The following is a 72,089-nucleotide window of genomic DNA, read 5'->3' as shown; positions in this document are numbered from 1 at the left end:
GATGGTCACCAGTCATCTCTATGACCGTCGGAGAACCCGGGCGCGATGTGATGACGTCATGCCCGGGTCCACGTAAGTAAACAATGCCGTGATTGCGGCTGCTAAGCAACAGTAATCATGAGATCTGTGAAATTTTTTTAACCGATTTCATGCTTTCATGCCTGGAGGAGAGATGAGGGGTCTCAATAGAGATGGGGGGACCCAGTAAGTCACTGGGGCCCCTTTGTAGCATCAGTTGCTCCGGGCCTTAGGAGCCCAGAGTCAGGAACTCCCAGTAACACGCGCGCCCCAGGCCTGGTAGGCCATATCGCCAGGACCCGTGATGTGCGCACACCCTAAAGGTGGGTGCCGCACCTGGAACCAGGAACCCGCGAAGACCCCTAGCAAAGGCCTCCGCCACAGAATACTCCTCCCCAGCATGCTCCGCAAGGGAAAACTCCTCCAATTGGCTGCCGGGAACAAGTGGCTCCGCCCGAACCCCTCTGGCGCCACCTACCGTCCAGAGATGAGACAGCATCTCCGGAGGACAGAGTGACCCACAGGACAGCTCGGGGTTGGCGACAGCCAAATTTAACCAAATCAAACACAGATGAGAGCAAGTAAGTCTCTCATCCCACTAGATTTTACATAGCACCTGTACTGATAAGTACACAGGCGCTACACTGATTTTTGGGAAGGGGGGGAGGGGGTATCCGTCCCTGAATGATAGTTTGGAAATGTGGTCATCCTATCTCCAGGGCCTCTCGCACTATGGAGACCGGGTGATGTCATCCTGCCCACTCCTTGAGGCCTTTTGCTGTCCCGCTCCTCACACCCGCAGTCACCAGCCCTGCTAACCTGTTTACAGGTGCAAGCAGGGCCAGCCTCCAGTGCTAGAATAAGGACAGAGTGGGGAACCCCCATCCGATCCCTATTTCCAGGGGGGGGGGCACTTGCCCCCCCTTGCCCCTACCTGCGGACGCCCATGGATGTGATGCTGATCCTGTGTGCTCATGTCTCTATTACACGCAATGCAGTTTGCGTCACCAGCGAACCCCTTGAAACGTCCTCGTGATTTGGGGACAATGTTGATAGAGATACTGTACATATTGTTTATGTGAAGCTCTCATGCATCAGCGCCTAAGCTTGACGCAAGCTGAACATTGGGATCTCTGCTCACTGGGCTGTGAAAAGTTATTCAATAGATTCCACTTCTGGTTTGCAGAAATAAATAACATAATAGTAAGACTTTTGTTGAAGCGTATATAAAGAAAACTCTCATTTGCGTCTTTCCCATTAAAATCTCTGTCCACTTACTGGCAGAGAACCGGGGAGGCTGGTCGTCAATGACACATCCAATACGTTACAATAATTATTGAGGGTGTCCTTGTACTTTATCTCTGCACTCCCTTTATCTATCCAAATCTCTCTCTCTCCCTATTCCTTCAAATCCCTCTCTCTATCACAATTTAAAGTTTAAAGGGTAAGTTCACCTTTACTGTGTATTTTTCTAGGTATACTGTCAGCGCAGGTAAATTTAGGCAGGCCTATGCTTCAGGCTAGGCCTGTTTGTTTTGATTTGGGGCTGGGAGTGGTTAGTGTAGCAGTGGGTGTGGCCACCTGTGCTCTAGTTCTGAGGCACCTCCCTGTCTCTAGGGAGATTTCTCTAAAGAAGGAGGCAGAGCCTAGGACTGGAGTGGCAGGCAGCTCTTGTAGGAGCCCTGACCAATCCCCACTTGGTATTGGCAGGGGGCGGGCCTCCTATTTAAGCTGAGGTAACATGCCACAGTTTGCCATCTTCGTCCTGGGCACCAAATGGCCTTGTCCCAGCACTGGGGCACCATAGCACAAAGTGTGCCTCATCCTCTGACACCCCTGGTCAAATCACTGGCACTGTTTACTTTTTATTCCACTTGTAGGTCTGCCTGTGCCACCCTGATTAGGTTTCCAGGCTGTGGGCGCCAGTCTTTACAGGCTCAGGGTCCATCTGTCTTAGGGGTCTTGTGACATCACCCGCTACGCAGCTCTGATCAAAGCTTGGTCACACAGCATGAATTTACACAGCGATGTCGCCCGCGCCCCCGGACCACGTCACCTGTGACGAAACTCTTAGGGCGGAGCGACATGCTGATGTCACCATGTGTTCCGTTCCCGGATGTGCGGGTGGCTTGCTGTATGTCGAATTTCTAACTTTACTGTTTTCTAATTTTTGTATTAAAAAAAGTGTACACACCCCTTGCCACACCCGCTTAACCACCTCAATACCGCACGCCATCATATGATACCCTAGTATTTAGGTGGGGATATCTGAATGATGGGTGCAGCTACAGGCATCATTCAGATATTTCAGCCGGCGATTCTGTGCACCATAAGAACGATCATAGCGGCAGTTCCGCTGCTTGATCATTCTTATAGGCAACGGGAGGCAACGTTCCCACTCCCGCTGCCATCCGGTGCTTCTCCGGGCTTTCCCGTACCATCGGGGGCCCAGAGAATGAATCGACCGGTGCTGGATGACGAGGATAGAGATTACCAGATGGTCACCGCTCATCTCTATGACCGTCGGAGGCCCGGGCACGACATTATGACGTCACGCCCGGGTACCCGGAAGTAAACAAAACCGCAATCGTGGCTGTCGGCAAGAGATCGGTGTTTTTTTGGGTTTTTTTACGATCTCTTGCTTTTAAGCCTGGAGGAGAGATGTGGGGTCTTATTGACCCCGCCTCTCTCCATAAAGAGGACCTGTCACAATAGATTCCTATTTTAAATGATTGCGCAACTACCGTGCGAGTTGCAATGACCGCCACTTTATTCCCTAGGGTGTCTTCTAAAAAAATATATATATAATGTTTGGGGGTTCTGAGTAATTTTTTTAGCAAAAAAAAATGATGATTTTTACATGAAGGAGAGAAGTGCCAGAATAGGCCCGGTATTGAGGTAGTTGAAGGAGAATTGCAAAAAAAAAAAAAAAAAAAAGATTAGTGCTTTTTTTTTTTACCAGTACTTTTCCTTTATATTGGTTTTTGAAATTTAAAATTCAGCAATTTAGAATTTGGATTCTGAGGAACTGTCCCGGGTTCCAGGGGATTGTCCCGGATTCTTAGGAACTGTCCCGGGTTCCAAAGGTGTGGGCGCCCAGTCTTTACAGGCTCAGGGTCCATCTGTCTTTGGGGTCTTGTGACATTACCCGCTACGCAGCTCTGATCAGAGCTTGGTCACACAGCATGAATTCACACAGCGATGTCGCCCGCGCCCCCGGACCACGTCACCTGTGACGAAACGCTTAGGGCGGAGCGACATGCTGGTGTCACCATGTGTTCCCGTTCCCGGATGTGCGGGTGGCTTGCTGTATGTCGAATTTCCAACTTTACTGTTTTCTAATTTTTTTATTCAAAAAAGTGTACACACCTCTTGCCACACCCCCTTAACCACCTCAATACCGCACGCCGTCATATGATATCCTAGTATTTAGGTGGGGATATCTGAATGATGGGTGCAGCTACAGGCATCATTCAGATATTTCAGCCGGCGATTCTGTGCACCATAAGAACGATCATAGCGGCAGTTCCGCTGCTTGATCGTTCTTATAGGCAACGGGAGGCAACGTTCCCCCTCCCGTCGCCATCCGGTGCTTCTCCGGGCTCTCCCGTGCCATCGGGGGCCCAGAGAATGAATCGACCGGTGCTGGATGACGAGGATAGAGATTACCAGATGGTCACCGCTCATCTCTATGACCGTCGGAGGCCCGGGCACGACATTATGACGTCACACCCGGGTACCCGGAAGTAAACAAAGCCGCAATCGTGGCTGTCGGCAAGAGATCGGTGATTTTTTTTTTTTTTTACGATCTCTTGCTTTCAAGCCTGGAGGAGAGATGTGGGGTCTTATTGACCCCGCATCTCTCCATAAAGAGGACCTGTCACACACTATTCCTATTACAAGGGATGTTTACATTCCTTGTAATAGGAATAAAAGTGAGAAAAAAAAGTAAAAAAAAGGTACAAAAAAAAAAAAAAAGAATTAAAAAGAAAAAAAAAGAAGCAAACACACACGTAAGTCCCGCCCACATATGTAAACGCTGTTCAAACCACATGTGTGAGGTATTGCCGCGTGCGTTAGAGCGTGTGCAACAATTCTAGCACTAGACCTTCTCTGTAACTGTAAACTGGTAACCTGTAAAAAAAAAATTAAGCGTCGCCTATGGAGATTTTAAGTACCGAAGTTTGGCGCCATTCCATGAGTGTGCGCAATTTTAAAACATGACATGTTAGGTATCTATTTACTCGGCGTAAAATAATCTTTCACATTATACAAAACTACATAACTTTATTGTTTTTGTTATTTTTTAATTCATGTTTTTTTCCCCCAAAAAGGCGTTTGAAAAACTATTGCGCAAATACTGTGCGAGTTGCAATGACCGCCACTTTATTCTCTATGGTGTCTGCTAAAAAAATATATTAATAATTTTTGGGGGTTCTGAGTAATTTTCTAGCAAAAAAAAATTATGATTTTTACATGAAGGAGAGAAGTGCCAGAATAGGCGCGGTATTGAGGTAGTTAAAGGAGAATTGCAAAAATAAAAAGATTAGTGCTTTTTTTTTTTTACTAGTACTATTCCTTTATATTGTTTTTTGAAATGTAAAATTCAGCAATTTAGAAATTGGATGAAAGGTTTAGCACTGGGAAACACTTTTTAACCCCTTAAGGACTGCCGCGCGACTATTTACGTCGGCAGAATGGCACGGCTGGGCACATGGACGTACAGGTACGTCCCCTTTAAGATGCCCATCCGCGGGTCACGAACGTGCCGCCGCCGGCACGCTCGCGCCCCGGTCCTGTCCTCCTTGACCGCGCTCGTGGGACCCGATCGCCGCCGGTGTCCCGCGATTGGGTATCAGAGGGGAAGAACAGGGGGAAAGGTAAGTGTAAACAAACATCTCCCCGTGCTTCCTAGTGTGGCTGTCACTGATCGTCTGTTCCCTGTGTTAGGGAACGACGATCAGTGACGTCACACGCATAGCCACGCCCCCCCAGAGTAAGAACACTCCCTTAGTACACACTTAACCCCTACACCCCCCCCCTTCCTGGTTAACCCCTTCACTGCCAGTGTCATTTTCACAGTAATCAGTGCATTTTTATAGCACTTTTCGCTGTGAAAATGACAATAGTCCCAAAAATGTGTCAAAAGTGTCCGCCATGATGTCGCAGTCACGAAAAAAATCGCTGATCGCCGCCATTAGTAGTAAAAAAAAAATATTAATAAAAATGCCATAAAACTATCCCCTATTTTGTAAACGCTATAACTTTTGCGCAAACCAATCAATAAACGCTTATTGCGTTTTTTTTTTTTTTACCAAAAATATGTAGAAGAATACGTATCGGCCTAAACTGAGGAAAAAAAATGTTTTTTAAATCTTTTTGGGGGATATTTATTATAGCAAAAAGTTAAAAATATTGTTTTTTTTTCCGAAATTGTCGCTCTATTTTTGTTTATAGCGCAAAAACTAAAAACCGCAGAGGTGATCAAAAAAAAAGAAAGCTCTATTTGTGGGAAAAAAATTACGTCAATTTTATTTGGGAGCCACGTTGCACGACCGCGCAATTGTCAGTTAAAGCGACGCAGTGCCGAATCGCAAAAAGGGGCCGGGTCCTTTACCTGCATAATGGCCCCGGGTCTTAAGTGGTTAAGTGGCCCTGGCTCTTCCAAAGGTTGGGCACCCCTGATGTAGACGGACTGAGCTGCTTCTACCAGCACAAGCTAAGCTCCTATTGTAGCCACAGGGTGAGAATCCTGAAGTATGGTTTCCCAGAGAGAGTTCTAAAATGCATGGAAAACAACACTAAAGTTATGTTCTGCAGCTCTTTTCCATATAAATAGCGCTCATTAGAATTCTTCTACAATGTAAACCCATCACCACGAGCGTGACATATACAGTAGATGATATTTCCAGCGCTCGCTCGCTCGCTCGCTGTCCCTACGCTCTACTTAGCAACAGCACACTTGTAAAGCGACTAATTGTTGTGTTTGGCTGATCCCTGCTTATCGCTGATGTCAGTCACATTGTATTCCGCGTCTCCACCGTAAGGAATAACAAGCGGCTTCACCACCCGCCTCAGCCCCTTTCCTTCGCAAACCGCCAATCGCCATCCACTGCCGGTGAGCGATGGATATGGGCATGGAAGGGGAGGGAGTCTGTGTGGGAAGGCTTATGTACTGAAAAACACTCAACCACCTTTTCATTGATGGAAAATTCAAATGGGGGAGAGGGAGGGAGTGAGAGAGATAGGGATCGAGAAGAGATCGGGAGAGCGAGTGAGTGAGAGAGAGAGGGATCGAGAAGAGATCGGGAGAGCGAGTGAGTGAGAGAGATAGGGATCGAGAAGAGATCGGGAGAGAGAGTGAGTGAGAGAGATAGGGATCGAGAAGAGATCAGGAGAGAGAGTGAGTGAGAGAGATAGGGATCGAGAAGAGATCAGGAGAGGGAGTGAGTGAGAGAGATAGGGATCAAGAAGAGATCAGGAGAGCGAGTGAGTGAGAGAGATAGGGATCGAGAAGAGATGGGGAGAGAGAGTGAGTGAGAGAGATAGGGATCGAGAAGAGATGGGGAGAGGGAGTGAGTGAGAGAGATAGGGATCAAGAAGAGATCAGGAGAGCGAGTGAGTGAGAGAGATAGGGATCGAGAAGAGATGGGGAGAGGGAGTGAGTGAGAGAGATAGGGATCGAGAAGAGATGGGGAGAGCGAGTGAGAGAGAGAGATAGGGATCGAGAAGAGATGGGGAGAGGGAGGGAGTGAGAGAGATAGGGATCGAGAAGAGATGGGGAGAGCGAGTGAGTGAGAGAGATAGGGATCGAGAAGAGATGGGGAGAGTGAGGGAGTGAGAGAGATAGGGATCGAGAAGAGATGGGGAGAGAGAGTGAGTGAGAGAGATAGGGATCGAGAAGAGATGGGGAGAGAGAGTGAGTGAGAGAGATAGGGATCGAGAAGAGATGGGGAGAGGGAGGGAGTGAAAGAGATAGGGAGAGGGAGTGAGAGAGATAGGGATCGAGAAGAGATGGGGAGAGCGAGGGAGTGAGAGAGATAGGGATCGAGAAGAGATGGGGAGAGTGAGGGAGTGAGAGAGATAGGGATCGAGAAGAGATGGGGAGAGAGAGTGAGTGAGAGAGATAGGGATCGAGAAGAGATGGGGAGAGGGAGGGAGTGAAAGAGATAGGGATCGAGAAGAGATGGGGAGAGGGAGTGAGAGAGATAGGGATCGAGAAGAGATCGGAAGAGGGAGGGAGTGAGAGAGATAGGGATCGAGAAGAGATCGGGAGAGGGAGGGAGTGAGAGAGATAGGGATCGAGAAGAGATCGGGAGAGGGAGGGAGTGAGAGAGATAGGGATCGAGAAGAGATCGGGAGAGCGAGTGAGTGAGAGAGATAGGGATCGAGAAGAGATGGGGAGAGGGAGGGAGTGAGAGAGATAGGGATGGAGAAGAGATCGGGAGAGCGAGTGAGTGAGAGAGATAGGGATCGAGAAGAGATCGGAAGAGGGAGGGAGTGAGAGAGATAGGGATCGAGAAGAGATCGGGAGAGGGAGGGAGTGAGAGAGATAGGGATCGAGAAGAGATCGGGAGAGCGAGTGAGTGAGAGAGATAGGGATTGAGAAGAGATCGGGAGAGCGAGTGAGTGAGAGAGATAGGGATCGAGAAGAGATGGGGAGAGAGAGTGAGTGAGAGAGATAGGGATCGAGAAGAGATCGGGAGAGCGAGTGAGTGAGAGAGATAGGGATCGAGAAGAGATCGGGAGAGAGAGTGAGTGAGAGAGATAGGGATCGAGAAGAGATGGGGAGAGAGAGTGAGTGAGATAAATAGGGATCGAGAAGAGATCGGGAGAGCGAGTGAGTGAGAGAGATAGGGATCGAGAAGAGATGGGGAGAGAGAGTGAGTGAGAGAGATAGGGATCGAGAAGAGATGGGGAGAGAGAGGGAGTGAGAGAGATAGGGATCGAGAAGAGATAGGGAGAGGGAGGGAGTGAGAGAGATAGGGATCGAGAAGAGATGGGGAGAGAGAGGGAGAGGGAGGGAGGGAGTGAGAGAGATAGGGATCGAGAAGAGATAGGGAGAGGGAGGGAGTGAGAGAGATAGGGATCGAGAAGAGATGGGGAGAGAGAGGGGGAGGGAGGGAGTGAGAGAGATAGGGATCGAGAAGAGATAGGGAGAGGGAGGGAGTGAGAGAGATAGGGATCGAGAAGAGATGGGGAGAGAGAGTGAGTGAGAGAGATAGGGATCGAGAAGAGATCGGGAGAGAGAGTGAGTGAGAGAGATAGGGATCGAGAAGAGATGGGGAGAGGGAGTGAGTGAGAGAGATAGGGATCGAGAAGAGATGGGGAGAGAGAGGGAGAGGGAGGGAGGGAGTGAGAGAGATAGGGATCGAGAAGAGATGGGGAGAGCGAGGGAGTGAGAGAGATAGGGATCGAGAAGAGATGGGGAGAGAGGGTGGACTACAAACTGTCCGCGTACCTTTTTTAACATAAAAGAGTCACGCTACAACATTGTAGTGATACTAACAATCATAAACAATGAGTAAATAACACGAGCAATTTTTACCAAACAATAGTGTAAATACAGATTAGTCATAGCTCCCAACTGTCCCGGATTCTGAGGAACTGTCCCGGATTCCAAGGGATTGTCCCGGATTCTGAGGAACTGTCCCGGATTCCAAGGGATTGTCCCGGATTCTGAGGAACTGTCCCGGATTCCAAGGGATTGTCCCGGATTCTGAGGAACTGTCCCGGATTCCGAGGGACTGTCCTGGATTTCGAGGGATTGTCTCAGATTCTGAGGAACTGTCCCGGATTCCAAGGGACTGTGCCGGATTCCGAGGGACTGTCCTGGATTTCGAGGGATTGTCCTGGATTTCGAGGGATTGTCCTGGATTCTGAGGAACTGTCCCGGGTTCCAAGGGATTGTCCTGGATTCTGAGGAACTGTCCCGGGTTCCAAGGGATTGTCCCGGATTCTGAGGAACTGTCCCGGGTTCCAAGGGATTGTCCCGGATTCTGAGGAACTGTCCCGGGTTCCAAGGGATTGTCCCAGATTCCGAGGAACTGTCCCGGGTTCCAAGGGCGAGCACGCTCCCGTGATACAGCGGCGGACATAGTCGCCAACTGTATCACTCGGCGCAGCCCTCCGCCACGCCATGTCATTGGATGTGATTGACAGCAGCGCCAGCCAATGGCTGCGCTGCTATCAATCCGTCCAAACCTAGCCAATTAACGGCCAGGCTGGGAACCGAACAGGATGACGGGGACGTGCGCGGGACTTTCGAGGGGTGAGGTAAGTAAAACGGGGGCTGGGGGGGGGGGGGGGGCGGTGCTGTCGGATGTTTTTTCACCTTAATGCATAGGATTCATTAAGGTGAAAAAACATTTACCTTTACAACCCCTTTAAGCAACTTGGTAACTAGTCGTGGGCCACAATGAGCGGAGCGGACGGATGACAGGTCACAGCTACTCTATAGGCCCTCCAATCCGGCCAGATGGAAGGGGACAAATGTTTTTCGGATTGGAGGTAGGCAGGCGTAAAACGGACATCTGTCGCTCTGTAGAGGTGAATTGAGGGTCCCATTTGGTTGGGGTCTCAGCTGTGTCTATCCTGTGGGTTAGCTGAATTTCGCCATAGACTCCGCCTGTGGCAAAAGCCGGCGCTGTAGAGGAAGCATCGGCTTATGGGGCTCTGCTCCGCAGCGGTTTTCTTCCTCTAACACCAGCTTCATATCACAACACTGATGCTGTGGTATGGCGGGTCGGCAACCTGCGATCTTTGCTTGCCAAGCCGCCATTCCAGAGCAGGAGGTCGCGGGCCACAACAGAGGGCTCCGCGCAGTGAACAAAAAAAATATATATATTGACCTTTTACATTCTTAATACAATGCAAACACATAAATAAATGTACTAAATATAGTCCACAACACAACCTGATGAAGGTCAATGAAGAAAGTCCACGGATGGAAATTGATATATGGTGTTAACCGCTTCAGCCACGGAAGATTTTACCCCTTTCCCGACCAGAGCACATTTTACATTTCGGCACTGCGTCGCTTTAATGGACAATTGCGCGGCCGTTCGATGCTGTGCCCAAACAAAATTTGCGTCCTTTTTCCCCCCCCCCGACAAATAGAGCTTTCTTTTGGTGGTGTTTGATCATCTCTGCGGTTTTTATGTTTTGCGCTAAACTAAAAGCAACAATTTAAAAAATATATATCCCCAGTTTAAAAAAAAATGAAAAATTCTTCATCAGTTTAGGCTGATATGTATTCTGTAAATTTTTTTGGTAAAAAAAAATCCCAATAAGCATATATTGATTGGTTTGCGCAAAAGTTACAGGCCTGGATTCAGAAAGACTTTCGACGGGCATATCAGTAGATACGCCGTCGTAAGTCCGAATCCGCGCCGTCGCAACTTTAAGCGTATGCTCAAACTGAGATACACTTAAATGTTGCTAAGATACGACCGGCGTAAGTCTCCTACGCCGTTGTATCTTAACTGCATTTTTACGCTAGCCGCTAGGGGCGTGTACGCTGAATTACGCCTAGAATATGTAAATCAGCGAGATACACCTATTCACGAACGTACGCCCGGCCGTCGCAGTAAAGATACGCCGTTTACCTAAGTTGTTTTCAGGCGAATAGTTACCCCTGCTATAGGTGGCGCAGCCAATGTTAAGTATTGACGTCGGGACCGCGTCGAATTTTTCACGTTTTACGTCGTTTGCGTAAGTCGTCCGTGAATGGGGCTGGGCGTAATTTACGTTCACGTCGAAACCAATGAGTCTTTGCGGCGTAATTTGGAGCATGCGCACTGGGATACTTTCACGGACGGCGCATGCGCCGTTCGGAAAAAGCGTAATTTACGTGGGGTCACAATAAATTTACATAAAACACACCCACATCTTCCACATTTGAATTAGGCGGGCTTACGCCGGCCAATTTACGGTACGCCGCCACAACTTACGGAGTAAGTGCTTTGTGAATACTGCACTTGCCTGTCAAAGTTGCGGAGGCGTAGCGTAAATAGGATACGCTACGCTCGCACACAAATACGCGCTCCCTACCGGAATCTAGCCCACGGTGTCTACAAACTATGGGAAAGATTTATGGAATTTTTATGGCATTTTTTTATTTTTTACTAGTAATGGTGGTGATCTGCGTTTTTTTAGTGGTACTGCGACATTGCGACGGACAGATCGAAGACTTTTGGCGCTTTTTGGGGACTATTGGCATTTATGCAGCGATCAGTGCTATAAAAATGCGATGATTACTGTGTAAATGTCACTGGCAGGGAAGGAGTTAACACTAGCGGCCGATCAAGGGGTTAATTGTGTGTTCCCTCAGTGTGTTCTAACTGTGGGGGGGATAGGATTGACTAGGAGAGGAGACATATCGATTTTTCTACTTAGTAGGAACAAACGATATGGCTCCTCTTCCTTGACAGCACAGGGATTAATGTTTCCCCCACAAAAAATCCTGCGCTGGCGCTCGTGCACGCTATCACGCGTGGCTGGCGGCGATCGTGCCCGCCGGCCACGCGCATCGGGTCCCCCTTGCTTGTTATACTCACTGTGGAACCTAAGGGGTTAATCCTCTGCATTGTGTAAAAAAAGGCCGTTTGAGCCTGTCTTCTCTGATCCTCCCCTTCTTGCATTGTCTCCAAAACATGTCCGGTGTTCTATCGGAATACCGCTACCTGTCAGAATAGGAAATGGAAGTGACGTTCTATCACTACATCGCAACGGCCATCTTACTACACCCCGCACTTGTCCGCAGTAAGCCTGCAGTCAGAAGGCGGCAGCGGACATCTTTTTACACCCACAGGGCCAGATTCTTGTAGATCGCCGCATCTTTGCGGCGGCGTAACGTATCTCATTTACGTTACGCCGCCGCAAGTTTTACGGGCAAGTGCTGGATTCACAAAGCACTTGCCTGTAAAGTTGCGGCGGCGTAGCGTAAATCCTCCGGCGCAAGCCCGCCTAATTCAAATGATTCGGGTAGGGGGCGTGGATCATTGAAATTAGGCGCGTTCCCGCGCCGAACGTACTGCGCATGCGCCGTCCCTAAAATTTCCCGACGTGCATTGCGCTAAATGACGTCGCAAGGACGTCATTGGTTTCGACGTTAACGTAAATGGCGTCCAGAGCCATTCACGGACGACTTACGCAAACAACGTAAATTTTAAAATTTCGACGCGGGAACGACGGCCATACTTAACATTGACTGCGCCTCATATACCCAGGGGCAACGTTACGCGTCGCAAATCTTACGTAAACGTCGTAACTTCACTGCGTCGGACGGGCGTACGTTCGGGAATGTGCGTGTTTTGCTAATTTGCATACTCGATCGGGAAAACGACGTCGGCGACACCTAGCCGTGAAAAAAAAAATTGCATTTAAGATCCGACAGCGTAAGAGCCTTACGCCTGTCGGATCTAATAGTTATCTATGCGTAACTGATTCTATGAATCAGGCGCATAGATACGACGGGCCTAACTCAGAGATACGACGGGCAGACTCAGAGATACGCCGGTGTATCTCTTTTGAGAATCTGGCCCACAGAGTCTTGCATTTGGGATAGAATTAGGGCTTAAGGGACCCCAAAGACCCAAAAGTCCAAATAGCAAAGGCTAACAAGAGGGGGGTGGGAGGAGTCTTGCATTCCACACTTATTTTTACCAGTAAACTCAGCTTATATATTTGGGGGGTTTGGGGGTCGGTAGTTGGGTGGTGAAGGTTTGTTAACAGGGAGTGGTGGTTGGGGGAGGGAGTCTATCGGTGGAGGTAAAAGGATGGAATTTGGGGGGTTTGGGGGTCAGTAGTTGGGTGGTGAAAGTCTGTGAGTGGGAGTGGTGGTTGGGGGAGGGAGTCTATCGGTGGAGGTAAAAGGTGGAATTTGGGGGGTTTGGGGGTCAGTAGTTGGGTGGTGAAAGTCTGTGAGTGGGAGTGGTGGTTGGGGGAGGGAGTCTATCGGTGGAGGGAAAGGGTGGAATTTGGGGGGGTTGGGGGTCAGTAGTTGGGTGGTGAAAGTCTGTGAGTGGGAGTGGTGGTTGGGGGAGGGAGTCTATCGGTGGAGGTAAAAGGATGGAATTTGGGGGGTTTGGGGGTCAGTAGTTGGGTGGTGAAAGTCTGTGAGTGGGAGTGGTGGTTGGGGGAGGGAGTCTATCGGTGGAGGTAAAAGGTGGAATTTGGGGGGTTTGGGGGTCAGTAGTTGGGTGGTGAAAGTCTGTGAGTGGGAGTGGTGGTTGGGGGAGGGAGTCTATCGGTGGAGGGAAAGGGTGGAATTTGGGGGGGTTGGGGGTCAGTAGTTGGGTGGTGAAAGTCTGTGAGTGGGAGTGGTGGTTGGGGGAGGGAGTCTATCGGTGGAGGGAAAGGGTGGAATTTGGGGGTCAGTAGTTGGGTGGTGAAGGTCTGTGAGTGGGGGTGGTGGTTGCGGGAGGGGGTCTGTCAGTGGAGGGAGAGGGTGGAATTTGGGGGGGTTTGGGTGTCAGTAGTTAGGTGGTGAAGGTCTGTGAGTGGGGGTGGTGGTTGCGGGAGGGGGTCTGTCAGTGTAGGTAAAAGGGTGGAATTTGGGGGGGTTGGGGGTCAGTAGTTGGGTGGTGAAAGTCTGTTAGTGGGAGTGGTGGTTGGGGGAGGGAGTCTATCGGTGGAGGGAAAGGGTGGAATTTGGGGGTCAGTAGTTGGGTGGTGAAGGTCTGTGAGTGGGAGTGGTGGTTGCGGGAGGGGGTCTGTCAGTGGAGGGAGAGGGTGGAATTTGGGGGGTTTGGGGGTCAGTAGTTGGGTGGTGAAAGTCTGTGAGTGGGAGTGGTGGTTGGGGGAGGGAGTCTATCGGTGGAGGGAAAGGGTGGAATTTGGGGGTCAGTAGTTGGGTGGTGAAAGTCTGTGAGTGGGAGTGGTGGTTGCGGGAGGGGGTTTGTCAGTGGAGGGAGAGGGTGGAATTTGGGGGGGTTGGGGGTCGGTAGTTGGGTGTTGAAGGCCTGTGAGCGGGGGGAGGCGGTTGGCAGTGGGAGGGGGCCATAGGGGGAGTGGGGTCTTTTGGGGGCGGCAGTTGGTGGGGTTTGCGTTGCAGTGTGGGGGAACGACTCAGCGTTTCTTGTCGCCGGCCGCCCCCCCACAGGTGACCACCCCACATACCCCCACCCCTAGAGGAATTGGCTGCTCGGTCTGAAATGCCCGGCCTGTTTTTTATCCCAGTCCGGGGGGGGCCTGCATGGGAATTGCAGGATGTATACACACTACAGGCATGTTGACATTCATTATGATACGTCGACGATGCGTCTTGACATTAAGATGCATTTTGATGCGTTTCCATCACTTTTGAACGAATTTGGGGGGTTTGGGGGTCAGTAGTTGGGTGGTGAAAGTCTGTGAGTGGGAGTGGTGGTTGGGGGAGGGAGTCTATCGGTGGAGGTAAAAGGTGGAATTTGGGGGGTTTGGGGGTCAGTAGTTGGGTGGTGAAAGTCTGTGAGTGGGAGTGGTGGTTGGGGGAGGGAGTCTATCGGTGGAGGTAAAAGGATGGAATTTGGGGGGTTTGGGGGTCAGTAGTTGGGTGGTGAAAGTCTGTGAGTGGGAGTGGTGGTTGGGGGAGGGAGTCTATCGGTGGAGGTAAAAGGTGGAATTTGGGGGGTTTGGGGGTCAGTAGTTGGGTGGTGAAAGTCTGTGAGTGGGAGTGGTGGTTGGGGGAGGGAGTCTATCGGTGGAGGGAAAGGGTGGAATTTGGGGGGGTTGGGGGTCAGTAGTTGGGTGGTGAAAGTCTGTGAGTGGGAGTGGTGGTTGGGGGAGGGAGTCTATCGGTGGAGGGAAAGGGTGGAATTTGGGGGTCAGTAGTTGGGTGGTGAAGGTCTGTGAGTGGGGGTGGTGGTTGCGGGAGGGGGTCTGTCAGTGGAGGGAGAGGGTGGAATTTGGGGGGGTTTGGGTGTCAGTAGTTAGGTGGTGAAGGTCTGTGAGTGGGGGTGGTGGTTGCGGGAGGGGGTCTGTCAGTGTAGGTAAAAGGGTGGAATTTGGGGGGGTTGGGGGTCAGTAGTTGGGTGGTGAAAGTCTGTTAGTGGGAGTGGTGGTTGGGGGAGGGAGTCTATCGGTGGAGGGAAAGGGTGGAATTTGGGGGTCAGTAGTTGGGTGGTGAAGGTCTGTGAGTGGGAGTGGTGGTTGCGGGAGGGGGTCTGTCAGTGGAGGGAGAGGGTGGAATTTGGGGGGGTTGGGGGTCAGTAGTTGGGTGGTGAAAGTCTGTGAGTGGGAGTGGTGGTTGGGGGAGGGAGTCTATCGGTGGAGGGAAAGGGTGGAATTTGGGGGTCAGTAGTTGGGTGGTGAAAGTCTGTGAGTGGGAGTGGTGGTTGCGGGAGGGGGTTTGTCAGTGGAGGGAGAGGGTGGAATTTGGGGGGGTTGGGGGTCGGTAGTTGGGTGTTGAAGGCCTGTGAGCGGGGGGAGGCGGTTGGCAGTGGGAGGGGGCCATAGGGGGAGTGGGGTCTTTTGGGGGCGGCAGTTGGTGGGGTTTGCGTTGCAGTGTGGGGGAACGACTCAGCGTTTCTTGTCGCCGGCCGCCCCCCCACAGGTGACCACCCCACATACCCCCACCCCTAGAGGAATTGGCTGCTCGGTCTGAAATGCCCGGCCTGTTTTTTATCCCAGTCCGGGGGGGGCCTGCATGGGAATTGCAGGATGTATACACACTACAGGCATGTTGACATTCATTATGATACGTCGACGATGCGTCTTGACATTAAGATGCATTTTGATGCGTTTCCATCACTTTTGAAGGAAAACGCACCATTCAAAAAACTAACAAATGGATTTTCAATTCTCCTGCGACACAGGAAAAGGGGCGTTCTTCAAATGTTTCTCCACCTCTTTGCATATCCTGTAAAGGAAAGCCTGCGCTATGAGTGCGCCAGGTTTTCGTACCGCGAGGTGGGAAAGGGCCCTTGTGTCTCCTGGCAGCATTTATCGGCGCTGTGCCGATTTTTTTTTTCGTGATATGCCGCAGAGATCTGTAGGCTGTTGGTATTTACCGTCTGTACCGAGGCTCACCATTGTTTCGCACAATACAAGTTCCCAGTGGTGCAATTCAGCTAAATGGTTTTACTTTAAGTAGCTGAAACTGCGTGAAAATGTTTTAACTTCTCTGCTACCGACAGAAGCCGGAGAGGATTTGGCGTACAATTTTGACGACCAGATTAGAGAGAACCCACGGCGTATTTTCAGTGCGCAGATAATTTGAGTTATTACGGAGTAACCCGACCACTTTAGCTGCGGCGGCGGCGGCGAACCGCATACAGACCGGAGCTATTGTTACTTACCAGCTTTGGAGACCTATTGATTGCCAGCGGTTTTGTCGCTATTAATCATACATCGATTGTATTTTAGGAGATAAAGAAGACTTTCTTCACCCCTATAATCAACCGTAAACCATCGTTACTTTCAACATTTTTAACCTGTTGCTGCCCGAGTAACATATATGTGCAGCAGCAAAGAGGGCGGGCTTTAACGCCCACATGCCGCACATGTGCGTCATTGGGTGACCAATGTTTCTATGCTGAGAGTGCGCTCATTGTGCCCTCCCATCACAGAGGCTGAGCTGCCAAAGACAGTCCTCAGTCCCCGCTAACGATCGGTTGCCAGCGCAAACGGCTCTAGATCATGTGACCAGCACAGGGACAGGAAACATTTATAGCCAGATTCAGGTATAGTTACGCCGGCGTATCAGTAGATACGCCGTCGTAACTCTGAATCCACGCCGTCCTACATTTAAGCGTATGCTCAAACTGAGATACGCTTAAATGTTGCTAAGTTACGAGCGGCTTAAGTCTTCCTACGCCGTCGTATCTTAGCTGTCTATTTACGCTGGCCGCTAGGGGCGTGTATGCTGATTTACGCCTAGAATATGTAAATCAGCGAGATACGCCTATTCGCGAACGTACGCTCGCCCGTCGCAGTAAAGATACGCCGTTTACGTAAGGGGTTTTCAGGCATAAAGATAAACCACCAAAAAGATGTTAAGTATGGACTTTCGGAACCGCCGTCGAATTTTACGTCGTTTGCGTAAGTCGATTCAGAATAGGGCTGGGCGTAGGTTCCGTTCACGTCGAAAGCATTGACTATTTGCGACGTGATTTGGAGCATGCGCACTGGGATACGACCGCGGACGGCGCATGCACCGTGGGGGTCATGCTTTATTTATATAAAACACGCCCACCTCTTCACGATTTAAATTAGGCGCGCTTACGCCGGCACATTTACGCTACGCCGCCGTAACTTAGGACGCAAGTGCTTTGTGAATACAGCACTTGCCTCTCTAACTTGCGGCGGCGTAACATAAATTACATTCGCTACGCCCGCACAACTTTAAGCTGCCGTATGTGAATCTGGCCACTAGTGCCCAGGGACAGAATGTAGAACTGCACAACCCCCCATGCCATAGAATGGGTTTACTGCCTTTATTGCAGGGAGAAGGTGGAATTTTGGGGGGTTGGGGTTGGCTTTAGTGCATTCTCTGCCTCCTTGCTCCACTGTGTCCAGGGCAGCTGCCCCTCCTGCCCACCACTGTGTGTGCGAGTGATGGTTGGGGAAGGGGGTCTGTCAGTGGAGGGAGAGGGTGCAATTGTATGGGGATGGGGCTGCCTTTAGTGCATTATCTGCCTCCTTGCTCCGCTGTGTCCAGAGCAGCTACCCCTCCTGCCCACCCCTGTGTGCGGGAGTGGTGGTTGGGGGAGGGGGTCTGTCAGTGAAGAGAGAGGGTGAAATTTTGGGGGGGTTGGGGGGTCAGTAGTTGGGTGGTGAAGGTCTGTGAGCAGGGGGAGGTGGTTGGCAATGGGAGGGGGCCATAATTGGGGTAAGGGGAAGGGCAGTACGGGGAGTGGAGTCTTTTGGGGGGCGGCATTTGGTGGGATTTGCGTTGAAGTGTGGGTGACCAACTCATTGCGTCTTGTCGCTTGCCGCCCCACAACTCAGCCTCTATGCTGGGATGGCACAATGAGCGCACTCTCAGCATAGAAACATTGAAAGCTGCCGCAAAGCCCTGGGAGGAGGAGACGCAGGGTGAAGCCACCGCCTGGAGGAAGCGCTGCCGTGACCTTGGTGGGGTAAGTGTGGGGCTGGTGACCGACTGACTTTGGGAGGGTTTGGGTGGCGGCGGGTGTATTGTTTGCCGCCCCCTCCCCAAAAAAATATACCACCAGCCGCCACTGATCTTAATGCATTAAGGCAAAAAACCTTCAGTGTGTAGCAGGCCCCCTCAGGCCTCCAATACTTACCTGAGCCCCACCTCGATCTAGCGATGTGCACAAGTGACTCAACTATCCTGGACTCTCCCTCCTGATTTGCTGAGACAGTCTTTCAATCAAAGTCAGTGAGCCAATGAGGAGAGCGATGCCCTTGCACAGTGCACAGTCTGGTAAATATCAAACCAGAATAGAACTCTCCTTTTAGAGAAAAAATGTAAAAGGCTTATCATGTATGGATTTCTTCATTCAGCTCCTCTCTCCTATGCTACCTATTATTTTAGTTGATTTGTTTATTTGAAAGGGTTTTTTTGTGTTTTTCTTTTTTTTTTCCATTGAAGCCCATAGCTGTTAATTTAAATTATAATCTGGTAGAAGCACAATTCGCAAATTCATATGCTATACGACCTCACCAATACCCTTCTATAAACTTGTTGGACATTCAGTTCTAAAACTGTGGCCATTCAGCCAAAATAGCCTATTTTAGGACAGGTAACGATGTTGAACAAGGAGACCTGGTTTGCAATTGGTGGTTAAGTTCATCCCCAGAGGTGTTCAGTAAGGTTGGAGTCAGGGCTCTGTGTTCAGTAGGGTTGAGGTCAGTGCTCTGTATTCAGTAGAGTTAGAGTCAGGGCTCTGTGTTCATTACGGCTGGAGTCTGGGTTTTGTGTTCAGTAGGGGCTTCTATGTTTAGTAGGGTTGGAGTCAGGACTCTGTGTTCAGTAGGGTTGAGGTCAGGGCTTGTGTTCAGTAGGGTTGAGGGCTTGTGTCCAGTAGGGTTGAGGTCAGGGATCTATATTCAGTAGGGTTGAGGTCATGGCTCTGTGTTCAGTAGGGTTGAGGTCAGGGCTCTGTTTTCAGTAGAGTTGAGGGCTTGTGTCCAGTAGGGTTGAGGGGAGGGCTCTGTGTTTAGTAGGGTTGAAGTTGGGGGTTCTGTGTTCAGTAGGGTTGAGGTCAGGGCTCTGTTGAGTAGGGTTGAGGTCAGGGCTCTATGTTCAGTAGGGTTGAGGTCAGGGGTCTGTGTTCAGTAGGGTTATGGTCAGGGCTCTGTGTTCAGTAGGGTTGAGGTCAAGTCTCTGTATTCAATAGGGTTGAGGTCAAGTCTCTGTGTTCAGTAGGGTTGAGGGCTCGTGTCCAGTAGGGTTGAGGTCAGGGCTCTGTTGAGTAGGGTTGAGGGCTCTTGTTCAGTAGGGTTGAGGTCAGGGCTATGTGTTCAGTAGGGTTGAGGGCTTTTGTTCAGTAGGGTTGAGGTCAGGGCTCTGTGCTCAGTAGGGTTGAGGGCTCTTGTTCAGTAGGGTTGAGGTCAGGGCTATGTGTTCAGTAGGGTTGAGGGCTCTTGTTCAGTAGGGTTGAGGTCAGGGCTCTGTGTTCAGTAGGGTTGAGGTCAGGGCTCTGTGTTCAGTAGGATTAAGGGAAGGCCACTTGGGTTCCTCCACACCAACCTCATCAAACCATGACTTTATGGAGCTGGCTTTGTACACAGGGGCACAGACATGCTGGAACAGGAAAGACCTTTCCCCAAACTGTAGTCACAAACATGGAAGAGAATTGTCTAAAATGTCTTTGTATGCTATACCCTTCATTAGAAACACCTGAACTTCAACACTAAAGCCTCGTACACACGACCGAGTTTCTCGGCAAAAACCAGCAAGAAACTTGCTGGGATTTTTTTTTTTGCCGAGGAAACTGATCGTGTGTACATTTTTCGACAAGGAAACTGTCGAGGATCCCGTCGAGCCAAAAAGAGAGCATGTCTTCTTTTTCCTCTACAGGAATGGAGAAACTTGCCCTGTCGAGTTCCTCGACAGCCTAACAAGGAACTCGACGAGGAAAACGATGTGTTTCGCCCGTCGAGTTCCTCGGTCGTGTGTACGAGGCTTTAGATAGTGTTCCATATCATTTTGACCAATAAGTTCACAAATTAAACCAATTTCATTATTTTTCTTTTTTCACGTGGAGGCAAAATCCAGAACCCCCCCCCCCAAATTACACAGATAACCCCCATTGACACCATGAGAAGATATAACTACCAGCAAAAGTCATTGTTAGACTGCAACTGTACTTTATTATTATATTTCACAGCAATTTGTTCAATTTAAGAAGACACCAAAACTATTATTTTTTTTTGTGGGACACAGCCAACTTTATTTCTTTGAAAAAATAGACAATTTCTTTTTTCATTTGAACAACATTTTTTTCCCTTTTACAAAAATGATAAATTCAACAGAAGCTGACAGAGAAACTTCAGCAGTGTGTACAAAGAAAAAAAAAATACAAGCGTATTTAACAGTTCTTGTTCGATCTAAAAATAATTCTAAAACCATCTGTGTACAAATCTCAAGACAGTCTTCTTACAGCAGAAAAAAATAAAAAATAAGAATAATCATAGAGTGTTTGAAACAGTTTTGTACAATAGCAGCATCAATCACAGACTGGAAACCAGCTTACTAAGTGCCTGACAACAAAGGAGTTGTGGGGGGAGGGGGTGGGGTTAATAAGTCCATATCAACTACAAAGGTTTCCTACAGTAGTGTAAGGAGTCCATATATATATATATAAATAAGTCTTTATATGACGCCAAAGGTCATTTCATACATTGTTCATTGTACAGTCTATCAAACCAGAACTTGGCTTGCTTCTTTCCTCTGCTCCTTGTACTCGTTTATTGGCTTTTGACTGCAGGCTTAGGAGGGAGCTGTTCGGCTCGAAGGTGCTGAAACTTCTTTAGAACTTGGTTGGTAATGTAGTCATTAAAGTGGCATCATGTTCCATCTAGACCACAAGGGTATGGCGTCGACTACGGGTTAATTCAGGAGCTGTGGCGCTGAACTAAGCTCCAGAACCTGGTTGGTAATATAGTCATAGAGGCATGATGTTCCACCTGGATCACAAGTGTTTGGCATTGACTATGGGTTAATTCTGGAGCTGTGGCGCTGAACTAAGCTCCAGAACCTGGTTGGTAATATAGTCATAGAGGCATGATGTTCCACCTGGATCACAAGTGTTTGGCATTGACTACGTGTTAATTCTGGAGCTGTGGCGCTGAACTAAGCTCCAGAACCTGGTTGGTAATATAGTCATAGAGGCATGATGTTCCACCTGGATCACAAGTGTTTGGCATTGACTACGTGTTAATTCCGGAGCTGTCCACAACTGTGGCGATGAACTAAAACTCAAGAACTTCCTTGGTACTAAAGTTGTAGAGACATTTCTTTATATGAAGAGAGGGCTTGCTGTTAAATAGCACCTGGATCATACGTAGATGGCAATGTCTACAGGCATTTTAGGAAGCTGTCCACCTCCGAAGTAAGCTCCAAAACACAGCTGGCCATATAGTCGAGGTAACAGCTATTAAAACAGTGCTTAGATGATACATTAAGTTTTACAGTTATGTATACATCACGCTGTAAAGATAACAGAATACTGAGCCATGCAGGTGACAGCCGAGCTACAAATCAGGCTAGGTCATCCAGAAGAGTACTGGGACTAGCTGGGCGACCAGTTGGAGGCAACATCTCCAAGGTAAAAGGTGAGCTCAGACCAAATGAAGACTTTGTTTGCTTCACAGGGTAGGGTAAGACAAGCCCATTGAGTAAAAGCCAAGGCCCTTGAGTTTCTCCTCAGTCCTAGCCTTCTGCTTCAAGTGGACCTTGCTGTGTCGCTTCTTTTCGTCGCTCCTGGCAAACCTCCGGCCACAGAGGTCGCAGGAGAAAGGCTTCTCCCCGGTGTGGGTCCTGATGTGGGTGGTCAGGTGGTCACTGCGGCTGAAGTTCCTCAGGCAGATACGGCACTGGAAGGGCTTATGCCCAGTATGGATCCTCAAGTGCCTGTTGAGCTCGTCGGAGCGGGCAAAGCTCCGGATGCAGTTCTCCACTGGGCAGGCGAAGGCCTTCTCGTTGGGTTTGGGTCGGAAGCATTTGGCTGGAAACTTATTCCGTCTGTATTTCCTCCTGGGCTCTACCAAAGGGTTGCTAGAACTGGGTGGAGGAATGGTGTCAGCTGTCGGGGACAGTCCCAGAAAATCTGTGGAGATGACTGGAGATGATTGAATGGTTTCCTCTGTGATCAGCATCCCTGGCATCTGCTGGTTGAGCTGGTACTTGGCATCGAGTAAAATCTGAGACTTTAAGTCAATCTTGGTCTCAGCAAAGTCACAGGGGGAGGTCTGGAATGCCTCTGACTGGCAAGTGAAGTCCATAGTGTTGTACATAACCGACTCCTCCATCACACCGTTCATATGAGGCTGGCAGCAGGCAGACATCATATTCTCTATCTTAGACTCAATTGGGTGAAACACAGTTGAGGAGTTTTCAGAGGGCAAAAATCCCTCCAAGGGGTAAGACGTTACGCCAAAGTTCTGAGATGTCTGGGGCTCCCATTGAGCATTAAATGAATCCAAGGCAGGCGAGATGGGCGACAAGTCCATTTCTTGCTTGCTTGGCATATTTTTAGACTCAAAGAAAAATTGGTTGGTGCAGGAATTGCCCAGGTTGGGGGAGCTGGGCACCTGATGGAGGTCCTCTGTACTACTGAAGGCAGAATACAACTGGCTGGGGTACCCTTGCTGGACAGAAATGTTGAGGTTGGGCTGGGAGTAAAGGTCCATATGATTCTGTAGGGCCTCGGGAATGGAATAGAGTGCTTCTTGCCGGTGGACTTTGTGTGGCGCAGAGAAAGGCGACAGACCCAGGATGCCGGACATCAGATTAAAGAGGGCCTCCTGTTCGTGTGAGTGCTCGGGTCCCGTCTCGATGAAGAAGCTCCCGGAGTAGTTCAGAGGGAGGGGTGGGGAGGGCTGACTGCTCAGGAAGAAGTAGTCAGGGTTATCATCATCGTTGGATGGGCTCACAAACGTTCCTGGGGGGCAAAGAAAAAAAAATAACTGAGTAAGTCTCATGCTTTGCATCTTCCCCCACCATACAGATGTGTGGCATTTAACAGATCCAACATTGTTTAGTCATCACAATGAATAACCTTTTCCAAAATAAAAATACATCTACATGTCCTCCTTCCCCAAAATCTCAAACCAGAGCTCCAAGAATCGAAGGAAAAGTCAGCAAAAAAACATACCTTACAGTACCGTTAACCCTTTACAGCCAGTCCCTGCTTTAATTAATCCCTCCCCACCCAAGCAATGTGATTGTCCCTACTTTCTCTCTGTTTTAAAGGGTTAATCCCCCCCAACCCTGATATTTCAGGGCTGTATTGATGAGATCCCTGCAGTCATTGATGTGCCCACCATGAGGGGCTCCCACCATCCCTGTGCTGAGTTCCTGGATCTCCTCAACTGCTGTGTCCTTCAAGAGGGGCTCCTAACATCCCTGCACTGAGTTTCCCTGTCTGCCTACCTGCTGTGCCCACCATGAGGGGCTCCCACCATCCTTGTGCTGAGTTCCTGGATCTCCTCACCTGCTGTGTCCTTCAAGAGGGGCTCCTACCATCCCTGCACTGAGTTTTCCTGTCTGCCTACCTGCTGTGCCCATCACGAGGGGCTCCTGCACTGAGTTACTGGGTCTGCATATCTGCTGTGCCCATCATGAGGGGGCTCCTTGTTCTGCCCACCTGCTGTGCCCATTATGGGGGGTTGCCACCATGAGGAGCTCCATGCTCTTCCCACCTGCTGTGCCCATCATGAGGGGTTCCCTGTTCTGTCCACCTGCTGTGCCCATCACGAGGGGTTCCCACCGTGAGGGGCTCCCTGTTTTGCCCACCTGTTGTGCCCATCATGAGGAACTGCCACCACTCCTGCACCCCTGAGCTGCTTCCTGGCTCTGTACATCCGCTGTGCCCATTATTGGGGGGGCTCCCATTATCCCATCAAGAGGGGCTTCTTGTTCTGCCCACCTGCTGTGCCCATCATGAGGGGTTCCCAACATGAGGTGCTCCATGTTCTGCCCACCTGCTGTGCCCATCATGAGGGGTTCCCAACATGAGGAGCTCCTCCGTGTTCTGCCCACCTGCTGTGCCTATCATTGGGGGTTCCCACCATAAGGGTCTCCCTGTTCTGCCCATCAGGAGGAACTCCCACCACTTCTGCACTCCTGAGCCACTTCCTGGCTCTGTATATCCGCTGTGCCCATTATGGGAGGGGGGGGGCTCCCACCACTCCTGCACTCAGTTCCTAGCTCAGCACTTCTGTTGTGCCCTGGTCTGCCCACCTGCTGTGCCCATCATAAGGGGGGGCACCCACCATCTCTGCACTGATTTCCTGTCTCTGCACACCCCATTCTGAGGGTCTCCAAGACTCATGCAGTCAGTTCCTGGCTCAGCACATCTGCTGTTCCCATGAGCAGGGGGGGGGGGGGGGCACCCACCATCTCTGCACTGATTTCCTGGCTCATCACTTCTGCTGTGCCCATCAAGAGGGGTTCCCTGGTCTGCCCACCTGCTGTGCCCATCACGAGGGGCTCCCACCATCTCTGCACTGATTTCCTGGCTCAGCACTTCTGCTGTGCCCATCAAGAGGGGTTCCCTGGTCTGCCCATCATGAGGGGCACCCGCCATCTCTGCGCCGAGTTCCTGGCTCTGCACACCACATTATGAGGGTCCTGCACTCAGTTCCTGGCTCAGCACATCTGCTGTGCCCATCACGAGGGGGGCTCCCACCATCTCTGCACTGATTTCCTGGCTCAGCACTTCTGCTGTGCCCATCAAGAGGGGTTCCCTGGACTGGCCATCAAGAGGGGTTCCCTGGTCTGCCCACCTGCTGTGCCCATCATGAGGGGGCTCCCACCATCTCTGTGCCGAGTTCCTGACTCTGCACACCCCATTATGAGGGTCCTGCACTCAGTTCCTGGCTCAGCACATCTGCTGTGCCCATCATGAGGGGGGCTCCCACCATCTCTGCACTGATTTCTTGGCTCAGCACTTCTGCTGTGCCCATCAAGAGGGGTTCCCTAGACTGCCCACCTGCTGTGCCCATCAAGAGGGGTTCCCTGGTCTGCCCATCATGAGGGGGGCTCCCACCATCTCTGCGCCGAGTTCCTGGCTCTGCACACCCCATTATGAGGGTCCTGCACTCAGTTCCTGGCTCAGCACATCTGCTGTTCCCATGAGCTGGGGGCACCCACCATCTCTGCACTGATTTCCTGGCTCAGCACTTCTGCTGTGCCCATCAAGAGGGGTTCCCTGGACTGCCCACCTGCCGTGCCCATCAAGAGGGGTTCCCTGGTCTGCCCACCTGCTGTGCCCATCATGAGGGGCTCCCACCATCTCTGCGCCGAGTTCCTGGCTCTGCGCACCCCATTATGAGGGTCCTGCACTCAGTTCCTGGCTCAGGACATCTGCTGTGCCCATCACGAAGGGGGGCACCCACCATCTCTGCACTGATTTCCTGGCTCAGCACTTCTGCTGTGCCCATCATGAAGGGGGGCTCCCACCATCTCTGCGCTGAGTTCCTGCATCTGCACATCTAATGCACCTGTTATAAGGGGCTCCCACCATCCCTGCTGGATTCTTTATAGAAAAAGGGAGCTAAACACACAACACCCAAGGGGGAGGAACACTGGAAATGATAGCAGAGGGACTGGCTCAGCCCATCCATATCTGAACTATTCCTTTTGGGGGGGGTGGACTGACCCTTTAAGCGACCAGTGCCGCATGAGCCTGCGTTGGAATTGCAGCCGGTGAGCTGAGGTTGACAACTTAAAAAAAAAAAAAAAAAAAACACACGACTAGAGATTCCTTTTTTTTTTCTTTTTTTTTTAAATTAAATATCTTATTAAGTAGAGGAAAGTGTTAATTTCCCACGCGCTTATCGTAGAGAGAGCGCGGGCGACCGATGGAATTTATGGGGGATTATTTTTAGCTCCTCTATCCTCCATGCACAGATTAATAAAAATACATCAAACCCTCCAGCATGCAAAAAATACAATAATAAAAAAATACAATGATAAAAAAATACAATAATAAAAAAATACAATAATAAAAAAATACAATAATAAAAAAATACAATCATAAAAAAATACAATAATAAAAAATAAAAATGCTTCTCTTACCTTCTTCAGCAAGGTGGTCCTCCTCCCTGGTCTGGGGGTCTGGGGACCCCAATGCTGCTGCTTCTCCCTTCAGGTCACAGTCCTGGTGGAATTTGGGATAATCCTGGCAGGAGGACTCCATGTTTCTCAGCTGCATGGAGGAAGGATGCTCCTGTAAACCAATGGCAGCTCCCCTCTGGTACCGTGTGTGTTGTTGTTGGATGCTGCTGCTGCAGGGCTGTGTGCGGAGAGAGACTGTCACCATGCTCCGGCCCCGCAGCCTCCCTTTATATAGGCGCCAGGCGCTGCCTCTGATCTTCCGCTGCTGGGGAGAGCTCTCCATTTCAGGAGTCTCCAGTGACGCGGCCGTGACGTAAATGCCCATATATGGAGACAGGATGTAGCTGGGGGACTCCCAATAAGGAGATCTCTCTTGTGGTGACGCCTCGCGCTGGGCTGCCTCTCCTTCCCTCTCTCCCTCCCAGCTCTGCTTTTTATATAAAAAAAAACCTGTGCAGGAAAGTTGTGAATTCGTGAGGATGCCTCCAGTCCCGATCCTCGTTTCCATTCATTGCACATTGATATGCCTTTATTTTCCCTCATTCACACCTGATAGGCTTTATTTTTCCTTGTTTCCTTTGTTGTTGTTTTTTTTTTTTTTTGTTTATGTATATATCAGTGGGGGCTGGTGCTCCAAACAAAGCGTAAACAAACGGAAAAATAAATAAAACATCACTGTGCCCATCAATTGTCGCCACTGTGCCATGCCAAACGCAGCCACTGTGCCCATCAAACGCAGCCACTGTGCCCATCAATTGTCGCCACTGTGTCCATCAGACGCAGCCACTGTGCCATAAAATTATCGCCACCGTGCCATGCCAAACGCAGCCACTGTACCATGCCATTGTCGCCACTGTGCCCATCAATTGTCGCCACTGTGCCATGCCAAACGCAGCCACTGTGCCGTAAATTGTCGCCACTGTGCCATGCCATCAGACGCAGTCACTGTGCCTATCAATTGTCGCCACTGTGCCATGCCATCAGACGCAGTCACTGTGACCATCAATTGTCGCCACTGTGCCCATCAATTGTCGCCACTGTGCCATGCCATCAAACGCAGCCACTGGTCCATCAATTGTCGCCACTGTGCACATCAATTGTTGCCACTGTGCCCATCAAATGCAGCCACTGTGCCCATCAAAATTGTCGCCACTGTGCCATGCCATCAAACGCAGCCACTGTGCCATGCCATCAGATGCAGTCACTGTGCCCATCAATTGTCGCCACTGTGCCATGCCATCAAACGCAGCCACTGTGCCCATCAATTGTCACCACTGTACCATGCCATCAATTGTCGCCACTGTGTCATGCCATTGTCACCACTGTGCCCATCAATTGTCGCCACTGTGCCATGCCAAACGCAGCCACTGTGCCATCAATTGCAGCCACTGTGCCATGCCATTGTCGCCACTGTGCCCATCAATTGTCGCCACTGTGCCATGCCAAACGCAGCCACTGTGCCATGCCATCAATTGTCGCGACTGTGCCATGCCATTGTCACCACTGTGCCCATCAATTGTAGCCAGTTAGCCCCTAAAATGCTGCGAGATTGCCCCAAAATACTGCCAGATTCACTTTCTCGGTCAGCCATCCTCCTCCACGATCCCTCAATGTAGTCCCGCCCTCGATGTCGCTTCAGCCAATCAGGTTACCGGTAACCAGATCCGGTGAACCTGATTGGCTGAGATGTGCCCCCCCCCCCTGGAAACAGGGATCGGCAAGGTGTCTGCCGTAGGCGTGCACATAGGTTGTGCCCAGTTCTGTATTATACAACAGAGGAGGGAGGCGGGTTATCCACAGCCGCTCATTGCATACTGGCACAGCACACACCAGGAATCCACACCCTTCACATAAAGTCTGCCGTTTCCCCTTTAAGAATAAGTACTTGTGAGTCACGGCTAAGCCCCTCCCCTTCATGACATTGTCAAAAGGGGGCGGAGCATGGGTGACCTTAAAATGATGCCCCCCCCCCCCTGAAAAAACTTCTGCGCACGCCCATGCTGGTATCCCAATAGAAAAAAGGTGATCACAAATGGATGTTGTGTCCCAACATGTTTCGCCAGCGATGGCTTCCTCAGGGGATTTATTTGGGACCGGCTCTAGCACAAAATACAAAAGGAAATTGTCAGTCGGTTATAAAACATAAAAATAATAAAAGTGCAAATCAAGAAATATATATATTTATAGAGAATCTCACAAAAGTAAGTACACCCCTCACATTTTTGTAAATATCGCGTCCCATTGACGACAATGCAAAATCGCGTTCCATGGACATCAATGCAAAAACACCCTCAAAATCACGCCCCATTAATTGCAATGCAAAATCGCGTCCCATTGATCTCAATGCAAAATCGCGTCCCATTGATCTCAATGCAAAATCGCGTCCCATTGACGATAATGCAAAATCGCGTTCCCATTGACGTCATTGCAGAATCGCGTTCCATTGATCTCAATGCAAAATCGCGTCCCATTGATCTCAATGCAAAATCGCGTCCCATTGATCTCAATGCAAAATCGCGTCCCATTGACGATAATGCAAAATCGCGTCCCATTGACGTCATTGCAGAATCGCGTTCCATTGATCTCAATGCAAAATCGCGTCCCATTGATCTCAATGCAAAATCGCGTCCCATTGATCTCAATGCAAAATCGCGTCCCATTGACGATAATGCAAAATCGCGTCCCATTGACGTCATTGCAGAATCGCGTTCCATTGATCTCAATGCAAAATCACGTCCCATTGACGACAATGCAAAATCGCGTCCCATTGACGACAATGCAAAATCGCGTCCCATTGATCTCAATGCAAAATCGCGTCCCATTGACGACAATACAAAATTGCGTCCCATTGATCTCAACGCAAAATCACGTCCCATTGAATGCAATGCAAAATCGCGTCCCATTGACGACAATGCAAAATCGCGTCCCATTGACGACAATGCAAAATCGCGTCCCATTGACGACAATGCAAAATCGCGTCCCATTGACGACAATGCAAAATCGCGTCCCATTGATCTCAATGCAAAATCGCGTCCCATTGACGACAATACAAAATTGCGTCCCATTGATCTCAACGCAAAATCACGTCCCATTGAATGCAATGCAAAATCGCGTCCCATTGACGACAATGCAAAATCGCATCCCATTGACTTCAATGTAATAAAACACCCCCTATGGACTGCAATGGAAACTTGCATCCCATTGACTTCAATGCAAAAATCACGTCCCATTAACTTCTATTGGCTGCAATGCAAAAACATGCCCCATTAATTGCAATGCAAAATCGCGTCCCATTGACATCAATGCAAAATCGCGTCCCATTGACGTCATTGCAGAATCGCGTCCCATTGATCTCAATGCAAAATCGCGTCCCATTGACGACAATGCAAAATCGCGTCCCATTGATGACAATGCAAAATCGCGTCCCATTGATGACAATGCAAAATCGCGTCCCATTGACGTCATTGCAGAATCGTGTCCCATTGACGACAATGCAAAATCATGTCCCATTGATCTCAATGCAAAATCGCGTCCCATTGATCTCAATGCAAAATCGCGTCCCATTAACGACAATGCAAAATCGCGTCCCATTGACTTCAATGCAAAATCGCGTCCCATTGACGTCATTGCAGAATCGTGTCCCATTGACGACAATGCAAAATCGCATCCCATTGACTTCAATGTAATAAAACACCCCCTATGGACTGCAATGGAAACTTGCATCCCATTGACTTCAATGCAAAAATCACGTCCCATTAACTTCTATTGGCTGCAATGCAAAAACATGCCCCATTAATTGCAATGCAAAATCGCATCCCATTGATCTCATTGCAGAATCGCGTCCCATTGACGACAATGCAAAATCGCGTCCCATTGACGTCATTGCAGAATCGCGTCCCATTGATGACAATGCAAAATCACGTCCCATTGACGACAATACAAAATCGCGTCCCATTGACGACAATGCAAAATCACGTCCCATTGACGACAATACAAAATTGCGTCCCATTGATCTCAACGCAAAATCACGTCCCATTGAATGCAATGCAAAATCGCGTCCCATTGACGTCATTGCAGAATCGCGTCCCATTGATCTCAATGCAAAATCGCGTCCCATTGACGACAATGCAAAATCGCATCCCATTGACGTCATTTCAGAATCGCGTCCCATTGACGACAATGCAAAATCGCGTCCCATTGACGACAATGCAAAATCGCATCCCATTGACGTCATTTCAGAATCGCGTCCCATTGACGACAATGCAAAATCGCGTCCCATTGACGACAATACAAAATCGCGTCCCATTGACGACAATGCAAAATCGCATCCCATTGACGTCATTTCAGAATCGCGTCCCATTGATGACAATGCAAAATCGCGTCCCTTCGATCTCAACGCAAAATCGCGCCCCATTGATCTCAACGCAAAGTCACGTCCCATTGAATGCAATGCAAAATCGCATCCCATTGACATCAATGCAAAATCGCGTCCCATTGACTTTAAGGCAAAAACACCCCCCTATTGACTGCAATGCAAAATCGTACCCCATTGACTTCAATGCACAATTGCGTCTGATCGACTCACGTCCTACTGGCTGCAGTGCAAAATTGCATCCTATGGACTTCAATGCAAAAACGGCAACCACATTAATTAAATGTAATTTTTTTATATAATTCTTGCAGACGCATTGCAGGAAATGCACAATTGTGCGCGTTTTGTGGCAGATTTATGCCCCGTACACACGATCCGAAAATCGTACGAAAAATGCCGCTTTCGAATCGATCGTATGATAATCGGATCGTTAGTACAGAGCTTCCGAGAGCCGATCAGGACAGTTCATTTTATTCTATCGGACACGCACAGAATTTTTTTTTCGTACAATGCCAGATCGTACGATTTTCGTATAATCAGTACAGCTGTCGTTCGAAAATGCAATACAAATGCATTACAACGCATGACATCACTTCCGATTTTGTATTCTGCCGTACGAGAATTTTCGTGACTTTAGTAAACTCATCAGATTCGACGTGAGATTAGCGTACAAAAAAAAAACGGACGATCATTCGTCCGATAATCGGATCGTGTGTACGGGGCATTAGGAAAGGCGCACACAGGTGTGAATGAAGTGTGTCAGAGTTACATTGTTACTCAGGCTGAAGAAAGACGTAAGCCCGTCTATTGCGGCGAAGGCGAGAGGCGATTTCTTGCGTTGCTGAGATTTTAGGTAAATGGTGGTGGGGGGGGGGGGGGCAAACCCGTGACCTGTGCGGCGCCCCCCCCCCCCCCCCGGGTCTATCTCCCTCTGAATTATTCAGCATTGGATCAGATCCGTCATCCTCACCCCCTCCCCTCTATTTGCACACCAATACCTCCGAGGAGCAACAAAGAGACAAAGAGCAACATTGTATCCAATCAGAACGCTCCGCATCCTCCATAGACTCTCATCTCTATGACACGGAATCCATTTTCTGCACACAAAATACATTTTTATCTTTTTATTTCTCACACAAATAGAACTTTCTTCTGGGGGTATTTATCACCTCTGCAGGGTTTTGCTAAACAAACAAAAAAAGACCAAAAGTTTAAAAAAATAAAATAAAAAAAACTTTTCGTTGTTTCTGTTATAAGATTTTGCAAATAAGTAATTTTTTCTTCTTCGCTGATGGGCACTGATAGGCTGCACTGACGAGCACTAATGGGGCTGCACTGATGAGACTGCACTGATGGGCACTGATAGGCTGCACTGACGAGCACTAATGGGGCTGCACTGATGAGACGGCACTAATGGGCACTGATAGGCTGCACTGACGAGCACTAATGGGGCTGCACTGATGAGACTGCACTGATGGGCACTGATAGGCTGCACTGACGAGCACTAATGGGGCTGCACTGATGAGACGGCACTAATGGGCACTGATAGGCTGCACTGACGAGCACTAATGGGGCTGCACTGATGAGGCTGTGCTAATGGGCACTGATAGGCTGCACTGACGAGCACTAATGGGGCTGCACTGATGAGACTGCACTGATGAGCACTGATAGGCTGCACTGATGGGCACTAATGGGGCTGCACTGATGAGACTGCACTAATGGGCACTGATAGGCTGCACTGATAGACACTCATAGGCTGCACTGATGAGGCTACACTAATGAGACTGTACTAATGGACACGCATAGGCTGCACTGATGAGGCTGTGCTAATGGCCACTGATGCGGCTGCACTAACTGGCACTGATGGGCTGCACTGCTGGGCACTAATGGGGCTGGACTGATGGGGCTGCACTGATGGGCACTGATAAGCTGCACTGATGGACACTGATGAGGTGGCACTGATAGACACTGATATGCTGCACCAATGGACACCGATTGGCAGTGATAGGAATGCACTGATAATCAGTGCACTGATGAGGCTGCACTAATGGACACCAATAAGCTGCACTGATGAGACTGCACTAATGGGCACTGATAGGCTGCACTGACAGGCACTGATGACATTGCACTGATGAGACTGTATTGATGGACACTTATAGGCTGCACCGATGAGGCTGCACTAATTGGCACTGATAGGCTGCACTGATGGGCACTAATGGGGCTGCACTGTTGGGCACTGATAAGCTGCACTGATGGGGCGGCACTGATGTTCACTGATAAGCTGCACCAATGGGGTGGCACTGATGGGGCTGCACTGATAAGCTGCACTGATGGGGTGGCACTGATAAGCTGCACTGATGGACACTGATGAGGTGGCACTGATAGAGACTGATGGACACTGATTGGCACTGATGGGAATGCACTGATAATCAGCGGACGGATAAGGCTGCACTGATGGGCACTGATAATCTGCACTGATGGGCACGAATGTGGCAGCACTGATGGACACTGATGAGACGGCACTGATGGACACTTATATGTTACACTGAGTGGCACTGTGTGATTAGATTTCAATCCAAACAGCCCCTCAGTATTACATTTCAGGGCTGATCCTCATCTTCTGTAATGGGCCAGAGAAGTTTAGGTCTTGGGACTGGGGGGGATCACTACTACTACCTCTACTGCTATTACTATTACTACTACTGCTATTTTTCCAACTACTACCTTTACTGCTATTACTATTACTACTACTGCTGCTGCTACTACCACTACTACTATTACTGCTACTAATACCTCTACGGTTGGTACTACTGCTACTACCACTACTACTGCTATTACTACTACTGCTACTACTATTACCACTACTTCTATTACTACTACTACTATTGCTGTTATTACTACTGCTGCTGTTGCTTTCAGGGCAGGTGCAAGGATTTTTGACACCCTAGGCAAAACCTAATTTTGCGCACCTCCATTGGCTCCACCCCCTGTGTCCTGCCCATGTATACCCCACCTTTTAAATGAAGCGCCCATCAAATGCAGCCTCACCAGCGCCCATCAAATGCAGCCTCACCAGCGCCCATCAAATGCAGCCTCACCAGCAGCGCCCATCGATGCAGCCTCACCAGCGCCCATCAAATGCAGCCTTACCAGCGCCCATCAAATGCAGCCTCACCAGCGCCCATCAAATGCAACCTCACCAGCGCCCATCAAATGCAACCTCACCAGCGCCCATCGATGCAGCCTCACCAGCGCCCATCAAATGCAGCCTTACCAGCGCCCATCAAATGCAGCCTCACCAGCGCCCATCAAATGCAGCCTCACCAGCGCCCATCAAATGCAGCCTCACCAGCAGCGCCCATCGATGCAGCCTCACCAGCGCCCATCAAATGCAGCCTTACCAGCGCCCATCAAATGCAGCCTCACCAGCGCCCATCAAATGCAGCCTCACCAGCGCCCATCAAATGCAGCCTCACCAGCAGCGCCCATCGATGCAGCCTCACCAGCGCCCATCAAATGCAGCCTTACCAGCGCCCATCAAATGCAGCCTCACCAGCGCCCATCAAATGCAGCCTCACCAGCAGCGCCCATCGATGCAGCCTCACCAGCGCCCATCAAATGCAGCCTCACCAGCGCCCATCAAATGCAACCTCACCAGCGCCCATCAAATACAGCCTCACCAGCAGCGCCCATCGATGCAGCCTCACCAGCGCCCATCAAATGCAGCCTTACCAGCGCCCATCAAATGCAGCCTCACCAGCGCACATCAAATGCAGCATCACCAGCGCCCATCAAATGCAGCCTCACCAGCAGCGCCCATCGATGCAGCCTCACCAGCGCCCATCAAATGCAGCCTCACCAGCGCCCATCAAATGCAACATCACCAGCGCCCATCAAATGCAGCCTTACCAGCGCCCATCAAATGCAGCCTCACCGGTGCCCATCAAATGCAGCCTCACCAGCGCCCATCAATGAATGATTGCTGGCTTCCATTCATTCGGGAGTCGGGACACAGACACAGTCCTCCACCGCTGCGCCTCTGACACTATGTGCTAACAGAGCGGTGGCTGCCTGCTGATGCTGAGACTTTGTTGGTTGTTGCAGAGAGAGGAGAGTAGGAACACCAGTGGCCGGGCGCCCCTAGGCAACAGTGCGCCCTAGGCGGCTGCCTAGTTTGCCTAGTGGTTGCACCGCCTCTGGCTGCTTTCTACTACTACTGCTGCTGCTTTCTACAACTACCACTTCTGCTGCTATTACTACTGCAATTATTACGTCCACTGCTGCTATTACCACTACTACTACTGCTACTACTACTACCGCTGCTGCTATTACCACTACTACTACTGCTACTACTACTACCGCTGCTGCTGCTATTACCACTACTACTACTGCTACTACTACTACTGCTGCTGCTATTACTACTACTACTACTGCTGCTGCTACTACTACTACTATTACTGCTGCTGCTTTCTACAACTACTACTTCTGCTGCTATTACTACTGCAATTATTACGTCCACTGCTGCTACTACTACTACTTGTACTACTGCTACTACTACTACTACTGCTGCTACTACTACTACTGCTTCTGCTGCTATTACCACTACTACTATTACTACTACTACTACTGCTGCTATTACCACTACTACTACTACTATTACTACTACCGCTGCTGCTATTACCACTACTACTACTGCTACTACTAATAGGAGGAGAATATAAAAATGCACCAACAATACAAATCCATGTGGTTTGGAAAGGTTGAAGTCTGTGGGTCTCTCGCACTGCACATCACACCACAGTGGCCCCTCCCCCACATTCTCATTGCACTTGCATTGCATAGATGTGAATGACCAACCATAGGAATCCATGTGATTTCGATTGTCACGCGTTTCTGTGCGACTCAAGTCACATCAGAAATCGCACTCGTGTGACCCGAGCCTTGAAGGGGTTGTAGGAGCACAAATGTGACTTGTAAAGGAGGCGGTAATAGCCGTGATCTCCAGCACTGCAGTCTCGTGTCACGTGTCCCCATTCTATGATCTCCAGCACTGCAGTCTCGTGTCACATGTCCCCATTCTATGATCTCCAGCACTGCAGTCTCGTGTCACCTGTCCCCATTCTATGATCTCAAGCACTGCAGTCTCGTGTCACATGTCCCCATTCTATGATCTCCAGCCGTCTCGTGTCACGTGTCCCCATTCTATGATCTCCAGCAGTCTTGTGTCACGTGTCCCCATTCTATGATCTCCAGCAGTCACGTGTCCCCATTCTATGATCTCCAGCCGCCTCGTGTCACGTGTCCTCATTCTATGATCTCCAGCCGTCTCGTGTCACCTGTCCCCATTCTATGATCTCCAGCAGTCTCGTGTCACGTGTCCCCATTCTATGATCTTCAGCAGTCTCGTGTCACGTGTCCCCATTCTATGATCTCCAGCCGTCTCGTGTCACGTGTCCCCATTCTATGATCTTCAGCAGTCTCGTGTCACGTGTCCCCATTCTATGATCTCCAGCCGTCTCGTGTCACCTGTCCCCATTCTATGATCTCCAGCAGTCTCGTGTCACGTGTCCCCATTCTATGATCTCCAGACGTCTCGTGTCACGTGTCCCCATTCTATGATCTCCAGACGTCTCGTGTCACGTGTCCCCATTCTATGATCTTCAGCAGTCTCGTGTCACGTGTCCCCATTCTATGATCTCCAGCAGTCTCGTGTCACATGTCCCCATTCTATGATCTCCAACCGTCTCGTGTCACGTGTCCCCATTCTATGATCTCCAGCCGTCTCGTGTCACGTGTCCCCATTCTATGATCTCCAGCAGTCTCGTGTCACGTGTCCCCATTCTATGATCTCCAGCCGTCTCGTGTCACGTGTCCCCATTCTATGATCTCCAGCACTGCAGTCTTGTGTCACGTGTCCCCATTCTATGATCTCCAGCCGTCTCGTGTCACGTGTCCCCATTCTATGATCTCCAGCCGTCTCGTGTCACGTGTCCCCATTCTATAATCCCCAGCCGTCTCGTGTCACGTGTCCCCATTCTATGATCTCCAGCAGTCTCGTGTCACGTGTCCCCATTCTATGATCTCCAGCAGTCTCGTGTCACGTGTCCCCATTCTATGATCTCCAGACGTCTCGTGTCACGTGTCCCCATTCTATGATCTCCAGCAGTCTTGTGTCACGTGTCCCCATTCTATGATCTCCAGCCGCCTCGTGTCACGTGTCCCCATTCTATGATCTCCAGCCGTCTCGTGTCACGTGTCCCCATTCTATGATCTCCAGCCGTCTCGTGTCACGTGTCCCCATTCTATGATCTCCAGCCGTCTTGTGTCACGTGTCCTCATTCTATGATCTCCAGCCGTCTCGTGTCACGTGTCCTCATTCTATGATCTCCAGCCGTCTCGTGTCACGTGTCCCCATTCTATGATCTCCAGCCGTCTCGTGTCACGTGTCCCCATTCTATGATCTCCAGCAGTCTCGTGTCACGTGTCCCCATTCTATGATCTCCAGCCGTCTCGTGTCACGTGTCCCCATTCTATGATCTCCAGCACTGCAGTCTTGTGTCACGTGTCCCCATTCTATGATCTCCAGCCGTCTTGTGTCACGTGTCCCCATTCTATGATCTCCAGCCATCTTGTGTCACGTGTCCCCATTCTATGATCTCCAGCCGTCTCGTGTCACGTGCCCCCATTCTATGATCTCCAGCCGTCTCGTGTCACGTGTCCCCATTCTATGATCTCCAGCCGTCTCGTGTCACGTGTCCCCATTCTATGATCTCCAGCCGTCTCGTGTCACGTGTCCCCATTCTATGATCTCCAGCCGTCTCGTGTCACGTGTCCCCATTCTATGATCTCCAGACGTCTCGTGTCACGTGTCCCCATTCTATGATCTCCAGCAGTCTTGTGTCACGTGTCCCCATTCTATGATCTCCAGCCGTCTCGTGTCACGTGTCCCCATTCTATGATCTCCAGCCGTCTCGTGTCACGTGTCCCCATTCTATGATCTCCAGCCGTCTCGTGTCACGTGTCCCCATTCTATGATCTCCAGCCGTCTCGTGTCACGTGTCCCCATTCTATGATCTCCAGCCGTCTCGTGTCACATGTCCTCATTCTATGATCTCCAGCCGTCTCGTGTCACGTGTCCTCATTCTATGATCTCCAGCCGTCTCGTGTCACGTGTCCCCATTAAATGATCTCCAGCCGTCTCATGTCACTTGTCCCCATTCTATGATCTCCAGCCGTCTCGTGTCACGTGTCCCCATTCTATGATCTCCAGTCGTCTCGTGTCACGTGTCCCCATTCTATGATCTCCAGTCGTCTCGTGTCACGTGTCCCCATTCTATGATCTCCAGCCGTCTCGTGTCACGTGTCCCCATTCTATGATCTCCAGCCGTCTCGTGTCACGTGTCCCCATTCTATGATCTCCAGCCGTCTCGTGTCACGTGTCCTCATTCTATGATCTCCAGCCGTCTCATGTCACGTGTCCCCATTCTATGATCTCCAGCCGTCTCGTGTCACGTGTCTCCATTCTATGATCTCCAGCCGTCTCGTGTCACGTGTCCCCATTCTATGATCTCCAGCAGTCTCGTGTCACGTGTCCCCCATTCTATGATCTCCAGCAGTCTCGTGTCACGTGTCCACCATTCTATGATCTCCAGCAGTCTCGTGTCACGTGTCCCCATTCTATGATCTCCAGCCGTCTCGTGTCACGTGTCCCCATTCTATGATCTCCAGCCGTCTCGTGTCACGTGTCTCCATTCTATGATCTCCAGCCGTCTCGTGTCACGTGTCTCCATTCTATGATCTCCAGCCGTCTCGTGTCACGTGTCCCCATTCTATAATCTCCAGCAGTCTCGTGTCACGTGTCCCCCATTCTATGATCTCCAGCAGTCTCGTGTCACGTGTCCCCCATTCTATGATCTCCAGCAGTCTCGTGTCACGTGTCCCCATTCTATGATCTCCAGCCGTCTCGTGTCACGTGTCCCCATTCTATGATCTCCAGCCGTCTCGTGTCACGTGTCCCCATTCTATGATCTCCAGCCGTCTCATGTCACGTGTCCCCATTCTATGATCTCCAGCCGTCTCGTGTCACGTGTCCCCATTCTATGATCTCCAGCCGTCTCGTGTCACGTGTCCCCATTCTATGATCTCCAGCCGGCTCGTGTCACGTGTCTCCATTCTATGATCTCCAGCCGTCTCGTGTCACGTGTCCCCATTCTATGATCTCCAGCAGTCTCGTGTCACGTGTCCCCCATTCTATGATCTCCAGCAGTCTCGTGTCACGTGTCCCCATTCTATGATCTCCAGCCGTCTCGTGTCACGTGTCCCCATTCTATGATCTCCAGCCGTCTCGTGTCACGTGTCTCCATTCTATGATCTCCAGCCGTCTCGTGTCACGTGTCTCCATTCTATGATCTCCAGCCGTCTCGTGTCACGTGTCCCCATTCTATGATCTCCAGCAGTCTCGTGTCACGTGTCCCCCATTCTATGATCTCCAGCAGTCTCGTGTCACGTGTCCCCCATTCTATGATCTCCAGCAGTCTCGTGTCACGTGTCCCCATTCTATGATCTCCAGCAGTCTCGTGTCACGTGTCCCCCATTCTATGATCTCCAGCAGTCTCGTGTCACGTGTCCCCATTCTATGATCTCCAGCCGTCTCGTGTCACGTGTCCCCATTCTATGATCTCCAGCCGTCTCGTGTCACATGTCCTCATTCTATGATCTCCAGCCGTCTCGTGTCACGTGTCCCCATTCTATGATCTCCAGCAGTCTCGTGTCACGTGTCCCCATTCTATGATCTCCAGCCGTCTCGTGTCACGTGTCCCCATTCTATGATCTCCAGCCGTCTCGTGTCACGTGTCACCATTCTATGATCTCCAGCCGTCTCGTGTCACGTGTCCTCATTCTATGATCTCCAGCCGTCTCGTGTCACGTGTCCCAATTAAATGATCTCCAGCCGTCTCATGTCACGTGTCCCCATTCTATGATCTTCAGCCGTCTCGTGTCACGTGTCCCCCATTCTATGATCTCCAGCAGTCTCGTGTCACGTGTCCCCCATTCTATGATCTCCAGCAGTCTCGTGTCACGTGTCCACCATTCTATGATCTCCAGCAGTCTCGTGTCACGTGTCCCCATTCTATGATCTCCAGCCGTCTCGTGTCACGTGTCCCCATTCTATGATCTCCAGCCGTCTCGTGTCACGTGTCTCCATTCTATGATCTCCAGCCGTCTCGTGTCACGTGTCCCCATTCTATGATCTCCAGCCGTCTCGTGTCACGTGTCCCCATTCTATGATCTCCAGCCGTCTCGTGTCACGTGTCCCCATTCTATGATCTCCAGCCGTCTCGTGTCACGTGTCCCCATTCTATGATCTCCAGCCGTCTCATGTCACGTGTCCCCATTCTATGATCTCCAGCCGTCTCGTGTCACGTGTCTCCATTCTATGATCTCCAGCCGTCTCGTGTCACGTGTCCCCATTCTATGATCTCCAGCAGTCTCGTGTCACGTGTCCCCCATTCTATGATCTCCAGCAGTCTCGTGTCACGTGTCCACCATTCTATGATCTCCAGCAGTCTCGTGTCACGTGTCCCCATTCTATGATCTCCAGCCGTCTCATGTCACGTGTCCCCATTCTATGATCTCCAGCCGTCTCGTGTCACGTGTCTCCATTCTATGATCTCCAGCTGTCTCGTGTCACGTGTCTCCATTCTATGATCTCCAGCCGTCTCGTGTCACGTGTCCCCATTCTATGATCTCCAGCAGTCTCGTGTCACGTGTCCCCCATTCTATGATCTCCAGCAGTCTCGTGTCACGTGTCCCCCATTCTATGATCTCCAGCAGTCTCGTGTCACGTGTCCCCATTCTATGATCTCCAGCCGTCTCGTGTCACGTGTCCCCATTCTATGATCTCCAGCCGTCTCGTGTCACGTGTCCCCATTCTATGATCTCCAGCCGTCTCATGTCACGTGTCCCCATTCTATGATCTCCAGCCGTCTCGTGTCACGTGTCCCCATTCTATGATCTCCAGCCGTCTCGTGTCACGTGTCCCCATTCTATGATCTCCAGCCGGCTCGTGTCACGTGTCTCCATTCTATGATCTCCAGCCGTCTCGTGTCACGTGTCCCCATTCTATGATCTCCAGCAGTCTCGTGTCACGTGTCCCCCATTCTATGATCTCCAGCAGTCTCGTGTCACGTGTCCACCATTCTATGATCTCCAGCAGTCTCGTGTCACGTGTCCCCATTCTATGATCTCCAGCCGTCTCGTGTCACGTGTCCCCATTCTATGATCTCCAGCCGTCTCGTGTCACGTGTCTCCATTCTATGATCTCCAGCCGTCTCGTGTCACGTGTCTCCATTCTATGATCTCCAGCCGTCTCGTGTCACGTGTCCCCATTCTATGATCTCCAGCAGTCTCGTGTCACGTGTCCCCCATTCTATGATCTCCAGCAGTCTCGTGTCACGTGTCCCCCATTCTATGATCTCCAGCAGTCTCGTGTCACGTGTCCCCATTCTATGATCTCCAGCAGTCTCGTGTCACGTGTCCCCCATTCTATGATCTCCAGCAGTCTCGTGTCACGTGTCCCCATTCTATGATCTCCAGCCGTCTCGTGTCACGTGTCCCCATTCTATGATCTCCAGCCGTCTCGTGTCACATGTCCTCATTCTATGATCTCCAGCCGTCTCGTGTCACGTGTCCTCATTCTATGATCTCCAGCCGTCTCGTGTCACGTGTCCCAATTAAATGATCTCCAGCCGTCTCATGTCACGTGTCCCCATTCTATGATCTTCAGCCGTCTCGTGTCACGTGTCCCCATTCTATGATCTCCAGCCGTCTCGTGTCACGTGTCCCCATTCTATGATCTCCAGCCGTCTCGTGTCACGTGTCCCCATTCTATGATCTCCAGCAGTCTCGTGTCACTTGTCCCCCATTCTATGATCTCCAGCCGTCTCGTGTCACGTGTCCCCCATTCTATGATCTCCAGCAGTCTCGTGTCACGTGTCCCCCATTCTATGATCTCCAGCCGTCTCGTGTCACGTGTCCCCCATTCTATGATCTCCAGCAGTCTCGTGTCACGTGTCCCCCATTCTATGATCTCCAGCCGTCTCGTGTCACGTGTCCCCCATTCTATGATCTCCAGCCGTCTCGTGTCACGTGTCCCCCATTCTATGATCTCCAGCAGTCTCGTGTCACGTGTCCCCATTCTATGATCTCCAGCAGTCTCGTGTCACGTGTCCCCCATTCTATGATCTCCAGCCGTCTCGTGTCACGTGTCCCCCATTCTATGATCTCCAGCAGTCTCGTGTCACGTGTCCCCCATTCTATGATCTCCAGCAGTCTCGTGTCACGTGTCCACCATTCTATGATCTCCAGCAGTCTTGTGTCACGTGTCCCCATTCTATGATCTCCAGCCGTCTCGTGTCACGTGTCCCCATTCTATGATCTCCAGCCGTCTCGTGTCACGTGTCTCCATTCTATGATCTCCAGCCGTCTCGTGTCACGTGTCTCCATTCTATGATCTCCAGCCGTCTCGTGTCACGTGTCCCCATTCTATGATCTCCAGCAGTCTCGTGTCACGTGTCCCCCATTCTATGATCTCCAGCAGTCTCGTGTCACGTGTCCCCCATTCTATGATCTCCAGCAGTCTCGTGTCACGTGTCCCCTTTCTATGATCTCCAGCAGTCTCGTGTCACGTGTCCCCCATTCTATGATCTCCAGCAGTCTCGTGTCACGTGTCCCCATTCTATGATCTCCAGCCGTCTCGTGTCACGTGTCCCCATTCTATGATCTCCAGCCGTCTCGTGTCACATGTCCTCATTCTATGATCTCCAGCCGTCTCGTGTCACGTGTCCTCATTCTATGATCTCCAGCCGTCTCGTGTCACGTGTCCCCATTAAATGATCTCCAGCCGTCTCGTGTCACGTGTCCCCATTCTATGATCTCCAGCCGTCTCGTGTCACGTGTCCCCATTCTATGATCTCCAGTCGTCTCGTGTCACGTGTCCCCATTCTATGATCTCCAGTCGTCTCGTGTCACGTGTCCCCATTCTATGATCTCCAGCCGTCTCGTGTCACGTGTCCCCATTCTATGATCTCCAGCCGTCTCGTGTCACGTGTCTCCATTCTATGATCTCCAGCAGTCTCGTGTCACGTGTCCCCATTCTATGATCTCCAGCCGTCTCGTGTCACGTGTCCCCATTCTATGATCTCCAGCCGTCTCGTGTCACGTGTCTCCATTCTATGATCTCCAGCAGTCTCGTGTCACGTGTCCCCATTCTATGACTGTCTCTGGAGCGTGTCCCCAGACCATCTCCTGCATTACATTTCATGTCTGCCATCTGTAACAGTTTCCTGTAGCCTTGTATTCGCTGAATATAATGTGTGGCCCCAGGAAGATCTCAGGGGCCACACTTGAGGGCCCCTGCATCCAGGAAAGAGATCACCGTTGCCCTAAATTTTTTCATGGGCACGTTCCACAGTACCCAAGCCCACCATTCATGTGATGAAGGTGTATATAGGGCAGACAGTGATTGGTAATTGGCCAATGACAGCTCAGCAATAATAGAGAGTATAAAGAGAGGTAAGTCGTCTATCGCAGAGACCAGATTGTTGTGTCACCCCATTGGAGGACGAGAAGCCTGGTGAACCCAAATCCTGACCTGGCATGGCCTAAAAAAATCACTTTGAGAAAGCAGAGGGCCAGATTCAGGTAGATCCGCGCAATATTTGCGTGGGCAAAGGGCAACGATTTTTGCTCTGCGCCCACGCAAATATTTTGATATGCCCGCGATTCACGGAGCAGTAGCTCCGTAAATTGCGCGGGCGCTATGCTAAATAGCCCGGCGTAAGGGCGCCTAATGTAAATGATCCCGCCGGGGGCGGGAATCATTTCAATTAGGCGCGCGCCCGCGCCGAGCGAACAGCGCATGCTCCGTCGGGAAACTTTCCCGACGTGCATTGCGGCAAATGACGTCGCAAGGACGTCATTTGCTTCTAAGTGAACGTGAATGGCGTCCAGCGCCATTCACGAATCACTTACGTAAACGACGTGAAATTTAAATTTCACGAGCGGGAAGGGCGGCTATACTTTAGCATTGGCTGCCCCTGCTATAGCAGGAGCAACCTTGCGCTAAAGTCGCCGTACGGAAACTCCGTACCTTGCGTGCGCAGGGCCCGCACAACTTTTGTGAATCGGTGGTAGTATGCAATTTGCATACTATACGCCGATCACAATGGCCGCGCCCCCTAGCGGATAACGCAAGAATGCAGCCTGAGATATGAAGGCATAAGGAGGCTTATGTCTGTCATATCTTAGGCTGCAGTCCGCGTAGCGATGTTCCTGAATCAGGGGCATTCGCTACGCGGGAGCAAAACAGCTATTGCGCCGCGCAACCTATGGTTGCGCGGGCGCAATAGCTTCTTGAATCTGGCCCAGAGCCTTTAATTGAGTGAGCCTCTATCGCCACCTCCTGGTTGTAAGAGGTACTGCGTTTTTTTCATAGGTCGAAAAATCCATTGGGCGATTGATTATTAGACCCCACCAATAGAGGCAGTAGTAGTAGTAATAACAGTAGAAGTAGCATTAGCAGCAGCAGTAGTAGCAGTAGTGATAGTAGTAGTGGTAATAGCAGTAGTAGTAGTAGTAATAGCAGTAGTAGTGGTAGTAGTAATGGCAGTAGTGCCAACAGTAGAGGTAGTAGTACTAATAGCAGTAGTGGTAATAGCAGCAGTATTAGTAGTAGTAAAAACAGTAGTAGTAATAGTAATTGGCTTAGATATAAGGCTTTAAACTCAAGAAATTGCGGAGGGGGGTGGCGGTCCGCTGTCACGGAAGCCGGCCCACTGAGCCATCGGCCCACCGGGAAACTCCCGGTAGTCCCAATGGCCAGTCTATCCCTGGGTGAATGGATGTGGATAGGCAAAGCTATAGAAGTATAGCTATAGCAGTAGTCGTAGTACCAACCTTAGAGGTAGTAGTAGTAGTAATAGCAGTAGTAGTAGTGGTAGTAGTGCCACCAATAGAGGCAGTAGTAATAGCAGTAGTGATAATAACAGTAGTAGTAGTAGTAATAACAGTAGAAGTAGCACTAGCAGCAGCAGTAGTAGTAATAGTGGTAGTAGTAATAGCAGTAGTAGTAGTAGTAATAGCAGTAGTAGTAGTGGTAGTAGTGCCACCAATAGAGGCAGTAGTAATAGCAGTAGTGGTAATAGCAGTAGTAGTAATAACAGTAGAAGTAGCACTAGCAGCAGCAGTAGTAGTAATAGTGGTAGTAGTGATAGTAGTAGTGGTAATAGCAGTAGTAGTAGTAGTAGTAGTAATAGCAGTAGTTGTGGTAGTAGTAATGGCAGTAGTGCCAACAGTAGAGGTAGTAGTACTAATAGCAGTAGTGGTAATAACAGCAGTATTAGTAGTAGTAAAAACAGTAGTAGTAGTAATAGCAGTAGTAGTAGTGGTAGTAGTGCCACCAATAGAGGCAGTAGTAATAGCAGTAGTGGTAATAGCAGTAGTAGTAATAACAGTAGTAGTAGTAATAACAGTAAAAGTAGCACTAGCAGTAGTAGTAATAGTGGTAGTAGTGATAGTAGTAGTAATAGCAGTAGTGCCAACAGTAGAGATAGTAGTACTAGTAGTACTAATAGCAGTAGTGGTAATAGCAGCAGTATTAGTAGTAGTAAAAACAGTAGTAGTAATAGTAATTGGCTTAGATATAAGGCTTTAAACTCAAGAAATTGCGGAAGGGGGCGGCGGTCCTCTGTCACGGAAGCCGGCCCACTGAGCCATCGGCCCACCGGGAAACTCCCGGTAGTCCCAATGGCCAGTCTATCCCTGGGTGAATGGATGTGGATAGGCAAAGCTATAGCAGTATAGCTATAGCAGTAGTCGTAGTACCAACCTTAGAGGTAGTAGTAGTAGTAATAGCAGTAGTAGTAGTAGCAGTAGTAGTAATAGCAGTAGTAGTAGTGGTAGTAGTGCCACCACTAGAGGCAGTAGTAATAGCAGTAGAAGTAGCACTAGCAGCAGCAGTAGTAGTAATAGTGGTAGTAGTGATAGTAGTAGTAATAGCAGTAGTAGTAGTGGTAATAGCAGTAGTAGTAGTGGTAGTAGTGCCACCAATAGAGGCAGTAGTAATAGCAGTAGTAGTAGTAGCAGTAGTAGTAATAGCAGTAGAAGTAGCACTAGCAGCAGCAGTAGTAGTAATAGTGGTAGTAGTGATAGTAGTAGTAATAGCAGTAGTAGTAGTGGTAATAGCAGTAGTAGTAGTGGTAGTAGTGCCACCAATAGAGGCAGTAGTAATAGCAGTAGTAGTAATAACAGTAGTAGTAGTAGTAATAACAGTAGAAGTAGCACTAGCAGCAGCAGTAGTAGTAATAGTGGTAGTAGTGATAGTAGCAGTAATAGCAGTAGTAGTAGTAGTAGTAGTAATAGCAGTAGTAGTGGTAGTAGTAATAGCAGTAGTGCCAACAGTAGAGGTAGTAGTAATAGCAGTATTGGTAATAGCAGCAGTATTCGTAGTAGTAGTAAAAACAGTAGTAGTAGTAGTAATAGTAATTGGCTTAGATATAAGGCTTTAAACTCAAGAAATTGCCATAGAGTGGAGCAATGTAAACGTGTATCAAAGGTTTTTTATCTCTGTATGGGACCCCTAAAGAAGATCTTCCTACGCGAGAAGCTGTCAGAAACCATACATCAGGCCGAGACAGAAGTACAGTTGAACCTCGGATTACGAGTATAATCCGTTCCAGGAGAATGCTCGCAATCCAAAGCACTCGCATATCAAAGCGAGTTTTCCCATTGAAGTCAATGGAAACGAAAATAATTTGTTCCGCATTGACTTCAATGGGATGCAATACCGAATGCGGCCAGAGGTGGGGGGCACCAGAGAGCGCTGAAAATGTCCGAAAAGGCCCGAGGACACTTTGGCTCGTTTTCTGCGCCCCCGTATCTTAATGGGATGCAATACCGAATGCACCGAAAAGGTCAGAGGACACTTCGGCTCATTTCCTCAGGCCAAATGAGGTACTGCAGGCCAATGTTCGGCTTTTCTCAGCTCCTGCGCCCCCGTGCCTCAGGCCAAATGAGCTACTGCAGGCCAATGTTCGGCTTTTCTCGGCTCCTACGCCCCCGTGCCTCAGGCCAAATGAGGTACTGCAGGCCAATGTTCGGCTCTGCTCGGCTCCTGCGCCCCCGTACCTCAAGCCAAATTAGGAAATGCAGGCCTATTTTCGGCTCTGCTCGGCTCCTGCGCCCCCATACCTCAGGCTAAATGAGGTACCGCAGGCCAATGTTCAGCTTTTCTCAGCTCCTGCGCCCCCGTGCCTCAGGCCAAATGAGGTACTGCAGGCCAATGTTCGGCTTTTCTTGGCTCCTGCGCCCCTGTACCTCAGGCCAAATGAGGTACTGCAGGCCAATGTTCGACTCTGCTCGGCTCCTGCGCCCTGTATCTCAGGCCAAATAAGGTACTGCTGTCCTATTTAGCTTGAATTCTGCTCGTCTTCAGAGTCAGAATTAAAAAAAAAAAAAGTTGCTTGCAAATCAAAACGCTCTCAAACCAAGTTACGCTTAAACTGAGGTTCCACTGTAAGTTAAATCACACTTGTTTAATAATAATACAAAACAAAAAAGGTAAACGTAGTCAAAACATAGCCAGAGTTCAGGAACCGGATCAGATAGTCAGACAAGCCAAAACGTCAGGGAGCCAGAGATCAGCGTAGTGGAAAAGCAAGCAGGATCTGGAGCCAGAAGGAGCGTCAACCAAGCAAGTCTTTAGCAGGAACGCAAGAGAAAGTCTCTGTGATGTTGACCAAGGCGAAGGCAGAGATCCTCTGAGCTGGACGGCTTAAGTAGGCAGGACTGAGCGAGCCGGAAATCATCAACAGGTGAGTCACTGTGAAGAGATAGGAGCTAGCAATTAGCCAACATTGAGCGGCCAGTTCAGAGATTGAAGGGCTGAGCCCATCCCCAACAGAAGCGCTCCTCCCAATGCGTTGCGGCCATGGCACATGAACAGCCCTGAGCAGCTTTTTTTTTTTTAGCTGGGTGGTTTGGGTGGGGGGTCTGGCTTTATGACCACAGCTCAACCAGCTTCTTTTACCGCCCCCTGGCCACCCGTTTAAACCTACCCTTGCACATGGCAAAGTGGAACTCAACTTCCCAAGAAGTTAGTTCCACTTTAACCCCCCCTCCCCCAAGTAGTTTTGCAACAGCTGGAGGGCCGCCAGTTTGAGACCCCTGCCTTGGAGTCTTTCTAGACCTAAACAAGCAATTAAACCTTGCAGCGTGGGCGCAGCCCCATTGCAAGGGATAACTTTGAAATTTGAAAATCCTCCCGTGCAGTGGGGCTGCGTCCTGCCTGCGGGGGTTAACTGCCTATTTTAGGGGACAGGAGAAGCAATCTTACTTACCAGATCCTCCTCTCCCCCAGCAGATGGCGCCCGCTGGGTCCCTGGCTTGGCACTCCGCTAGTTTCACCTCTACTGTCCCGCTGGGTCCCTGGCTTGGCACTCCACAGGTGTTACCGCTGCTGATCCGCTAGGTCCCTGGCTTGGCACTCCACTAGTGTCACCTCTACTGACCCGCTGGGTCCCTGGCTTGGCACTCCACAAGTGTCACCTCTACTGACCCGCTGGGTCCCTGGCTTGGCACTCCATAAGTGTCACCCCTGCTGACCCACTAGGTTCCTATCTTGGCACTCCACAAGTGTCACCTCTGCTGTCCCGCTGGGTCCCTGGCTTGGCACTCCACAAGTGTCACCCCTGCTGACCCACTGGGTCCCTGGCTTGGCACTCCACAAGTGTCACCCCTGCTGACCTGCTAGGTCCCTGGCTTGGCACTCCACTAGTGTCACCTCTGCTGTCCCGCTGGGTCCCTGGCTTGGCACTCCTCAAGTGTTACCCCTGCTGACCCGCTAGGCCTCCTGGCTTGGCACTCCACAAGTGTTACCTCTGCTGACCCGCTAGGTCCCTGGCTTGGCACTCCACAAGTGTCACCTCTGCTGACCCGCTAGGTCCCTGGCTTGGCACTCCACAAGTGTCACCCCTGCTGACCCGCTAGGTCCCTGGCTTGCCACTCCACAAGTGTCACCTCTGCTGTCCCGCTGGGTCCCTGGCTTGGTACTCCACAAGTGTCACCTCTACTGACCCGCTAGGTCCCTGGCTTGGAACTCCACAAGTGTCACCTCTACTGTCCCGCTAGGTCCCTGGCTTGGAACTCCACAAGTGTCACCTCTACTGTCCCGCTTGGTCCCTGGCTTGGCACTCCACAAGTGTCACCCCTGCTGACCCGCTAGGTCCCTGGCTTGGCACTCTACAAGTGTCACCTCTGTTGACCCGCTGGGTCCCTGGCTTGGCACTACACTAGTGTCACCTCTGCTGACCCGCTTGGTCCCTGGCTTGGCACTCCACAAGTGTCACCCCTGCTGACCCGCTAGGTCCCTGGCTTGGCACTCTACAAGTGTCACCTCTGTTGACCCGCTGGGTCCCTGGCTTGGCACTCCACTAGTGTCACCTCTGCTGACCTGCTAGGTCCCTGGCTTGGCACTCCACAAGTGTCACCCCTGCTGACCCTCTGGGTCCCTGGCTTGGCACTCCACAAGTGTCGTCCCTGCTGACCTGCTAGGTCCCTGGCTTGGCACTCCACAAGTGTTACCCCTGCTGATCCACTAGGTCCCTGGCTTGGCACTCCACTAGTGTCACCTCTACTGTCCCGCTGGGTCCCTGGCTTGGCACTCCACTAGTGTCACCTCTACTGTCCCGCTGGGTCCCTGGCTTGGCACTCCACTAGTGTCACCTCTACTGTCCCGCTAGGTCCCTGGCTTGGCACTCCACTAGTGTCACCCCTACTGTCCCGCTGGGTCCCTGGCTTGGCACTCCACTAGTGTCACCTCTACTGTCCCGCTGGGTCGCTGGCTTGGCACTCCACTAGTGTCACCCCTGCTGTCCCGCTGGGTCCCTGGCTTGGCACTCCACTAGTGTTACCCCTGCTGTCCCGCTGGGTCCCTGGCTTGGCACTCCACAAGTGTCACCTCTGCTGTCCCGCTGGGTCCCTGGCTTGGCACTCCACAAGTGTCACCCCTGCTGTCCCGCTAGGTCCCTGGCTTGGCACTCCACTAGTGTCACCCCTGCTGTCCCGCTGGGTCCCTGGCTTGGCACTCCACTAGTGTTACCCCTGCTGATCCGCTAGGTCCCTGGCTTGGCACTCCACTAGTGTCACCTCTGCTGACCCGCTAGGTCCCTGGCTTGGCACTCGCTGAAATTCATCACTGTCCCCGGCTGGCGAGATGCCCGCTCTGGTACTGGCCTCAGCTTACTCACAGTGGTCTCCGGCAAAAAGCTGGTTGGTCCCTTACTATTGACAGCTTCCCCTCTACCTCCGACCACAACTGGTTCCCCGACCGGCGCAACCGTTTCTTCTGGTTGGACTACAAAGCCTGCAGTCCCCACCCAGCACTCTTCACAATTATGTGCCACTTTGTGTTTGTCTATCACATAAAATCCCAATAAAATACATTTATGATTTTGGTTGTAACATGACAAAATTTGGAACATTACAAGGGGTATGAATACTTTTTTAAGGCACTGTACTTTCTTGTCTATTTACTAATATTAGTAGCATAAGGGTTAACAAAAGTCAATTCTGATTGAGAGAGCAAAGTTTTGAAGAACTGAAATCACTCTCTCCCCCACTATTGGAAAATAAAGAAAATAAAAGTGTTATTGCTTGCTCTGTTAGGGCTCATTTACAATAGCTTCACCTTGTGAAGAGTGAGCCACAGTGAATCGCTTGTCAGAGGGCGTTTGACCAGCAATGAGGAGGTTTGATGTCACCTCCTCTCTGCCCGTTTTAACTCCTAAAAAAAATCGCACCAGTTGACTGGGTCGTGTTGAAGTGAAACCCGCCGAACGCGACAAGAGGTAATTTTTGCCTTTGCAGCTCAGGGGGAGCATATGGTGAGTTTTTCCACCAACGTAGCCTTAGGGCAATTTTTCCTTTGTTTAACTAAATTTATTGCAAATTTTTTAATGTGCTTGTTGATGTGCTTTTCAGTATTTTTTTTTCCAAAAAGATGGTTCTATGGAATCCTAGAGTTCGACGAGCGGCGATTTACTGTGTTAACAAGCAGAAAAGAGTTCAGCTGGAAGCTGAGCGCCCCCTTGTGGAAAATGGGAGGCATGAACGGCAGTATACGCTTTAGAAGTCTTTCTGGGATTATTAAAATTCAAATGTAATTTTACTTTTTTTTTTTCTTTTACATAGATTCTATGCGGAAGGGGGCAGATTCACATACAATTGGACAGGCCCAGCATATCAGAGATACGCTACGCCGCCATATCTTACCTGGCGTAAATTCAAATCCAGGAAGAATTTGCGCCGTAAGTTACGGCGGCGTAGTGTTTTTCTGGCGGGGTATTTGAAATTGGGCGGGTTGGGGGCGGGTTTCATTTAAATGAAGCGCGACCCCGCGCCGAATGAAATGCGCATGCGTCGTTCCTAAATTTCCCGCCGTGCATTGCGCTAAATGACGTTGCAACAACGTAATTTTTTTAACTTAGACGTGCCTTACGTCCATCCCTATTCACGGACGACTTACGCAAAAAAAAAAAATTCTAATTTCGACGCGTGAACGACGGCCATACTTTAACATGGCAAGTCTATCTATACGCCACAAAATAGCAGCTTTAACTATACGCCGGAAAAAGCCGTCTAGAGACGACGTAAGAGAATGCGACGACCGCGCGTACGTTCGTGGATCGTCGGGAAAAGCTAATTTGCATACCCGACGCGGAAAACGACGCGAACGCCACCCAGCGGACGCCGAAGTATTGCATCTGCGATCCAAAGGCGTACGAAGCCGTACGCCTGTCGGATCTTACCCAGATGCCGTCGTATCTTGGTTTTAGGATTTAAACTAAAGATACGACGCGGGAAATTTGAAAGTACGCCGGCGTGTCAGTAGATACGCCGGCGTACTCTCTCTCTGAATCTGGCCCCAAGATGTTTAGTTTGCAAAGACGAATGAGTGACAATTTTTTTAAATACTTTTTTCACTTTGTTTTTGCAATGTTACATCTCAGAGCAGGGCCGCCATCAGGGGGGTACAGGCAGTACACCTGTTAGGGGCCTGAAGGTCCCCAGGGGCCCGGATGGCAACCACCCTTTTTATAAAAAAAAATATGTAAATCTTTTTTATGTTTTTTTTATATATATATTATTATTATTTTTTTTTGTTTTTATTAACCACTTAAGACCCGGACCTTTAGGCAGCTAAAGGACCCAGCCCCCTTTTGCGATCCGGCACTGCGTCGCTTTAACTGACAATTGCGCGGCCGTGCGACGTGGCTCCCAAACAAAATTGGCGTCCTTTTTTCCCCACAAATAGAGCTTTCTTTTGGTGGTATTTGATCACCTCTGCGGTTTTTATTTTTTGCGCTATAAACAAAAATAGAGCGACAATTTTGAAAAAAATGCAATATTTTTTTACTTTTTTCTATAATAAATATCCCCCAAAAATATCTAAAAAAAAAAATTTCCTCAGTTTAGGCCGATACGTATTCTTCTACCTATCTTTGGTAAAAAAAAATCGCAATAAGCGTTTATCGGTTGGTTTGCGCAAAATTTATAGCGTTTACAAAATAGGGGATAGTTTTATTGCATTTTTATTAATTTTTTTTTTTTTTACTACTAATGGCGGCGATCAGCGATTTTTTTCGTGACTGCGACATTATGGTGGACACTTCGGACAATTTTGACACATTTTTGGGACCATTGTCATTTTCACAGCAAAAAATGCTATAAAAATGCATTGTTTACTGTGAAAATGACAATTGCAGTTTGGGAGTTAACCACAAGGGGAGCTGAAGGGGTTATGTGTGACCTCATGTGTGTTTCTAACTGTAGGGGGGTGTGGCTGTAGGTGTGACATCATTGATTGTGTTTCCCAAAGGGAAAACACGATCAATGACGGCGCCACAGTGAAGAACGGGGAAGGTGTGTTTACATACGGCTCTCCCCGTTCCTTAGCTCCGGGGACCGATCGCGGGACTCCAGCGGCAATCGGGTCCGCGGGTCCCGCGGTCACGAAGCTTCGGACCAGGTCCCATACCTGTACGTGCTTGTGCCCAGCCGTGCCATTCTACCGACGTAAATGTGCAGGAGGCGGTCCTTAAGTGGTTAAAGGGCCCATAGGTCCCCAGAGCCCCGGATTGGCAACCCCCATTTTTCTTTTTTTTTATAAAAAAAAATGTTAAATTTTTTATATATATATATTTATTATTATTTTATTTATTTTTTTGTAAGGGGCCCGGAGATCCCCGGGGCCCCGGATGGCAACCCCCATTTTTCTTTTTTTTTATAAAAAAAAATGTTAAATTTTTTATATATATATATTTATTATTATTTTATTTATTTTTTTGTAAGGGGCCCGGAGATCCCCGGGGCCCCGGATGGCAACCCCCATTTTTTTTAATTTTTTTTATAAACCCAGGAACCGATCTGTATGGCTCTTCCTGCAGCAGCTGAAAGCTAGCTTCTCCTCCTCTCCCTTAAACTAGCTTTCAGCTGTTGCAGGAAGAGGATTGGTTCCTGTAATTGCCTGGTGCAGTGGGGGGGGGGGGGGGATTACAGGAACCAATCCCCTGTATGCCTCTTCCTGCAACAGCTAAAAGCTAGTGGGAGGGAGGGGAGGAGAAGCCAGCTTTCAGCTGCTGCAGGGACAGCCCTACAGGGGATCAGTTCCTGTAATCCCCCCTACTGCACCGGTCAATTACAGGAACCAATCCCCTGCAACAGCTGAAAGCTATGGGGAGGGAGAGGAGGAGAGGAGGGCAAGCCAACTTTTCGCTGTAGGGCAACCAACATAAGGGGGTACCACTGGTCCTCCTGTACGGGACCCATCAGTTTAACAGGGGGGCCAGGCACTAGGATAAATCGAATCATGGAAAGGAAGGGGTGACTGGTGCAGCGGGGGTAAATTTACAGGAACCAATACCCTGTAGGGCAGCCACCCCTCTGGGCCCCCATGTTACGCAGGGCCGATGATAAAGAGGTACCACTGGTCCTCCTGTACGGGGCCTAGGCCCCATCAGTTGAGCAGGGGGCCTGGGCGCTAGGAGGAATCAGATCGTTGAAAGAAATGGGTGGGGGGGGATTCCAGGAACCGATCCCCTGTATGTCTCTCCCTGCAGCAGCTGAAAGCTAGCTTCTCCTCCTCTCCCTTCCACTAGCTTTCAGCTGTTGCAGGAAACCACCCCTGTGGGCCCCAATGTTACGCAGGGCCGCTGATAAGGAGGTACCACTGGGCCAGACCTCATCAGTTCAGCAGGGAGGCCCAGCCACCAGGAGGGATCGGATTGTGGAAAGGAGGGGGTTACGGGTGCAATAGGGAGGGGGGATTACAGGAAACGATCCCTGTAGGGCAAACACCCCTTTGGGCCCCCCATGTTACCTACACAGTGGGTTCCCTGCTAACAGCTGAATGTGGAAAAAAAATTGGGAAAGATCGGGACCCTTCAGGTCTGCTATGGATTTTGAGGGGAAGCCCACCACAAAACTTTTTAAAAATGGCGTGGATTCCCCCCCAAAACCCATACCAGACCCTTATCTGAGCATGCAGGTCAGGAAAGGAAGGGGGAGGAGTGATTGAGCCCCTCCCAATGCACCCCACATTTTAAGAGCATGTGGCCTGGTATGGTTCAGGAGGGGGGGCGTTCGCTTGTCCCCTCCCTTTCCTGACCTGCCAGGCTACATGCTTGGATAAGGGTCTGGTATGGATTTTGGGGGGGGGGGGGGAATTGCCGGGAATTATTTTTTTACATTCAGCTGTCAGCAGGGAAACCTGCTGACAGCTGATGACTCATCGGTTGTTAAGGACACGGCGGCCGGCTTCCTGGCACGCTCCTTAGCAACCAGCTATGCACAGTGCGGTAGATTCAGGTAGGGGCGCGCAATGATACGGCGGCGCAGCGTATCGTATTTACGCTACGCCGCCGTAACTTACAGGAGCAAGTGCTGTATTCACAAAGCACTTGCTCCGTAAGTTACAGCGGCGTAGCCTAAATGGGGCCGGCGTAAGCGCGCGTAATTCAAATGTGGAAGGGGGCGTGTTTTATGTAAATGTATGATGACCTGACGTGATTGACGTTTTGTTCGGACGGCGCATGCGCTGTCCGTGTACATATCCCAGTGTGCATTGCTTTCAAGTACGGCGCAACAACATATTGGTTTCGACGTGAACGTAAATTATGTCCAGACCTATTAGCGAACGACTTACGCAAACGACGTAAAAAATTCAAATTTTGAAGCGGGAACGACGTCCATACTTAACATTAGCTGCGCCTCCTAATAGCAGGAGTAACCTTACGCTGAAAAAGCCTAACGTAAACTACGTAAATAAATTGCGCCGGGCGTACGTACGTTTGTGAATCGGCTAATCTAGGTAATTAGCATATTCTACGCCGAAAACAACGGAAGCGCCCCCTAGCGGCCAGCGTCAGAATGCACCCTAAGATACGACGGCGTAAGAGACTTATGCCAGTCAGATCTTAGGCTAATGTCGGCGTATCGAGCTTTCTGAATACAGAAAGTAGATACGCCGGCGCAGATTTGAATTTACGCCGGCGCATCTATGGATACGCCGGCGTAAATTCTCTCTGAATCTACCCCAAGGTGTTAAAGAGAAGATAAATAAAAAAACGCGAAATGCATAAAAAGACACTCAAAAAAAATGTGTGTTTTTGGTGCGACTCCATTTCACGCAAAACGCAATCTGCTGCGGGGAAAAAAGTCCCCCGACCCTTTCCAAAAAACGCAGCACCGCAAAACGCACAGATGTGAACTACATCCATAGGAATGTAACCACTAAAGGAAACCCCTTCACGTCGATATACGTCGGCAGAATGGCACGGTTAGGCGCGCCCGCGACCCGTTCTGAAGCTCCATGACCGCACCCGCGGGACCCGCGGACCCGATCGCCGCCGGTGTCCCGCGATCGGTCACCGGAGCTGAAGAACGAGGAGAGCTGTGTGTAAACACACCTTCCCTGTTCTTCGTTGTGGCGCCGTCATTGATCGTCTGTTCCCTGATATAGGGAAAGGCGATCACTGACGTCACACGTCCAGCCCCACCCCCCTACAGTTAGAAACACATATGAGGTCACACTTAACCCCTACAGCGCCCCCTAGTGGTTAACTCCTAAACTACAATTGTCATTTTGACAGTAAACAATGCATTTTTATAGCACTTTTCGCTGTGAAAATGACAACGGTCCCAAAAATGTGTTGAAATTGTCCGATGTGTCCGCCATAATGTCGCAGTCACGAAAAAAAAAAACGCTGATCGCCGCCATTAGTAGTAAAAAAAAAAAAAAATATTAATAAAAATGCCATAAAACTATCTCTATTTTGTAAACGCTATACATTTTGCGCAAACCAATCGATATACGCTTATTGCAGTTTTTTTTTTACCAAAAATATGTAGAAGAATACGTATCGGCCTAAACTGAGGAAAAAAATGTTTTTTTATATCTTTTTGGGGGATATTTATTATAACAAAAAGTAAAAAATATAGAATTCTTTTCAAAATTGTCGCTCTATTTTTGTTTATAGCACAAAAAATAAAAACCGCAGAGGTGATCAAATACCACCGAAAGAAAGCTCTATTTGTGGGGAAAAAAAGGACGCCAATTTTGTTTGGGAGCCACGTCGCACGACCGCGCAATTGTCAGTTAAAGCGACACAATGCCGAATCGCAAAAAGGGGCCAGGTCCCTTAACCCTTAAGTGGGTTAAATGCACTGTAGTACATTTCTGCAAAGTGAAAAACGCACTAAGAAACGCATAGGTGTGAACCTAGACTAAAACCGCGTCCAAAACGTGTAAAAAAAAAAAACAACGCGAAACGCACCAGGAAAACACATCAACAGCAACCCCCGCATAGGTGTGAACCTAGCCTTATACAAAAGAAAGGTTGTTGCCCCGACAGGGAGACCAAGAGGTGGTAACCCCTGGGACAACCGAGAGGCTACTATGGCAGTGACGGACAATATGTGTAGTAAAATATAAGTTTAATAAATATTTAAAGTTGCATTGTATAATTAATACACCTGGGACAGTAATACAAGTATAACACTATGAGAGCTGAGATAGCTATAGTAACAACCTATATTAGTTGGCCGGCCAAGAAACATGCACGTATGAGACTAATTCATTAAGCGTGCAACAAACAGCACATAAAGGACACAAACAATAACAAACATACAGGACAAAAATGATTGTGGCGATCCGGACGCCGGATGGAGAACTTTTGCTGTCAATTCTAATCGGAAATCCGATATTGTATGTGAGGCGGTTAGCCTGATGTGCAAGTAGAGAGAGTTGTCAGCAAAAGTGCCCCTGCAGTAGGTAACTTAGATAAACAGATCTGAGTTGGATAACAGTCTTGATCTTGCATATATGAACTTGATGGCAAGATCAATAAAGGTTCATATATACTAAGGTTTGGGCTAGCACTTAAGGTGAATTTGAAAAAAAGTTTTGAAAAAGTTAATTAAATGAAGATAATAAGAGTTTATCCGGGCTGCCCTGCCTACAAGATCGGTGTATGGTGCTGTTCCAATTTGAGGATTTCAAAGATTCCGATGTGTGAAGCGGTTGAATGCAAGATGTGATGAAGAGATTTTATATATTACCACTGTAGGTCTGTGTTATAGGCTTCCATATTTCAGCATAGCATGTGCAAGCAGGATAATGAAACGATCTTACCAGCAAAGTTCACTGATTCACAGAGATCCGGAATCCGTTGGCTACTGGCTGCCTCCTTGCTGTAGTGTGATCCAATCGCTGCAGTTGGCGTCTGTAGACTGTCAGATGCGCCAAAGTATATCAGCATGCGGGGAGGATAATACAGCCGTGCCGTCCGATTAAGTGATGCTGTTCCCACTGATCTGCTGAGCTGGCAGGTCCAGCTATAAACTTCTGGAAGTGGTCTATATGTGGCTTCAGTACGCACCAAATGTTTGGTGCTTTTCAATACTCTTCTGGAGCATCCGCTCGCTTTCTTCTTGCTTGCGTGTTCCCGCAAGTCACCGCTTCAGTTTCCCACTGCTATGGGGCATAGAGAGAGAGGCGTCCGGAGCCGTGATGACGTCAACGCGTTTCGTAGTGTTGATACGTAACTTCGTCTGGACGGTGGGAGACAGGCGTGCGTCGCTCCTTTATATGCTATCGGCGCACGCCTGTCTCCCATTGATTTGAAGAATAAAAAAATAATACGGAGTTCCGCTTGATAGACTTGGATGTCATTACAGTGCCGGATGCCTCAAACCAGACTCTCAGAACACATAAAGCCTATCACATATGACGGGACATACATAAAGTTGCTAAATAGATATATTGAATGACGAATAGAAATTGACCGCTAGATCTCTAAAGATGCACGAAGAGCATCAAAGTTAAACAGAAAGACTTATAAATGGGGGTCACTAAATATATATAAATATATATAATATTTTAGCCCGATAATGTAATTTAATTTAAAAGGGGGATAATATATTATAGTGGCCCTGCTTAGTGTAAACTTGTGATAAGATCACAAATTTGCATATATAGTTTGATTCTGGTGCTCTGTGCAGGGCCCATGCTCCAGAAGGGGCTATGAAGGACCCTATAAGGACTAACAACAGGGAAAACCAGGAAAACAAAAAGATGTAATATGCAAAATGTAAGTGGGATGTCAGCTCGGGTGAACCTAGCCTTAGCATATCCGTTTTTTTTTTTTTTTTTATCCGTATATGAGAGGTTCGGGAAGTCCTAACCCTTCCTTCCTTATACAAAAAAAAAAGACTTTTTGGGCCAGATTCACAAAGGAGATACGACGGCGTTTCTCCAGATACTCCGTCGTATCCCTGTTTCTATCTATGCGACTGATCCATAGAATCAGTTACGCATAGATATCCATAAGATCCGACAGGTGTAATTGTTTTACACTGTCGGATCTTAGGATGCAGTACCACGGCCGCCGCTGGGGGGAGTTTGCGTCGTAAACCAGCGTTGGGAATGCAAATTAGCAGTTACGGCGATCCACAACGGTTTTTCGCGTTCGCTACGTCGCCGCTAGTCTAGTTTCCCCGTCGCAAAGTTAGTCGTCGTTTTTGGTGCCTTAACTTTACACAGCCCATGTTAAAGTATGGCCGTCGTTCCCGCGTCGAAATTTAAAAAATAACGTCGTTTGCGTAAGCCGTCCGGGAATACGGAATTACGCTACGCGCGTCGCCGTTCGAAAAAATTACGTCACGGCTCGCAAAGCACGACGGGAATTGCGAAACGGAGCATGCGCAGTCAGTCCGGCGCGGGAGCGCGCCTAATTTAAATGGCACACGCCCATTTGAATTGGCCCGCCTTGCGCCGGAGGCCGCCGTCGTAGTTTTCATCGCAAGTGCTTTGTGAATCAGGCACTTGCGATGAAAACGTTCGGCGGTGTAACGAATCTACGCCGCGATTCTACGTGAATCTGGCCCTTTGTTGCTATTAGAGTAGGAGAGATTTTACACCACTCGTGTTACGTTGTCCCCTGAACAGGAAGGGGCAGATCCACAAAGAAATTACGCCGGCGTATCTATTGATACGCTGCGTAATTTCAAAGTTCCCCCGTCGTATCTCTGTTTTGTATCCACAAAACAAGATACGACGGAATGAGGGATCGATCCGACAGGCGTACGTCTTAGTACGCCGTCGGATCGTAGGTGTATATTTACGCTGGCCGCTAGGTGGCGCTTCCGTCAAAATTCCGCGTCGAGTATGCAAATTAGCTAGATACGGCGATCCACAAGCGTACGTCCGGGCGGCGCATTTTTTTTATGTCGTTTGCGGTCGGCTTTTTCCGGCGTATAGTTAAAGCTGCTATATGGTGGCGTACTCAATGTTAAGTATGGCCGTCGTTCCCGCGTCGAAATTTTAATTTTTTACGTCGTTTGCGTAAGTCGTTCGCGAATAGGGATTTGCGTAGAATGACGTCACCGTCGTAAGCATATATTTTTTATTTTTTAAATAAATATCCCCCAAAAATATATATAAAAAAATGTTTTTCCTCAGTTTAGGCCGATACGTATTCTTCTACCTATTTTTGGCCAAAAATCGCAATAAGCGTTTATCGATTGGTTTGCGCAAAATTTATAGCGTCTACAAAATAGGGGATAGTTTTACTGCATTTTTATTAATCATTTTTTTTTACTACTAATGGAGGCGATCAGCATTTTTTTTCATGACTGCGACATTATGGCGGACACATCGGACACTTCTGACACATTTTTGGGACCACTGTCATTTTCACAGCGAAAAGTGCTATAAAAATGCACTGATTACTGTGAAAATGACAATTGCCGCACACTGGGATACCCCCACGGACGGCGCATGCGCCGTTCAAAAAAAACGTTGTTTACGTCGGGTCACGACGTATTTACATAAAACACGCCCCCATCACATCGTTTTAAATTTCGCACCCTTACGCCGCCAAAGATACACTACGCCGCCGTGACTTACGGCGCGCATTCTTTGAGGATTCGAAAAAAAAAATAAGTTACGGCAGCGTAGTGTATCTTTGGCGGCGTAAGGGTGTGCAATTCAAAACGATGTGATGGGGGCGTGTTTTATGTAAATACGTTGTGACCCGACGTAAACAAAGTTTTTTTTAACGGCGCATGCGCCGTCCGTGGGGGTATCCCAGTGTGCGGCAATTGTCATTTTCACAGTAATCAGTGCATTTTTACGTGGATCTGTCCCATAGTGTTGTGAAATCTCTCCGGTGGGGGTCGCATGTGACAGAAAACTCCCCGACTGAGGTTCTAAATCTTCCACATTTTTTTTGTTATCTGCGTCCCCGTTGGTGAGACTTTCTTCACTTCCTGTTTGTGTTGTCACCTGGACAGGAAGTGAGTCATAAGAATGCAAAAAAAAATTAAATAAAATCTGGAGTTGTGCTTTTTAATTTCCTGTTTGTAAAGTTTATTATCATGAGATCACACCGGATTTTGGGAACCTCTCGGCAGGTGACTCGGGGAGACAATAAATCCGATCTCTCTCAGGTGACAGGAAAGAAGCTGCCACTTTCCATCTCCATATATAGATCCAGCCTGGAATTCCCGAGCCGATGACACAGCCTGACGCCTCGGCACCCAGCGCGATGCCGCTCAGCGGTGTTCCCTGCCTCGTGTCTGATACAGATGGTGAGAGGCGGAGGGGGGGGGGGGCAGACCGTGGGAAGAACGGGAGATAATCACCCAATACAAATCTCTCTGGCTGCGCTCTTCTCTCCAGGGAAATCCCTTGACACTGTTTCCGGAGGGTTAACCACTTAAGACCCGGACCATTATGCAGGTAAAGGACCAGGCCCCTTTTTGCGATTCGGCACTGCGTCGCTTTAACTGACAATTGCGCGGTCGTGCGACGTGGCTCCCGAACAAAATTGGCGCCCTTTTTCCCCCACAAATAGAGCTTTCTTTTGGTGGTATTTGATCACCTCTGCGGTTTTTATTTTTTGCGCTATAAACAAAAATAGAGCGACAGTTTTGAAAAAAAAAAAAAATGTTTTACTATGATAAATATCCCCTATACGCCGTCGGATCTTAACTGCATATTTACGCTGGCCGCTATGGGCGTGTACGCTGATTTACGCCTAGAGGGCCAGATTCACGAACAATTACGGCGGCTTAACGTATCCCCTTTACGTTACTCCGCCGCAAGTGCTTGATTCACAAAGCACTTGCGGCAGCGTAGCGTAAAGCCGTCCGGCGCAAGCCCGCCTAATTCAAATGGGGCGTGTACCATTTAAATTAGGTGCGTTCCCGCGCCGAACGTTCTGCGCATGCTCCGTTAGGAAATTTCCCGCCGCGCTTTGCGCGAAATGACGGCGCCCCGACGTGTTTTTTGAACGGCGACGTGCGAAACGTCCTTTCGTATTCCCGGACGTCTTACGCAAAAAAAAAAAAATTGAAATTCGACGCGGGAACGACGGCCATACTTTAACATGGGCTGTCTATTGTTACACCACCTATATAGCAGCCGTAACTTTGCGACGCGAAAAGCCGACTAGCGACGACGTAAGAGAATGCGACGCACGCGCGTACCTTCGTGGATCGCCGTAAACAGCTAATTTGCATACCCGACGCGGCAAACGACGCAAACTTCACCCAGCGAGCGCCGAAGTATTGCATCCTAAGATCAGAAGGCGTACGAAGCCGTACGCCTGTCGGATCTTAGCCAAAAGTCGTCGTATCTTTGTTTGTGAATTACAAATAAAGATACGACGCGGCAAATTTGAAAATACGCCGGAGTATTAGCAGATACTCCGGCGTACTTTTTCTGTGAATCTAGCCCAGAATATGTAAATCTGCTAGATACGCGAATTCACGAACGTACGCCCGGCCGACGCAGCACAGTTACGCCGTTTACGTTAGGCTTTTCCCGGCGTAAAGTTACCCCTGCTATATGCGTATGGCCGTCGTTCCCACGACGAAATTTGAAAAATGTACGTTGTTTGCGTAAGTCGTCCGTGAATGGGGCTGGATGTCATTTCCGTTCACGTCGAAACCAATGACGTCCTTGCGGCGTTCTTTGGAGCAATGCAAGTCGGGAAACTCCACGGACGGCGCATGCGCCCTTCGTGAAAAACGTCAATCACGTCGGGTCAGCGTTAATTTACATAACACACGCCCACCTCTTCACAATTTGAATTGGGCGGGCTTACGCCGGCCTATTTACGCTACGCGGAACTTTCTTTTGAGAATACGGCACTTGCCTGTAAAAGTTGCAGAGGCGTAACGTAAATAGGATACGTTACGCCCGCACAAAGTTACGCCATTCTACGTGAATCTACCCCAACGTTTTTTTCCCTCAGTTTAGGGCGATACGTATTCTTCTACCTATTTTTGGTAAAAAAAAAATCGCAATAAGCGTTTATCGATTGGTTTGCGCTAAATTTATAGCGTTTACAAAATAGGCGATAGTTTTATGGCATTTTTATTAATAATTTTTTTTTTTACTACTAATGGCGGCGATCAGCGTTTTTTTTTTTCGTGACCGCGACATTATGGCGGACACATCGGACGATTTCGACACATTTTTGGGACCGTTGTCATTTTCACAGCGAAAAGTGCTATAAAAATGCAATGTTTACTGTGAAAATGACAATTGCAGTTTAGGAGTTAACCACTAGGGGGCGCTGTAGGGGTTATGTGTGACCTCATGTGTGTTTCTAACTGTAGAGGGGGCTTGGCTGGACGTGTGACGTCATTGATCGCCTTTCCCTATATCAGGGAACAGACGATCAATGACGGCGCCACAGTGAAGAACGGGGAAGGTGTGTTTACACACACCTCTCCCCGTTCTTCAGCTCCGGGGACCGATCGCGGGACTCTGGCGGCAATCGGGTCCGCGGCCGTGGTCACGGAGCCTCGGACCATGTCGCGGGCGCGGGCGCGCGCCCCATGGCTGGGCATTTAACAATCACGTACAGGTACGTAATTGTGCCCAGCCGTGCCATTCTGCCTACGTATATTGGCGTTAGGCGGTCCTTAAGTGGTTAAAGAGGACCCGTGTTGTTGTCTCAGGAGAACAGTGTGCAGAACGAAAACATTTTTTTTTTTTTTCGTTTCAATATTAACATAAATTACGCCGTCGTATTTCTGAGTTAGGCCGGTCGTATCTATGCGCCTGATTCATAGAATCAGTTACGCATAGATATGCCTAAGATGCGACAGGTGTAAGTGACTTACACCGTCGTATCTTAGGCTGCATATTTACGCTGGCCGCTAGGTGGCGCTTCCGTATAGTTACGCGAGTAATATGCAATTTAGGTATTTACGCCGATTCAGAAACGAACGACCGCCCGGCGCTTTTTTTTACATTGTTTGCGTTAGGCTTTTTCCAGGGTAAAGTTACCCCTGCTATATGAGGGGTATGTGCGGCGTATCCTATGTTAAGTATGGCCGTCGTTCCCGCGTCGAATTTAGAAAATTTTACGTCGTTTGCGTAAGTCATCGCGAATAGGGCTTTGCGTAAGTTACGTTCACGTCAAAACCAATGAGGTTTTGCGTAAGTTACGTTCACGTCGAAACCAATGAGGCTTTGCGAGGTAATTTCGAGCATGCGCACTGTGATTCTTTCACGAACGGCGCATGCACCGTTCACAAAAAACGTAAAATACGCGGGGTCAAGTTTAATTTAAATATAACACGCCCACAACATCCCCATTTGAATTAGGCCCCTTTCACATGTCCGTTCCGCCTGTCCGTTCATTACAAGTCTGTTAACGGACTTGTAATGAATCCTTATGGGAACGCGTCCGTTAGCGGATGGAGCATCCGCTAGCGTCCGCGTCCGTCGGGATCCGGTTTTCGGACGGAAGAAAACCCTATTTTTCTTCCGTCCGGCGGAACGGAACTGATGCAGACGGACAGACGGTCCGTCTGCATCCGGTTCCCCATAGGGCAGAGCGGAGCTGAGATAGGGCGGTCCCTGCACTGTGTGCGGGGACCGCCCTATCCGCCGAGAGCTCAGCGGGGATTCCCGCTGAGCCGACGGAGCGGACAGGACAAACTGAAAGGACGTCTGAAAGGACCCTTACGCGGGCTTACGCCGGACGAGATACGTTACGCCGCCGTAACTAAGGGCGCAAGTCCTTTCTGAATACGGAACTTGCGCCCAAAATTACGGCGGCGTAACGGATCGGAGATACGTTACGCCCGCACATAGATAAAGGAAACTATCTGAATCCAGCCCATTGATTTGATAGTTTAAAAAACAGTTAACATTCCTGTCATGCCGGAAATGCTAGCTGTCACATGTTGTGCTCTCAACCAAACTTTCACACCATCCAATGATTGGTGTCATAACTGATCACATGTGCAGCATCATCATGGCAGTTGAAGGATAAACAAAGGCCAAGATGGCAGCTTCCTTGGCTGAAAACGATAGGAGGGTTTACTTCCACTTACTTTGCTTCCAATTTGTTTCCGGAATTCGTTTTGTTTATTCGACAATAGAAAATAAAGGAATAGAATAAAATAAAATAAAAAGAATAGAACAGAAAAAAAAAAAAATAGAATATAATAGAGTAAAACAGAAAAAAAACAAAAGAACAGAATCAAATGGTAAATATTAGAAAGGAATAAAATAAAATAAAAAAATAACATTAAATAGAAAGATAACCATCTTCTGAAATTTAAATAGAATAGAAAAGAATAGAAAAGAAAAAAACAATAGAATAGAAATAATATAATCCATGTTCTAAAATTAAAATAGAATCAATTTGAATGGAAAATAGAAAATAACAGACTAGTATAGGAAAAAAAATGAATAGAATTAAAGAATAAAATATAACAGAAAATAAAAGAATATAATATAATAGAGTAAAACAGAACAAAACAAAAGAACAGAATTGAATGGAAAATAATAGAAAGGAATAGAATAAAATAAAAAAATAACATTAAATAGAAAGATAACCATCATCTGAAATTTAAATAGAATAGAAAAAATAGAAGAAAAAAAAACAATAGAATAGAATAGAAATAATATAATTCATGTTCTAAAATTAAAATAGAATCAATTTTAATAGAATAGAAAATAACAGACTAGTATAGAAAAAAAACTGAATAGAATCATAGAATAGAAAAGAATATAACAGAAAATAAATTAATATAATATAATAGAGTAAAACAGAACAAAATAAAAGAATATAATGAAATAGAATAGCAAGTAATAGAATAAAAAAAAGAATAGCATTAAATAGAAAGATAACCATCTTCTGAAATGTAAATAGAATAGAAAAGAATAGAATAAAAAAAACAATAGAATAGGCTAGACTAGAATATAAATAATATAACCATTTTCCAAAATTCAAATAGAATCAATTTGAATTTGAATAGAATATAAAAGAATAGAGTAGAATAGCATAGAAAATAACAGAATAGTATAGAAAAAAACAGAGTAGTATAGAAAAAAACAGAATAGAATATAATAGAGTAAAACAGGAAAAAAAAGAACAGACTCAAATGGAAAATAATAGAAAGGAAAATAACATTAAATAAAAAGATAACCATCTTCTGAAATTTAAATAGAATAGAAAAGAATAGAAAAAAAAACAATAGAATAGAATAGAAATAATATAATTCATGTTCTAAAATTAAAATAGAATCAATTTGAATGGAAATAGAAAATAACAGACTAGTATAGGAAAAAAACTAAATAGAATTAAAGAATAAAATATAACAGAAAATAAAAGAATATAATATAATAGAGTAAAACAGAACAAAACAAAAGAACAGAATTGAATGGAAAATATTAGAAAGGAATAGAATAAAATAAAAAAATAACATTAAATAGAAAGATAACCATCATCTGAAATTTAAATAGAATAGAAAAAAATGAAAAAAAAAAACAATAGAATAGAATAGAAATAATATAATTCATGTTCTAAAATTAATTAATTAAAATAGAATCAATTTTAATAGAATAGAAAATAACAGACTAGTATAGAAAAAAACTGAATAGAATCATAGAATAGAAAAGAATATAACAGAAAATAAATTAATATAATATAATAGAGTAAAACAGAACAAAATAAAATAATAGAATGGAATAGAATAGCAAGTAATAGAATAAAAAAAGAATAGCATTAAATAGAAAGATAACCATCTTCTGAAATGTAAATAGAATAGAAAAGAATATAATCAAAAAAACAATATAATAGACTAGAATAGGAATAATATAACCATTTTCCAAAATTCAAATAGAATCAATTTGAATTTGAATAGAATATAAAAGAATAGAGTAGAATAGCATAGAAAATAACAGAATAGTATAGAAAAAACAGAATAGAATAGAACGGGGCTCAAAATTTCAAAGTCCTGAGCTACTAGTCAGATCTTAAGAGTTACTCGCTACCAGTTGCCCCACCCAATCCCTAAACACGCCCGCATAAGCCGAGCCGGCCGGATTCCCTGCCCGAGCCAAGTGGACCTGCCCCCCACCCCCACCCGAGCCGAGCCGGGACTCTCGCCCTCACTTATTTCCACTCGCCAAATGCGAGCAGGCGAGTGGAAATTTTGAGGGCTGGAATAGAATATAACCATCTTCCTATTCTAATTTATTCTTTTTCTATTCAAATTCAAATTGATTCTATTTGAATTTTGGGAAATGGTTATATTCTTTCTATTCTATTGTTTTTTTAAATTATTTTCTATTCTATAATAGTCTATTCTATTCTTTTCTTTTCTTATGTATTCAAATTTATTCTATTTGAAATTTGAATTTCAGAACATGGTTGTATTTGTTTCTATTATATATTCTAGTCTATTCTGTTTTTATTTCCTATTCTATTTTGTTCTGTTTTACTCTATTATATTCTTTTATCTTCCGTTATATTCTTTTCTATTCAATTTTTTTTTCTATTCTATATTATTCTCTTTGGAAATTTGAAAACGATTTGAATTAGAAAACCCGATTGAACATCTCCGGAGTCTGGAGAGATCTGAGAATGGCTGGGCTCCTCATCCAACCTGAAAGTAGAATGGGAGAAACTGCCCAGAAATAGGAGTGCCCAGCTTGTAGCACCATATTCTAAAAGACTGGAGGCTGTGATTGGTGCCAAAGGAGCTTCACCAAAGCATTGAGCAAAGGCTGTGATACTTATGTACATGGGAGGAGCCTGTGATACTTATGTACATGGGAGGAGCCTGTGATTCTTATGTACATGGGAGGAGCCTGTGATACTTATGTACATGGGAGGAGCCTGTGATACTTATGTACATGGGAGGAGCCTGTGATTCTTATGTACATGGGAGGAGCCTGTGATACTTATGTACATGGGAGGAGCCTGTGATACTTATGTACATGGGAGGAGCCTGTTTTTCTTATATACATGGGAGGAGCCTGTGATAATTATGTACATGGGAGGAGCCTGTGATACTTATGTACATGGGAGGAGCCTGTGATACTTATGTACGTGGGAGAAGCCTGTGATACTTATGTACGTGGGAGGAGTCTGTGATACTTATGTACATGGGAGGAGCCTGTGATACTTATGTACATGGGAGGAGCCTGTGATTCTTATGTACATGGGAGGAGCCTGTGATACTTATGTACATGGGAGGAGCCTGTGATACTTATGTACATGGGAGGAGCCTGTTTTTCTTATATACATGGGAGGAGCCTGTGATAATTATGTACATGGGAGGAGCCTGTGATACTTATGTACATGGGAGGAGCCTGTGATACTTATGTACATGGGAGGAGCCTGTGATACTTATGTACATGGGAGGAGCCTGTGATACTTATGTACATGGGAGGAGCCTGTGATACTTATGTACGTGGGAGAAGCCTGTGATACTTATGTACGTGGGAGGAGTCTGTGATACTTATGTACATGGGAGGAGCCTGTGATACTTATGTACATGGGAGGAGTCTGTGATACTTATTTACATGAGAGGAGTCTGTGATACTTATGTACATGGGAGGAGCCTGTGATACTTATGTACATGGGAGGAGCCTGTGATACTTATGTACATGGGAGGAGCCTGTGATACTTATGTACGTGGGAGGAGTCTGTGATACTTATGTACATGGGAGGAGCCTGTTTTTCTTATATACATGGGAGGAGCCTGTGATAATTATGTACATGGGAGGAGCCTGTGATACTTATGTACATGGGAGGAGCCTGTGATACTTATGTACATGGGAGGAGCCTGTTTTTCTTATATACATGGGAGGAGCCTGTGATAATTATATACATGGGAGGAGCCTGTGATACTTATGTACATGGGAGGAGCCTGTTTTTCTTATATACATGGGAGGAGCCTGTGATAATTATGTACATGGGAGAAGCCTGTGATACTTATGTACGTGGGAGGAGTCTGTGATACTTATGTACATGGGAGGAGCCTGTGATACTTATGTACATGGGAGGAGCCTGTGATACTTATGTACATGGGAGGAGCCTGTTTTTCTTATATACATGGGAGGAGCCTGTGATAATTATATACATGGGAGGAGCCTGTGATACTTATGTACATGGGAGGAGCCTGTTTTTCTTATATACATGGGAGGAGCCTGTGATAATTATGTACATGGGAGAAGCCTGTGATACTTATGTACGTGGGAGGAGCCTGTGATACTTATGTACATGGGAGAAGCCTGTGATACTTATGTACGTGGGAGGAGTCTGTGATACTTATGTACATGGGAGGAGCCTGTGATACTTATGTACATGGGAGGAGCCTGTGATACTTATGTACATGGGAGGAGCCTGTGATACTTATGTACGTGGGAGGAGCCTGTGATACTTATGTACGTGGGAGAAGCCTGTGATACTTATGTACGTGGGAGGAGTCTGTGATACTTATGTACATGGGAGGAGCCTGTGATACTTATGTACATGGGAGGAGCCTGTGATACTTATGTACATGAGAGGAGTCTGTGATACTTATGTACATGGGAGGAGCCTGTGATACTTATGTACATGGGAGGAGTCTGTGATACTTATGTACATGGGAGGAGCCTGTTTTTCTTATATACATGGGAGGAGCCTGTGATACTTATGTACGTGGGAGGAGCCTGTGATACTTATGTACGTGGGAGAAGCCTGTGATACTTATGTACGTGGGAGGAGTCTGTGATACTTATGTACATGGGAGGAGCCTGTGATACTTATGTACATGGGAGGAGCCTGTGATACTTATGTACATGAGAGGAGTCTGTGATACTTATGTACATGGGAGGAGCCTGTGATACTTATGTACATGGGAGGAGTCTGTGATACTTATGTACATGGGAGGAGCCTGTTTTTCTTATATACATGGGAGGAGCCTGTGATAATTATGTACATGGGAGGAGTCTGTGATACTTATGTACATGGGAGGAGCCTGTTTTTCTTATATACATGGGAGGAGCCTGTGATAATTATGTACATGGGAGGAGTCTGTGATACTTATGTACATGGGAGGAGCCTGTGATACTTATGTACATGGGAGGAGACTGTGTTACTTATGTACATGGGAGGAGCCTGTGATAATTATGTACATGGGAGGAGCCCACTGATCATCCTTGAGATGTTTCTACAACTTGATTGGAGTCCACCTGTGGTGAATTCAGTTGATTGGACATGATTTGGAAAAGGCGCACACCTGTCTATAGAAGGTCCCACAGTTAGTGCATGTCAGAGCACAAACCGAGCCATGAAGTCCAAGGAATTGTCTGTAGACCTCAGAGACAGGATTGTATGGAGGCACAGATCAGGGAAAGGGTACAGAAAAATGTCTGCAGCTTTGAAGGTCCCAATGAGCACAGTGGCCTCCATTAGACATGTGCAATTAGTTTAGTTCCGAATCTGTTTAACGAATTTTGACAAATTAGTTAAAGCGGTGGTTCCCCCTAAAACAAATTTCTAACAATACATTCGTAAGACCCGTTACACTGCGGGTAGGCTGGCTTTTGTTTTGTTTTTTTAGTACATACCGCTATATCGCTGTTTCGTCCCTTGGCGGATGGGCGTTCCTACTTGATTGACATTCCTCCGACGGGCACATCCGTGACGTCACGACTTTCCGAAAGAAGCCGAACGTCGCTGCGCAGGCGCCGTATAGAGCCGACTCTATACGGCGCCTGCGCAATGACGTTCGGCTTCTGTCGGAAAGTCGTGACGCGCAGTATGCGCCCGTCGGAGGAATGTCAATCAAGTAGGAACGCCCACCGCCAAGGGACAAAACAGCGATATTGAGGTATGTACTAAAAAAAAAAAAAAAAAAGCCAGCCTACCCGCAGTGTAACGGGTCTTACGAATGTATTGTTAGAAATTTGTTTTAGGGGGAACCACCGCTTTAATTACAACATTTCTGAATTTCTGATTTTTGAAATTTTCGAATTTTGACATTTCAGAATTTTCTAATTTCCGGAATTACGAATTTTCGGAAATTCGGAAATGTGAAAATTCGAAAATCGGAAATTCAAAAATTGGAGATACGAAAATTCTGAATTTAAATATCAGAAATTCGAAAATTCGGAAATTTGAAATTCGAAAAAATTCGAAAATCGGAAATACAAAAATCGGAAATTCTGATTTTGTATTTCCGATTTTCGAATTTTTTCGAATTTCAAATTTTCAAATTTAGAATTTTAGAATTTCTGATTTTCAAATTTTAGATTTTCGAAATTGTAAAATTCAGAATTTGAAAATTCCAAAATTCGAAATTTGAAAATTCGGAAATTCTGTAAATGGAAGACGTTTGGAATCACCAGGACTCTTCCTAGGGCGGCCCGGCCAAACTGAGCGATCGGATGTGACCAAGAACCTGATGGTCACTCTGACAGATCGCCAGTGTTTCTCTGTGGAGAGAGGAGAACCTTCCAGAAGAAAAACCATCTCAGCAGCTCTCCACCAATCAGGCCTGTATGGGGGAGTGGCCAGATAGAAGCCACTCCTCAGTAAAAGTCACACCTGGAGTTTGCCAAAAGGCACCTGAAGGACTCTCAGACAATGAGAAACAAAATTCTCCAGTCTGATGAAACAAAGATTGAACTCTTTGGCCTGAATGGCAAGCGTCATGCCTGGAGGAAACCAGGCACCGCTCATTATCTGGCCAATACCATCCCTACTGTGAAGCATGGTGGTGGCAGCATCATGATGTGGGCGGGGATATTTTCAGTGGCAGGAACTGGGAGACTAGTCAGGATCGAGGGAAAGAAGAATTCAGCAATGTACAGAGAACTCCTTGAAGAAAACTCTTCAAACGCTCTGGACCTCAGACTGGGGCGAAGGTTCATCTTCCAACAGGACAGCGACCCCAATCACACAGCCAAGATAACCTTCTTGTCCAACATCAGTGCCTGACCTCACAAATGCCCTTCTGGAAGAATGGTCAACCATTCCCATAGACACACTCCTAAACCTTGTGGACGGCCTTCCCAGAAGAGGTGAAGCTGTTATATCTGCAAAGGGCGGGGCCAACTCAATATTGAACCCTACGGACTAAGACTGGGATGCCATTAAAGTTCATGTGCGTGTAAAGGCAGGCGTCCCAATACTTTTGGCAATCAGCAAGTGAGGTCTGTCACTGATGAGAGAATGTGGTTTTCCCGTGGCAGGGAATGCAGCTTATTACCCGGATCAGCATCCGGCCGCTGGGTGTAGAGCGTCTGTTGCGGGTTGGTCGCTGTGCAGCGAATTAGCGGCTCCCCTGCGACACCCGGCAGCCTTCAGCATGCATCTTCCGCCAGATGGGAGGCGCCAGTCGCAGGCTCGGCTCTTCTCCGGGATGATGAGTGATTCAGAGCTGATATAAATATCGTCTCCAATCCTGATAAACAGCGGATCGTTCTCCATGTACGGGAAATTCAGCAGCACCTACTAAAACAGACCCGGCAGCCAAAAACATCATCATCTTCCCGTCACCCCCCCATCTACTACAACTCTGACAAGTCTACCGTACAGGAAA

General features: G+C 48.3%; 1 protein-coding gene across 1 annotated transcript; it reads right to left on the bottom strand.

Annotated features, from left to right (window-relative positions):
• Positions 1-20,698: 20,698 nt before the first annotated feature.
• Positions 20,699-26,514, bottom strand: EGR4 (early growth response 4). The gene is made up of 2 exons (XM_040335586.1): positions 26,216-26,514; positions 20,699-23,075 (listed from the first exon to the last, which is right to left on the bottom strand). The coding sequence occupies exons 1-2, from the start codon at positions 26,457-26,459 to the stop codon at positions 21,781-21,783; spliced, it is 1,539 nt and encodes a 512-aa protein (XP_040191520.1). The 5' UTR covers positions 26,460-26,514; the 3' UTR covers positions 20,699-21,780.
• Between the last annotated feature and the right edge of the window lie 45,575 nt (positions 26,515-72,089).

This window comes from Rana temporaria, chromosome 1 (genome assembly GCF_905171775.1).
Source record: "Rana temporaria chromosome 1, aRanTem1.1, whole genome shotgun sequence".
Classification (NCBI taxonomy): domain Eukaryota; kingdom Metazoa; phylum Chordata; class Amphibia; order Anura; family Ranidae; genus Rana; species Rana temporaria.
This window is presented reverse-complemented; position numbering and strand designations above follow the sequence as displayed.

Bases quoted from the DNA above. Each gene is read 5' to 3' on its own strand.
- EGR4 (XM_040335586.1), bottom strand. From the start codon at position 26,459: ATGGTGACAGTCTCTCTCCGCACACAGCCCTGCAGCAGCAGCATCCAA. The intron at 23,076-26,215 runs GTAAGAGAAGCA...TTTGCCCCCCAG, and splicing joins GGACCACCTTGCTGAAGAAG to GAACGTTTGTGAGCCCATCC.